General features: G+C 42.1%; 2 protein-coding genes across 3 annotated transcripts in view; one reads left to right on the forward strand and one right to left on the reverse strand.

The window, feature by feature from the left end:
- Positions 1 to 22790: 22790 nt before the first annotated feature.
- CTR9 (CTR9 homolog, Paf1/RNA polymerase II complex component) lies at positions 22791 to 51667 on the forward strand. Its single transcript, XM_010384807.2, has 25 exons — positions 22791 to 23463; positions 24666 to 24764; positions 26967 to 27206; positions 27687 to 27804; positions 28772 to 28861; positions 32171 to 32319; positions 33964 to 34071; positions 35446 to 35553; positions 35658 to 35894; positions 36123 to 36212; positions 36319 to 36447; positions 36559 to 36742; positions 38397 to 38485; positions 39801 to 39986; positions 40069 to 40156; positions 40338 to 40486; positions 42174 to 42290; positions 42450 to 42595; positions 43510 to 43581; positions 44477 to 44612; positions 45078 to 45224; positions 45973 to 46130; positions 47172 to 47268; positions 47480 to 47592; positions 50603 to 51667. Exons 1-25 carry the CDS (start codon positions 23419 to 23421, stop codon positions 51027 to 51029), a joined length of 3522 nt encoding a protein of 1173 aa, XP_010383109.1. The 5' UTR covers positions 22791 to 23418; the 3' UTR covers positions 51030 to 51667.
- A 17657-nt stretch (positions 51668 to 69324) lies between these two features.
- The window catches only part of EIF4G2 (eukaryotic translation initiation factor 4 gamma 2), a 12060-nt gene continuing 9547 nt past the window's right edge, over positions 69325 to 71837 (reverse strand). For both annotated transcript variants that reach the window (XM_030917861.1, XM_030917860.1), the window contains 4 exons: positions 71828 to 71837; positions 71495 to 71706; positions 71280 to 71401; positions 69325 to 70156 (listed from right to left, as the gene is read on the reverse strand). The exon at positions 71828 to 71837 is cut by the window's right edge and continues 195 nt beyond it. In XM_030917861.1, the coding sequence (XP_030773721.1) occupies positions 70091 to 70156; positions 71280 to 71401; positions 71495 to 71706; positions 71828 to 71837 (410 nt within the window). In that variant the 3' untranslated portion in view covers positions 69325 to 70090. The remainder of the gene's footprint in view (positions 70157 to 71279; positions 71402 to 71494; positions 71707 to 71827) is intronic.

Genomic DNA, 71837 nt, shown 5'->3' on the forward strand with positions numbered 1-71837 from the left:
CAAGGTGCTAGAGACATAGAAATGAATCAAAATCCCTGCCCTCAAGAAACTCTCAGCTTAACACAGGAGACTGATATGTTACCTGGATTACAATAAACCAGGGATCACAGGGAGGAAATTTTCTACTGGGATGGGGGCAGGTGACAGTGAGAGAGGAGTCTCAGTGGGGACCTTGACGTGGGCCTTGGAGCATGAGTAGGAGTGTGTTAGCCAAGGTGAACTGATGCTCAGCACCCATGCTGGTGATCACCTCCTCCTGGTGATCCTTTCTGCACTGCAGAGGCTCATGAAAGAAAACTACATCCCCCATTCTCGTTGCAGGCAACCCTTCCAAGAGTATTTAGGTCCTGCCAATAAGATGTGCTAAAGCTTAGCTCCCATGCCTTTTGCTCTTTCTGCTGACAAGCTCTGACATGGAGGTGTGTGCTGTCTTGGCATCATAGGTGGCAGCAACCCCACTGTTCAGATCCTGACTAATGGGTGTCCAGGGAAAGTGTGGGACATCCTTTTGCTATGAGATTGTGGCTAGTATGGCATGGTTGTGGGGTGGCAGTTGTACAGAGTAGTGGGGTGGCTTTCTGAGAGTAGGAAATGCTCAGACCTGGTGGGGTGCAGTCCCAGTGCTTTGGGAGGCTGAGGCAGGTCGATCACTTGAGGTCAGGGGATCGAGACCAGCCTGGCCAACATGGTGAAACCCCGTCTCTAATAAAAATACAAAAATTAGCTGATTGTAGTGGCATGCACCCATAATCTCAGCTACTCAGGAGGCTGAGGCAGGAACCACTTGAACCCAAGAGGTAGAGGTTGCAGTGAGCTGAGATCATGCTACTGCACTCCAGCCTGCGTGACAGAGGAAGACTCTGTCACCTAAAAAAATAAAAAAAATAAAAAAAAATAAAAAAATTCTCAGACCTTCCAGAACCCCTTCTAGAGTTGGAGGGTTGGGGGGGTACTCAAAACACACAGACAGCTTTCATCGAATTCTTCCTCCAATACCTGCTTCTCCTGGCCACCTTCACTTCAACTCTTATATCCTTAAGTGTGTGAGGGGCATAGGTGATCTTAGCTTGTAAAGTGCAGGGATTTTGAAGCCTCAGTTGCAACTGAGAGTTACACAGTTCCATTTTAACAACCAGTTACTTCAAGTTAAAACCCATAAAATGCCAACCAAAAATTAATATGGCCCCCTCCAGTCTTTTATTGTCTCCCTTACTGAACTCATCCACACACCCACACCCCATGCTGTCAGTCAAATAGAAGTGGCACTGGATTAATTTCATAGATAAATATGGGAACTTTGGAAAGTTTACAAACTCAGCAGTTGTCAGGAATCCAGCTTTGCTTTGCTGACATTCGCCCATGGTTTCTGGCCTGAGATGTGCAGGTTAGAACAGAGCTCATCTCCCACCAGCCCTGAGCTGCTGAGATACAGACTCATGATGGGGTTTTCATTATCATTCTTGTCTTAAGGCATCACCATCACATACCAGCTTTCATGGGGCTCTGGCTCTCCAGCACCACCCCCGCACACACCCACACACTGCCCTAGACACTCTTTGGAGCCTGACATCCCCACATTCACTTGATAAATATTTACAGCTGAAGAGACAGCAGGCTGGAAAGCACATGGCAGCCATGGATCCCACCCACAGTGGGACTCACTTGGTGTCGGCTTGGCTTGTAAACCTCTCTGAATGCAGGGCAAGGCGTCCTGGGGAAGAAGCTATAAACAAGCCTTGCTTGGCTGAACCCCTAATTGACAGAATCTTGAAACCAGAGACTGAGTCTAAGTTTCCTGCATAGCCCATGAGCTTTAGATCTCAGTGGGCGCACACCCTCAATGGAAGACAAACTTGAGGATATGATGGATTTGACGTTTGAAAGATGACTCTCCTTTGCATGTAAGTCAAGAAACAATATCCAGACATCCCCCAAAAGACTTCCTCATGCATATTCTCAACATTTTCTAGGTTCTGGACTCATTTGAGAATATGATTAAAGTTGTAGGTACTCTACCCAGAAAAAATACACAAAGGCACATACACACAGCACTTGCATGTAATAACTTTAAAGACTGAAAGATGAATTAGATCCAAGCCTCTATCTTCCAGGAGCTGACAGTCTTGCAGAAAAGGTAAACAACAATAAGCAAAATGCATATCAATATAGATGAGAAAGTGACCCACGTTTTGAAGGGCTGCGGAGCTTATGTATTTTGAGTTCAGGGAGACAGAGATCAGGCTGTGAGGTAAAGAGCCCAGCAGAGGGCAAAGGACTCAGCCCTAATTGCTATTCGTGTGTACCCCAGCTGTCTGCCAAGGGCCTCTGTTCCTCAGCACCTAAGTGAGATGGCCTCAGACTTCTGAATCCCATGGACTGGAGATCCAACACCCTCCCCAGTATTTCTGTTGGTTCCCTGGGAGGACTCGTGGTCTCCCGCTCTTTTTACCTCTCAGAACTCTGGCTTCTTCTCACATCTCTTCTGTCCCCATAGTATGTTCTCCCCAACATAAAATTCAGTCACTTCACTTGTTTCCACAACAAAAAGTTGACCACTGCAAGCATTTACACAGGCTTTGTGGAAAAATGGGGGTGGGGGGGGTTCCTGGAAAAGTGCCATATAATACACGCTTCCGCCATCTGCTGAGTCCTTCTGCCTTCTCTCCATACTTTTATCTCTTTTCCCCTCTTTTTCAGGAGCAACTCAAAAAGTTCCTAAAGCTTTAGTGTGAGAGGACACCGAGGGCTGGGGCCCACCCCAGTGAGGTAGGGGTGTGTGAGTGGGGGGAACTACTCTCCTTGCAAGCCCTTATCAAGGCATCTTTCCAAAACACACACAGAGTGATTGCTCCAAGAGGAATTCGGCAATAAAAATCTCTCCATACCATTTATATTGGTTAGCTGAAGAGACAAAATCCACTCTGGGCAGATTAAGCGAGAGAGGATTTATGACAGGGTATTAAGTGTCTTACAAAACTACTAGGAGGGATTTAGAAGAGACTTTGAGATTTCAGCAAGGCTTGCCCAAATGAAACCTGGGCCCCGTGCCAATAAGGGGGCTGCTGGGTCGCCTCTGACCAGGCCCGGCTCCCAGCAGAACAGATGCCCCTCGCCTCCCAACGTCATGAGGACGGTGACAGGGCCCCAGTGCCAGTCCCCCCACGGCAGTGCCCGCAAAAAACAGCGGGAGCAGCAGGCAAGGGTCTTCCCTGGCTTCCGCCCAGATCTCCCACAGTGCATCTGATTCGCAGAGCCTTAACGCCCTCGGACCCCCTGACCGCATGGGAGTCTGGGAAATGTAGTTTTTAGCTTTCCAGCCTTTGCAATACCAGACAGTTCAGTGGAAGGCAGAGGGGATGAAAGTTGAGTGTCGGCCGGGGCCTGTGTAATCCCAGCACTTTGGGAGGCCGAGACGGGCGGATCACGAGGTCAACAGATCGAGACCATCCTGGCTAACATGGTGAAACCCTGTCTCTACTAAAAAATACAAAAAATAACTAGCTGGGCGAGGTGGCGGGCGCCTGTAGTCCCAGCTACTCGGGAGGCTGAGGCAGGAGAATGGCGTAAACCCGGGAGGCGGAGCTTGCAGTGAGCTGAGCTCCGGCCACTGCACTCCAGCCTGGGCAACAGAGCGAGACTCCGTCTCAAAAAAAAAAAAAAAAAAAGAAAGAAAGTTGAGTGTCAATCTACTGTGTACAGATAAACCACACCATATCATTTCGAATGGGGGGAGAGAGGAAGAAGGTGGAGGGGAGAAGAGAATTTGCTTTTATTAGGCACCTACTGTAAACGAAGTAACTTATATCTCTTAATTCCTATAACACGATGAGTAGGCCTTATCACCATATTAAAACTATGGGAACTAAGGCTTACAGAGAATAAGGTTTTTTTGTGGGTTTTTTTTTTTTTTTTTTTTGAGACAGGCTCTTGCTCTATCACCCAGGTTAAAGTGCAGCAGCATGATCACAGCTCACTGCAGCCTCAATTTCTCAGGCTCAAGCAATCCTGAGTAGCTGGGACCACAGGTGCACACCATCATGCCCAGCTAATTTTTAAATTACTTGTAAAGATAGGGTCTCATTATATTCCTCAGTCTGGCGTGAAATCCCTGGGCTTAAGTGATCCTCCCACCTTGGCCCCCCCAAAGCACTGGGATTACAGACATGAGCCACCGCACCCAGCCCATACAGAGGATGTGACCTTTGCTCCAGTCACATCAACACAGCTGCATCCCAGGACAGTAGGGGAAACTCCAGAAATCATACAAGCTAAGGAAAGGTAGCTTAGCTTATAGGTCCATCTACTAGAAATTCCAAATGTTCTGCATGGTCCCCACTTTGCTGTCCTCTATTCACAAGTTCCTCCTATCCTGACTATCCTGATCATCTCAGGACCCACCTTGTCTTCCAACTTCTGTCTGAGGCAGCCATCGGGGTGACACTCCGCTGGGCTGGCAGGCCCACTGAAGCACAGAGGCAGCTTGTCAGAGGACTTCTTGTAGGAGCTTGTGGCTGTTTCTTCCAACATCATGGACAATTCAGGAACATCTGTATGCAGTGGCTTCATAACTCCAATCCCAACCTCAGCCTCTGGGGAGCTGTCCTGCAGTCTTATTGTTGTCCCCCACACATTTCATCACAAGAGAGGAGTCTCCACCTTCTCCACTCAAGCAGTGGCTTTGGGTTTGAAGTCAGCTTGTCTGTCAGTTGCCAACCATGCTACAAACTTAACTAATCTCTGAACTCCAACCTCAGGGCCCCCACTTGTAGTTTCTCACAGAACTCAGACTTGTCTTCCTCAGATGTATATGGGCCTCCCAAGTGGGCTTCAATTCCTCAGAACCTTCCTCGATGTTCTTTTGTGTAGAGAATAACAGAGGCCGGTCTTCTCACAAGCCTAACATGAGAACCTAATGGGGCCAGGCGCGGTGGCTCACGCCTGTAATCCCAACATGAGCCTTTGGGAGGCCGAGGCGGGCAGATCATTTGAGGTCAGGAGTCCGAGACCAGCCTGGCCAATATGGTGAAACCCCATCTCTACTAAAACTACAAAAATTAGCTGGGTGTGGTGGCAGACACCTGTAATCCCAGCTACTTGAGAGACTGAGGCAGGAGAATTGCTTGAACCCAACCCAGGAGGTGGGGAGGTGGAGGTTGCAGTGAGCTGAGATCTCACCACTACACTCTAGCCTAGGCAACAAGAGTAAAACTCCGCCTCAAAAAAAAAAAAAAAGAACCTAATGGGATAATTATGGGATGCTCTCACACATGTTTAGACCTTAGTAAATCCCAATTGTTTGCCTCTACTCCCTTCCTGTGGTAGGCCACTTCTGAAATGGTCTTGATGATCTGGGTACTCATGAAACCGCCTTTGCAAAAATTTCAACTGAGAAATTTATCAAAGTGAAAGAGATCTAACCTAACTGACTTTCAAGTGAAAGAGATCTAACCTAACTGACTTTCAAGTGAAAGAGATCTAACCTAACTGACTTTCAAGTGAAAGAGATCTAACCTAACTGACTCCATCTTGCTTCTAACCTCCAAGCTGTCCGTGTTCATTCCTGGGCACAGGCTGAACTAACTTTGGGAGGAAGTCAGTTTATAGTTTAACTTTGAAATAAAGATAACAGCCCTTTCCCCAAACAAATCCCCTTCCTGCCTGGGGACTAGACTGCCTTTGCAGGACTAACAAATTCGCCACAAGATTAAAAATTGTGGTTTAGGAGTCATGCAGCTGGAGGCTGTAAGATTCTGAATCTTCCCAAATTGCATCCTGGGGCTAACATCACTACTGTAAAGCCTAAGATCAGTGCTTGGGATATTTTGCAGACCCTGCATTCAGAGGATGAGCTGGTACCACCCAGATTGATAAACTGGCTCATCCAGTCATGTGGTCCCTACCCGGGAACTGACTCGGTGCAAGAGGACAGCTTCCACTCCCTATGATTTCATATCCCACCTGACCAATCGGCCCTCCCCAATTCCCGACCCCCTACTCAGCAACTTATCATTAAAAACCCCAATCCTCTAGTTTTCAGGGAGACTGCTTTGAATAATAATAAAACTCTGGTCTCCCACACAGCTGACTCTGACTCTGTGTGAATTAAACTCTTTCTCTATTGCAATTTCCCTGTCTTGATAAATTGGCTCTGTCTGGGCAGCAGGCAAGGAGAACCCAGTAGGCAGTTACAGTCACATCCTGGTATGTCTCCTCATGTGTGCGTGTGTGTGTGTGCGTGTGTGTACTGTACAGAGTGAGTTGCTTCTAACATAATAAGACTAAAGTGATGGGGTGTCACTTCTGAGATTAGGCTATAAAGGACTATGACTTTCATCTTCCTTGCATTCTCTCTCTCTCTCTCTCTCTTTCTGCCCCCTAGCTAGTGAGGCAAGGGGGGTGCCCAGGGCACAGAATTGAAGAAGACACTCCTTCCCTGGCTCATGCAAGTGCAGGGTCAGCACCTGAGAGCGAGTGTCTCCTCAAATGCTGAGCCCCAAGTGCCTTGCCTGCCTCACCTTCCTTCTAGCCAGCTCCCAGGGCAGACCTAACCCACACTCCTATCCCAGCCTTGACAGTCTCTGAACAGGTCCTGACCAAGCATGGTGATCAGATTTCCTACCACCTCCAGCTTGATTTCTCAGCCAGATATCAGAGGGGGCACCAGGATCTCTGAGAACCAGCTCTTCTGTGCCAGGCTTCCTGGCAAAGAAAAACCAAATATATTTAAATCCCTCTGTCCTCATGTCTCCATGAAGGATACTGGTCTTTTGTATAGTAAGCAGCTCCTTCTTCTTTCATACCAGTAGCCAATGACAGAGGTAGTCCAAACCGAAGGCCACCCCACTTCCCACCAGCTTGGGACAAAAACACAGAAAAGCACTGTGCATGGGCTGCCTTCCCGTGCCCTCTCAGTATGGTGTAGTATATGAGCATGGCAATGTTTATATGAGTGTAGTATATGAGCATGGCAACGTTTACCAGCAAGGGACTTTAGAATGCCTCCGAATCTGCCAAGCACTATGTGTTTTAATGTGTATGATGACAGCTATCATTTGAGGGATGCTAGGCACTATGCTAAGTGCTTTACTTGTGGTTTTTGGTTTGATTTACTCAAAGACCTTAGGAGGTAGGTCTCATTTTTAGGGATGAAACTCAAGTCTCAATAGGTTGACTAACTTGTCTGAGATCACAGTTAATACATCATGGCCCTGGGACTTGAACTCAGTCTAGCTGGGCTCTAAGCCTGTGTGTCCAGCACTATGCCACATTGCCTCCCCAGCAGAGTTTGACTTTCCAAGGTCCACTGGGCTTCTCCTTCTTACCATGATCAGAATCCTGGTGTAAGAGTTTCTCTGCCAGGCGCAGTGGCTCACGCCTGTAAGCCCAGCACTTTGGGAGGCAGAGGTGGGCAGATGACCTGAGCCCAGGAGTTTGAGACCAGCCTGGCCAACATGGCAAAACCCTATCTCTACTAAATACAAAATTAGCTGGGTGGTGGCATGCACCTGTAATCTCAGCTACTTGGGAGGGTGAGGCACAAGAATCACTTGAACCCCAGAGGTGGAGGTTGCTGTGAGCCAAGATCACACCACTGCACTCCAGTCTGGGCAACAGAGTGAGACTCTGTCTCAAAGAAGAGAATAGAAAGTTTCTCTCTTCTCCCCATTCCCCCTCCATCACTCCCATGAAAGTTTAAATAAACATGAAAAGTTAAGTAAACATACAAATAAAACTTGCCTCCTACCTCTTTAACACTTCCCTTCCCAAGAAGCCCACCTAGACCAAATCACATGCAGGAGGCCGCTATGAGGGTGGCAAATGGCATACTGTTCTAGAAGGGCAACCACAAACTTTAGAGCCAAGAAGCCCTGGCTTGGAAGTCCAGTTCTACCCCTTTGTAGCTGAGTGGGTGATTCTGTCTCAGCCTCATTTATAATCTGTAAAATGGGGAAAGTAATGCTCACTTCTTAGGGTGCTTAATTCACTCATTAAATGAATACATTTAAGTATATATAATATATACTGATATAATTGAATATATTACATATATAAATAATAATCCTGTGCCTTGAGTGCCACCATGTCAGCCAATGTTTCCTGCCCTTTGAAATTTCCAAACATTGGCTGGAATCTCATCTTGGCCTCTGCAAGGAACACGATCCATTTAGAGATTTGTTACAGATTTCTGTTGTGTCACTTTCCTTTTAAGGCAAAGTGGCTACAGTGGGCCATGGTTTTAAATACTATTTTCTTCTTCTCTGTTATATGCATAAGGCTCCAAGAACCATGTCAGGTGCATTGTGGTTACTTTGAGGACCAAGGGGACAAAGGAGGGGGAGGAAGGAGAAGTCCTCCTTAAAGAGGAGGCTGGACCCCTCATGGGCTTTCCCGTAAAAAAGTTCTGGGAGCAGTTGTTCCGTTCTGAGGTTTTCAGGTATAAGAAACAGAAAATTGCCAGGTGCAGTGGCACCTGCCTGTAATCCTAGCTATTCAGGAAGCTGAGGTGGGAGGATTGCTTGAGCCCGTGAGTTTGAGCCTATAGGAACCATGATCATAACCACTGCACTCCAGTCTGGGTGACACAGTGAGATGGAAGGGAGGGAGGGAGAGAGGGAGGGAGGGAGGGAAAGAAAACCAAACTTGAAGGCCTTAAACAACCAAAACAATGTATGGGTTCACAAAATCTAAAGTTTAGAGGTAATGTGGGCTTCTGGCACAGGCTGTTGAGAGCTCCCAGCATTTGGGGGGCTGCAACTCTGCTTGTCTGAAAATTTCTCACCTCTGCCTCCCAGTCGGCTTTTTCTAAGCCAGTCTTTCCTTGAGGTAGCACAAGGCAGCTGACAGCGTCCAGGGCTCAGCGCTTCCTCACTCATGTCAGGGGGATCAGTGTGGTTGTATGCCCACCCCTAAAACAATCGCAGTGGCCAAGGGAATGCCAAGGAGGCAGGGATTATGTTGATGGGTTTAGGCCAATTGGAACTGACCCCTGAAACTAAGAGTTGGTTTGATCCTAGACTTAAACCACATTGCTGCTTTGCACAATGGGATGGGGGTGTGGAAGGGAGAGCAACTGCAGGAATGGCAGCTGCAGATCTTCACCCCAAAGACCCTTTTTCAGTGTGGGTGTAGGTGGATCGTGTTGTGTGTGTCAGTGTGAATGTGTGATGCGTCAGTGTGTGAAGTGTGTGCTTGTGGAGATAAGACTGTATTGTGCACATGATGTGACTGTGTAAGCATGTATGTTGTGTGTGATTGTGCATATATGGTAAAGTGTGTGTATGTTTGTATTAACTGAGAAGACCATATGCTGGACTAAGTGTGCCTTCCATTGTTTTTTAAATTTTTATTTTATTTTATTTTTATTTCAATAGGTTTTGAGGTATAGGTGGTTTTGGTTACATGCATAAGTTCATCAGTGGTGATTTCTGACACTGTCACCCCAGCAATGTACCCCCAGCAATGTACACTGTACCCAATGTGTAGTCTTTTATCCCTCACTCCCCTCCCAACTTTCCCCCAACTCCCGCCAGTCCCCAAAGTCCATTATATCATTCTTGTTGGGGCCTTCCATTCTGACTCTGCTGCTGCCACCCTGCTGGCCCCCAAGGGGCTCCCCCATCCCCGCACCCTCACCCCAGTTCATGAGCAAAGTCCCTTTTCCCCTAAGCAGAGATGATAGGGTGGAAATTTTAACAACTTTCCTAACGAAAAAGGAGAAGAGAAAGGAAATCCATTTAGAGAGCATAAGAAACCCAGAAAGTCATTTCTGACAATGTATGTCCCTGAGCCAATTATGACCTCCTACTTCCACCACCCTGCTCCTTGCTGTCTCAGAGCCTTCCCAGCTCCCTCCCTGGCGCTAACTGCTGGACACCACCCTAGGACGTTTGTCCCCTAGCAGCCGAGGCCAAAAATCCCATTTGCACGTTTGTACTCGCCATTCTACCTCAGGGCCCTCCGTCACCCCCACCCCCTCCGACACCTCCCCCCCTCCGTCCTCTCCTCCCGCCTCCTTGGAGAAACTGAGAAACCTTCGAAACAAGGGCCCCACGGTAAGAAAGACGGCTTCCTTATACTCTGTGGCGAGGATCGGCACATGTAAACACAAATAGGAACGTTGCCTCAAGCGCTCCATCAGCGCACTCTAGAGTCCTACAAAGGACTAGACAAAACAAGGTCATCTCCCCAAGGCCCAGCCCAGTGCCTGGCCGCCCACCCTTTCCTCCGCCCAGGGCCTGCTCCTTCCGGCAGGTCCCAGTCCAGTGCAGCCCTCTGCTGCCCTCTGCTGGGCCCTTGCCTACACAGCCCCGGTGCTCACCAGTAACCAAGAACATCGGGGGTTCTTGGCCAACCTTTTCATGTTCCTCTGTGGTCTGGAGGCTGGAACAGGTTCACCAATATTTTCACCCACTCATCACTCCTCAGTGTGCTGGAACCTGTGAACGGTCACCTAGTCGTTCTGAGTCTCATGTCCTCGATTTTTTTTAAAAGCAAAACAGAGGTTATAATCCCTGCCTCACAGGACCAGGGTGAAGATTAAAAGGGTTTATTCATTCATTTATGAGTCATATGTTTACTGCACCTCTACTGTTTGCTAGACACTGGGTTGGTACTAAGGATACAAAAAGAAACTATCCCTGCCCAAATGGCGCTTACTGTTCTGTATACACAAATACAAAGTCGTGAATCATGATAAAGGAACTTAGTAAGATGCTGGGATAGACTAAGACAAGGGGAAGCTTCCGGGAAGATAAGGAGGCAACTTAAGCATGAATACGAGTCACATCCAAGGGATAAGGGGTTTGGGGCGGGTCTTCCAGACAGAGGCGCAAGAAGGCTGTCGTGAAGGCCCCAGAAAAGGTGATAGAGGTGGGGAGTAGCTGTAGCTGGAGGGTAGCCAGAGGGGGCAGGGCCTCGATGAGAATGGAAAGGGGTTTGGACTCTATTCTAAGTGCTGTGGGAGCCATGGAAGGGTTGAGAAGTGGGGTTGTGAGGCAGTGGCTCACACCTGTAATCCCAGCAGCTTGGGAGGCCAAGGTGGGCAGATCACCTGAGGTCAGGAATTTGAGACCAGCCTGACCAATATGGTGAAACCCCATCTCCACCAAAAAAAATAAAAAAATTAGCTGGGCATGGAGGCATGTGCCTGTAGTCCCAGCTACTGAGGAGGCTGAGGCAGGAGAATTGCTTGAACCCAGGATGGGGAGGTTGCAGTAAGCCAAGATCACTTCACATCACTGGGTAACAGAGGGAGACTCCATCACAAAAAAAAAAAAAAAAAAGGGCCAGTGTGGTAGCTCACGCCTGTAATCCCAGCACTTTGGGAGGCCAAGGCGGGCGGATCATGAGGTCAGGAGTTTGAGACCAGCCTGGCCAACATAGTGAAACACCATCTCTACTAAAAATACAAAAAATTAGACAGGTGTGGTGGCACACACCTGTTATCCCAGCTACTCCGGAGGCTGAGGCATGAAAATCTCTTGAACCCAGAAGGTGGAGGTTGCAGTGAACTGAGATTGTGTCACTGCACTCCAGCCTGGATGACAGAGCAAGACTCTGCCCACCTTCCTCTCTGCAAAAAAATTTAGTCAGGTGTCGTAGCACATGCCTGTAGTCCCAGCTGCTTGAGAAACCAAGTCAGGAGGATCACTTGAACCCAGAAGTTCAAGACTGCAGTGAGTTGTGATTGCACCACTGCACTCCAGTCTGGATGACAGAGTAAGACACTGTCAAAAAAAAAAAAAAGCATGGTGTAGAGGACAAATTATCCCCTTTGTATAAATTACAACACTGACTCACGATGTAGGTAGATGCAATTTTTTTTTCTGGAAAGAATCACAGAAAAGTATGCTTTTAGGAAGAGAAAATTGGATGAGAGGAAAGAAAATTGAGTCTCTGTTTTCATTTTGTATCTTTCTAAAGTAAAGTTAAAGGATTTGAAAATTTTTACCTTGGATTTATATTATTTTTTGACTTGAATTTTTTTTTAAAAAACCTGGTGCTCAATTGTTCAGTATCAATTTATTGCCTCTGAGCTCACGGAATGAGCCTTTCAATGTATGCTCTGCACTAAGCAACAGATTTCCTTTAAGTGTCTCTCCCTTAAAGTGGGCATGATGTTAAGCTTTCTCAGTTGGAAGCTGGAGGGACGTCGAAGGAGGAAAAGACCTTCCTGCCATTTTGCCAAGGTTGAGGGTTGGTGGGGTGAGCATGAGGACACATGGTGACTTTGCCCCAGTCAGGTACACAGAGCACTGTGTCTCTGCAACCATGTGGCTCGGCCTAGCTACAACCTTTCCAGAGCCCTCTCGGCAAAAACCAGAGCCCCTGTGCAGCCCCTGTGTGGCTCACATGCTCTGAAGGCCTCCTGCCCAAACCAGTGCCCTGACCACCCAGGCCACCACATGCTGATGGCCTGCATGTCTTCCTGCATTCTAGGGGTGGCCAACTGCTTGTCCAGCAACTCCAGCCAGCTCCAGCCTGTCCTAACCAGACACTGCTCTTGGTGGCTGAACCACACCTTCTTCAGTGAGATCTGAATTACTCCCAAGGTTGGCTTCTTTCGGTGCTCTGCCTCAGCCCTAGGGTACTGAGCAGAGTTTCTTTACATACTATAGTAATCCTTTCAGCAGTTAATAATTCCTTTTATTATCCTCAGCCAACTCACACAGGAATAGAAAAACAAATACCCCATGTTCTCACTTATAAGCAGGAGCTAAATGATGAGAACACATGGACACAAAGAAGGGACCAACACACACTGGTGCCTACTTGAGGGTGGAGGGTGGGAGGAGGGAGAGGAGCAGAAAAGTAATTATTTGGTACTGGGCTTATGGTGATGAAATAAGCTGTACAACAAACTCCTGTAACACAAGTTTACCTCTATGACAAATCTGCACATGTACCCATGAACCTAAAAGTTAAAAAGTTAAAATTGAAAAAACAATACAAAAAAAAAAAAAAACACCTTTGCCTGTTTGACCTAACATGTGCCTCCATTTCTTCATCTGTAAAATGTGGACTATAACAGTACCCATGTCACAGGAATCTTGTGAGGATTAAATTAGTTAAGATATATATACAAAGCATTTAGAAGAGTTCCTGACACATCATAAGTACTGTATAAATGATGTTATGTGAGGAAAGGCTGAGGGGAATAAAAAGTCTAGAGGCTGGGCGCCGTGGCTCATGCCTATAATCCCAGCACTTTGGGAGGCTGAGGCGGGTGGATCACCTGAGGTCAGGAGTTTGAGATCAGCCTGGCCAATATGGTGAAACCCTATCTCTACTAAAAATACAAAAATTAGCCAGACATAGTGGCACACACCTGTAGTCCCAGCTATGTGGTAGGGTGAGGCAAAAGAATCACTTGAACCCAGGAGGCAGAGGTTGCAATAAGGTGAGATTGCACCACTGCACTCCAGCCTGGGTGATGGAGTGAGACTGTCTCAAAAAAAAAGCAGTCTAGAGTCTGGTAGAATGAGTACTGTCTTCAAACATCTGAAGGACTGTCATGTGCAAGACCCTTTTACTGAAAACTGTAACAGAAGTGGAAAACCATGGGAAGAAAGGCTTGGCTCTTTATAAAGAATCGGAAATGGTTTGAGCTGCCCTAGAGTGACCAAACATTCCCAGTTTGCCCAGGACTGTCCTGGTATTAAAATTGAAAGTGCCATCTTGGAGAACTGCTAGGACAGGCAAATGGGGCCAAGAGATGGTTGGTCACTCTAGCTGTCCCCCAGCAAGGCATCCTTCATGAAGCAGAGAGTACCTGTTGCTGATGGATCTGAGCAGAAGCAGAGGAATCCTGGTTCAGGGATGGTAGAGAAGCTTTCCCTGCATGAGGAAGGAACTGGGACTAGATAAACTTTAATCCTGATAAAGCATACTTTTATGGAAACAACTTGGATCTGGAGATAGGAAAAAACCCACTTCAAATTCTGTCTCTGCCACTTCCTAGCTCTGTGATCTTGGATAACTTGATTAATTTTCTGAGCTTCAGTTCCTTGATCCATAAAATAGGAATAGTCATTCCCAACTTGTAAGGCTGTTGCATGGATTAGACATGATGTATGGGGGGAGATTTGCACAGTGCCTGGCACAATGTAAGTATCCAAGAAATTATAACTTCTCCCTCTAAGGTCTCACTCTAGGATTCTCTAATCCCCAGGTTCTCTAAGCTGCGGTTCTCAAACCAGCAGCATTGACAGCACCTTATGAGAAGTGCGAATTATCCACTCTACCCCATACCTACTGAACCAGAAACTGGGAGTGGGGCCCAGAAAGCTGAGTCAACTCTCCAGGTGATGCTTGTTACCTAAAACATTTGAGAAGCACTGCTTGAAGGGACTGTCCTATCGCTGAAAGCAAAAAAGTAGAAAGTCTCTCCAAAACTTGAAAAGTTCTCCCTTTATTCCACTGTAAAATAAAGTTATTTTAAAATGCTGTTAACATTGGAACACAATTTTTTCAAATAAAACAGAAGGAATTAAAAATAGTGCTAATCCCAATGCCTTTTTTTTTAAATTGCCTTTGTAAACAGCCTTCGCGTGCGCCAGCTGTCTGCACTGTGGCGTGGATAAGTCAGTATGACCTGGCTTTGACACATCCTCAGACCAATAGCACTGATGAGTTGACTAAGTTTGGTTACACTGTGTTAGCCACTAATGTGGCCAACCATAAACTACACAGTCAAATTTATTTTCCACATTAACTGAGGAAGCAAGTGTGGGTAGGATAGTTGGGAAAGAATTTTTTTTTTTTTTTTTTTGAGACCGAGTCTTGCTCTGTCGCCCAGGCTGGAGTGCAGTGGCACAATCTCGGCTCACTGCAAGCTCCGCCTCCCAGGTTCACACCATTCTCCTGCCTCAGCCTCCCGAGTAGCTAGGACTACAGGCACACGCCACTATGCCTGGCTAATTTTTTGTATTTTTAGTAGAGACGGGGTTTCACCTTGTTAGCCAGGATGATCTCGATCTCCTGACCTCGTGATCTGCCCGCCTTGGCCTCCCAAAGTGCTGGGATTACAGGCATGAGCCACAGCGCCCAGCCAGGAAAGAATTTCTTAAATGGTTACAGTATACTTCTTTATGCATAAAAGCACCCCAGGGATAAGTAAAAATAATTCTCATTGGAGTGCATGTTAATTTTTTTCTCTGCCCTGACAGTTCCCAGAACACGGTATGTTTATAACATACATAAAGATAGAGAAAGAATCAGGAAAAAAAATATTTTAAAACAGTTCTAAACCCATTTTATAAAGATCTTTTAATATACAAAATCCAAGATCATTCAGTCAAAATGACCCATCTTGTTTTTAATTTGAAATACTTCTTACAACTTTTAGGAATGAATGTGAAGAATAATCTTTTCAAGGTCCTGAAAATATCTTCAAAATATTTACTTAAACATTTAAGCAGAAAGTTTCTTCTACACAAAGTAGAAGAAACATGCAAAGTCCATGTGTACGTTTGTCGGGTAAATGCACCTGTAGCAATAACTTAAGCATACCTTAGAATGACTTTGTATGGTAGATACACCTGAAATGTGTGTGTTTCCGAGCTAGGGAATCCGTGCATGGCCAACCTGGAGATTCTTTCCTTGTCAATGAGGAACATCTGAGCCTGTGGCCCATCCAATGGAACACAGGCTATACAGGAGATTGAGGCCTTGAGTTCTGGGGTAAATGAAGGTTGCCAGGTGGAGGTTGTTAGCAGGAAAGTATTAAGTGAAAATGCTGTATAAACTGCATGCTGTGTGCAAGCAGTATGGTTTTCCTGCCCAGCCCACTGCCTCCACTAGGTCATGTGGTTATGCGGTCCCTCCCGCCGCCACTGGACCAAATGTAGGTAGGTAAGGCAGGTCCCCTGCCCAGTCCACCGCCCACTGGACTCTCTCCTCTGTATGTGAGCCCTAATAAAACCCCATGTCTCCTTTGCTGGCTCTGGGTCTCTTTGACCTTTTGAACCTGGAGCTTTCCCTATTGAGGTTAATAGGGGTTCCACACAACATTTGCTTTTAGAAACAAAGTTCTTTACTATGTTTCCATTTTTTTAATATATATACAAGAAAACTCAAAATTTATGTAATCAGCATTTTCCAGCATTCTTACCCTGGGAGAGGGGGTGTTCGGAAAGTATCTCTTCAAGAAGGACAGAGGCAGAGGGAAGACAAGACCACATACACAACAATGTATTTTAAAGAGAAAAGGGTAAATATACTGTGATATACTGTTCTCCAAAGCTGAATATAGTTCAATGCCAAGCTATCTTTGGAGACGATAAAAATATAAAAGAGAGAGTTCCTTGTAGAAGGATAACAAGGAAGGCTTCCTGGAGGAGATGGAACACACAACAGATGTCAGATAACCAGTAAGTTTTAATGCTATGACGTGTGCTTTTGTTGCTAGCCTTAAAGAGTGTTCTTGTCAAGATTTTGCTCATGATACCCTTTCCGCATAAAACATCCTTCCCACAATTCTGCTTATTTAAATCCTACCCATCTTTCAGGGCCTACCTGAAGTTCTATCTTCTTTCCTTCCTTCCTTCAATAAGGATCAATAATAAAATCCTTCAGGAGGGAGGAGCCGGGTATAATGGCTCACACCTGTAATCCCAGAACTTTGGGAGGCCAAGAGTTTTTCTTGAGACCAGGGGTTTGAGGCTAGCCTGGGCAACATAGCAAGACCCTGTCTCCACCAAAAGAAATAGTAATAATATACACACACACATACATGCAAGAGGGGAGAGATCATGTGCTTCTTGTCACTGGGGACAAGAAAGAGAGGACGAGAAGAGTTGGAGAGTCTGTGTTCCACCTGAAGTGAGAAAACTCCAAGAGATAGAGTAGTAACCACTTCCAAAGCAATGACCGCTGCTAAAGCAATGACACATACGCATTGAACTAACACCTGACACCCCATCTGATTTTCCACACCAATCCTCGGAGACAGATATGACTACCCTAGCCCAACCTCACTCCCACCCTTGTCATCTACAGTGTTGACAGATTACAGTGCCCCTGTTACAGGGTTGTTCTGAGGATTAAATGAGTTTCTGTATGTAAAATTCTGACACAAGTAAATATTCCATACCTGTTAGGTGTTGTTATTTAATTACTACTAGGGGAAGTAAAATTAATGAAAAAAATAACTTGTTCAGACATCCCAAAGGTATCACATACTTAGGGATAATATCCATGCTAATCTCTTGCCTTGGAGATTCCCAGACCAAGCAGACAATGTTAAACACCAAACCCACCTGAGATACAGACCTGTGATTTTAAGTGCTTAGGAGAGACTCTTCCCCCATTGCACCATCTATAACTTTTATACCCCAGAACATCTGTGTTGGTGGGATTTTTTTTTTAGTTCCCCCACTTTTACTTAGGGTGTAATCTTTTAGCGGTTCCAACGTGAGCCCAAAGCCTCTAATTCTGTTTCCGTGTGAACATTAAGACACAATTCACTGGAATATGGAACATTCTGCTGTCAGCCACCACTACCTGGGTAGTCTTAGCATGGGCTTACATGCCTGTTCTTCAGATTATTAGATAGCTCAGCTATTCATTTATGAGGACATTTACTCTGTGTGTGTGTGTGTGTGTGTGTGTGTGTGTGTGTGTGTGTGTGTGTGTTTCAATCTGGCAAATCTAGGTGTTTTTAGCGGGAGGGTTTTCTGGTTATTCAAACCTGCCAGAACTAAGATTTCTATCAGAGTGTTTTACTGACAGTCAAATTAGGTGTGTTGACCTTTATTTCCAGTTCTTACCTAAGGGAGCATTTTATGTAATTTTAAATTCCTGAAAATACAGTGATGTTTTGGAGGTGAATATTTATTGAAACCCCAGAGGAAATTATGACACAGGGTATTCTAAGACAACTGCCCAGGCAACTGTACTGATAACTTATAACCCTAAAACTTTTGCCTAATGATGATTTGTCCTAATACTTCACAAACAAACCTTATTTTAATAATTAGCAGGGAAAAGTATAATTTTTTTGTTTGGTTTTGAGGAGTCTCGCTCTGTCGCCCAGGCTGGAGTGCAGTGGCGTGATCTCGGCTCACTGCAAGCTTCGCCTCCCGGGTTCCCGCCATTCTCCCGCCTCAGCCTCTGAGTAGCTGGGACTACAGGCGCCCGCCACCTCACCCGGCTAGTTTTTTGTATTTTTAGTAGAGACGGGGTTTCACCGTGTTAGCCAGGAGGGTCTCGATCTCCTGACCTCGTGATCCACCCGCCTCGGCCTCCCAAAGTGCTGGGATTACAGGCTTGAGCCACCGCGCCCGGCCGGAAAAGTATAATTTAAAAATTCAGCTGCAACAACATGGGATACTCAGCCGTAAAAAGGAATGAAATAATGGCATTCACGGCAACCTGGGTGGAGTTGGAGACCATTATTCTAAGTGAAGTAACTCAGGAATGGAAAACCAAACGTCTTATGTTCTCACTTATAAGTGGGAGCTAAGCTATGAGGACACAAAGGTAGAAGAATGATGTGATGGGCTTTGGGGACTCGGGGGTGGGAGAAGGGTGGAGGGGTGACGGATAAAAAACTACACATTGGGTACAGTGTACACTGCTCGGGTGACAGTTGCTCCAAAATCTCAGGAATCAACACTAAAAAATTTATCCACATAACAACAAACACCTGTTCCCCCAAAACTATTGAAATTTTTTTAAAAAGGAAAATAATAAAAATAATTCAGCTGCAGAGATGTGTCCTGCTGATAGGCTTCTGTTATGGGCCGTATTGTGTTCACCTCAAAATTCATTTATGGAAGTCCTAACTCCCAGTACCTCAGAATGTGACTATATTTAGAGACAGGATCTTTAGAGAGGTCATAAATTAAAATAAAGTCATTAGGGTGAACCCTAATTCAATGACTGAAGTTTTTATAGGAAGAAGAGATTAGGATTTAAACTCATAGAGAGGGAAGAACATGTGAAGCCACAGAGAGAAGATGGCCATATAAGAGCCAGGGAAAGAAGCCTCAGGAGAAACCAAACCTGCCAATGCCTAGAGCTCTCACTTCCGACCTACAGAATTGTCAGAAAATACATTTCTGTTGTTTAAGTCATCCAGTCTGTGGTACTTTGTTACGGCAGCCCTAGCCCCAGCAAATTAACATAGCTTCGTATTGTTTCTTAATAATTTATACAAACTACTTAAAACACTTTGATTTGTGTCCTGCTATTTAAAAGATATCTAACTTAAGATCTAAAATATTATTTAGGTTGAGCGTGGTGGCTCATGCCTGTAATTCCAGCACTTTGGGAGGCAGAGGCTGGAGAATCACCTGAGCCCAGGGAGGTCAAGGCTGCAATGAGCCATGATCACATCACTGCCCTCCAGGGTGACAGAGTGAGACCCTGTCTAAATATATCTATATCTATATCTACACACACATATAATTATATATAACAAATTATACATATATATCACTTGTTAAGATCAACTTTCTTCACTCCTTTTTAATAATTAGCATATTTAGCCAGATGTGGTGGTGTCCGCCTATAGCCCCAGCTACTTGAGAGGCTGAAGCAGGAGACTGCTTGAGCCCAGGAGTTTGAGGCTGCAGTGAGCTATGATCATGCCACCATACTCCATCCTGAATGACAGAGTGAGACCGTGCCTCAAAAATAATAAATTAATTAAATAATTAGCATATTTTATCAACATATAAAACAACTTACTCTTCAGATTGGCTAAATGTATATATTTACCAACATTACAGCCAACTGCAATATCAACAACATAAAACTAAGAATCTTAGCAATCTATTTCGAACACGTACTCAACAAAACCCACAGTGGCCAAATACACTAATTGCTTTGCCTTGATCTAGTGCACTCAGGCTCAGTATGGAGCATGGCGTTTTGTGAATGGACGTTATGCAATCATGCCAGTTGAAATAAATTATTTGAAATCGCTCCAAAACTGGTTCTACAGCTCTAAAACATCTAATTTCATCAGTGTCTGCTACAGTTAGGGAAAAACAAAAGGTTGCTTGTAGCAACCTGTACCAAGAGTGTAGTTTAAGTCTCAATTGTTGCCAGGCCCCTGGTAGGTGATTCTCTCTTCATTGTCCTCGCTGATTCCTTGCAGGCCACCTTCCTCTTCATGCCCTCTGTGTGCTAGAATTCCTCAGGCTGGGAACTAGGCCCTTCTCTTGTCACTCTCCATTCTCTCTCTAGATTATCTAATCTAATCTAATACAACAGTTTTAAAATTTATTTTTATGCCAATGGCTCTCAGACTTACTTCTCCAGGTTAGAAACTGTCTTCTGAATCACAGATCTGTATATCCAATAACTGACTATCTGAAATCTGCATCTGGCTGTTGCAGAGACAGCACAAACAACACATGTGAAATCGAACTAGTGGTCTACCCTTGCCCAAATGTGCTCCTCCACTAATCTTTCCTATTTTAGGAAATGACACATCATTCACCCAGTTGTTCATGCCAGAAACTGGATGTCCTTCTTGACACTACTTTTTCAGTGACCCTGGCCTATATCCAATACATTGGCAAGTCCTAGTGACTAAGGTATCAACAGATGATTGATAGACAGATAGATGATAATCTTAAATCCATCCACTTCTCTCCACCTCCACTGTCTTAAACCTGTTCCTATTTATCATCTGTGACCTGGACAGCAGTTTCCTAAGTGGTCTGCCCACATCCTCTCAAGACACTTTCCTATCCATCTTCCACAACGTAGCCAGAACAATCTTTTAAAATCAATTCTTTTTTTTTTTTTTTTTTATTTTTAGATAGAGTCTCACTCTGTCGCCCAGGCTGGAGTGCAGTGGTATGATCTTAGCTCACTGCAACCTCTGCCTCCAGGGTTCAAGCGATTCTCGTGCCTCAGCCTCCTGAGTAGCTGGGATTACAGGTGTGCACCACCACACCCAGCTAATTTTTGTATCTTTAGTAGAGACGAAGTTTCACCATGCTGCCCAGACTGGTCTTGAATTCTTAAGCTCATGCAATAGGCCCACCTCGGCCTCCCAAAGTGCTGGAATTACAGGCATGAGCCACCACGCCTGGCCAAAATCAATTCTCTTTTATTCTTTCTCCCTCTCATTGACACATACACATCACTTAAAACCTTTCAATCACTTTGCATGTAAGATAAAACCCCAAATCATTAATATATACTAAGTCAAAAGAAATTCTGAAGGACAAAAGCATTTAGATAAAAAAAGTTTACTTACAAAAACACTTGCAAAAGTATACAAGTGAATTTAGGCTTTAGAAGAACTGATACATCAAATGCACACACACCAAGGTTTACAGTTAGTTGCTTCATGGTAGGAAAACGGCAATTTTCTCATATGACTGCCATATGACCCCAAGCTCCCACATATCTTCAAACTGCAGCATTACAAAAGTCAGCAATTAAATTGTAAAAGAGTCAGTAATATATGGGAAATGCTGAAAGTTTTGTTCACTTTGGAGACTACAGATAGTGTGATACTGTTCTTTCACGGTTTATTTCAGAACACAAAGTATTTTGTTTTTCCTGTGGGATATAATGTGTACACTCACTCATTTTGGACACAGGACAAGATGTCAGTTTTGCTTTATATGAATAAAGCCCAGCATGTCTGGGTACTTCTTATACCAACTTCAACTTATGCCACTCGCCCCCTCATTTTCTACATTCTAGTCACATGACCTTCTTGCAGGTTCTCAAAGCTCTTCCCCAACATGCTGTCCCCTCTGGTACACATTCTCCTACGTACTTTACCTGTCAAACTCATTTTCCCAGATGCAACTTAATGTCACTTCCTCCAAATCCCACTCTAAACTGAGTGCCCCAACTATTCAATCATGGCACTATGCATTATCAGGTATGATGCTTTGGATGCAAATAACTGAAAAACCAAACCTATCAATAGAGTTTTTAATATCAGGGAGGCTTTTGGGCATGGAGAATAACAATCGCCACTATTTGTACTTTTGTTTAATGCTTGCTTTATAAACTTTAAAATGTATTAAACAGTATTTCTGGGAAATTCTGTCTGATGCCATCCAATGCAGTATTCACTAACCACATGTGGCTATGGAACACTTGAAATATGACTAATCTAATTAAGGAATTTAATTTCAAAAAATTTTAATTAATTTAAATTTTGGAAAAACTAAAGTATGCGAACCTATTTTTTCAACTGCAAACTTTATGAAATCTAAACACAGATCCAATATTTCCACTTAAAATCAGGCAACTGAGACAAGTGTATACATGTGAAATACATACCGAATTTTCAAGACTTAGTATTAAAAATGTAAAAATTATCTGAATTTTTATATTGATTACATGTTGAAATGAGATTTTGGATATATCACGTTAAATAAAATATATTACTAAAAATACTTTTTTTTTTTTTTTGAGGTGGAGTCTCGATCCGTCCCCAGTCTGGAGTGCAGTGGGGCGAACCCGGCTCACTGCAACCTCCGCCTCCCGGGTTCAAGCGAGTCTCCTGCCTGAGTCTCCCGGGTAGCTGGGATTACAGGCGCCCACCACCGCGCCGAGCTAATTTTTGTATTTTTAGTAGAGACAGGGTTTCACCATGCTGGTCAGGCTGGTCTCGAACTCCTGACCTCAGATGATCCGCCCGCCTTGGCCTCCCAAAGTGCTGGGATTACAAGCGTAAACCACGGCGCCCGGCCTCTTCTGCAATTTTATTTAAATCACAAATACACTAGATCCTCTTACATGCTTCGAAGAACCAAAAAAAAAAAAAAAAAGACATGAATTATCACAATGATTACCGAATTAATTGTAAATTTTTTATTTAAACTAGTCACAAAGGTATCATAGGTATGACTTACACCCAACGGGGACCAAAAGATGAACTAATGATTGGGTTGCGGAACGAAAGACTGAATTATCCACAACAAGCTTGGGAAGACAACAGGATTGGCCAGGCCCATCCCAAGAGGTCCACGTCAGGCAGAGGCCCCGCCCACCGCGGGACCAAGCGGCTACGCCTTCCAAGCTTTCGTTTGGGGCCGAGCCAGCACTGAGGAGAGTCAAACGCCACATGGTTCCGAAGGTCCTGCAGGCTCTCGGGTCACACCCTACAGCCCTACAGCTGACACGCCAACGAAAGCTTCTGAACTGCCAACACCAAAATGGAAACACCGCAGCCACAGAGTGAGCTCGCGTAGGGCACGCTCCCGCGGGAGTGCTTCCGGGACAGGGGGCGGGGTCGCCGGAAGTGGCCCTCCGCCGTCGGCTGCTCGTTGTTTAAGCGGCTGACGGGAAGGAGAAGCCAGAGCTCTGGCGGCGCCGCGGGGCGGCAGTCAAGACCAGAGCCGGAGCCGTCACTCACCTCTGGACTAGCCTGAAGCGGAGACTACCGGCTGCGAAGCGGCGGGGCGAGACACTTGCTCGCCTTCTGACCTCATCATGTCGCGGGGCTCCATCGAGATTCCCCTCCGGGACACTGACGAGGTAAGTGTCGTGTATGGAGGCGGGTGGGGGCCGTGAACTTGTACGATCGCCCCCACCGACTTCACTCGACTTCGTTTCTGAAGCGAAAGCATCCTCCTTCCCTAAGAGCCCTGATCAAAATCCCTGGCCAAGGTCTGATCATCATCTTCTTCAGCCCCTGTGCCCTCTCGGGCAGGGAGCACCGCGTCTCTGCAGCCTCAGGGCCACTCGGAGAAGGAGTTCTTGAAAGTTCCTCTCCAGCCTATTCGTTTTTGACAGTGCGCTACTCGTTTCCTAACCAACACGCGGGAGCAGAGATGTGAGAGTACCCGATAAACTGTAAAACACCTTGCAGATTACAGAGGTGGGCTCTGATGTTACCGGGGTTTATATGCTGCTCAAGCTGAAGATCTTTCCCTGGGAATATATAGGAGGTCATCTCTTCTCCCTTAGAAACTCGAGTCTGTCATGGTGCACTATGTTCTCTATATCAACTCTCCTTCAGCGAGATAGCCCAAGATTTAGCCGCCCCTGTGTGCTGATAGAATTTAACCTCCTCTGGTTTACCTATGTCTCATTCATGGGTGGCCTGTGGCTTGTCTGAGTAAAGCTCTCAGCTTTGATGTTCAGTCTTCTTGTATATCTTATACTCCTACTTTTATTTTTTTGTTTGAGAGGTAATATTGAGGTATAAAATTCAGTGGTTTTTAGTGTATTCGCAAAGTTGTGTAGTCATTGCCTCTAATTCCAGGACATTTTCCTATTATTATTTTTGTGCTTACAGTCAGGACTGACTGTTACACGCAGGTGCCACCTCCATGATTAATGTGTGCAGTGGCATTCAACTTTGCATGGCCTGTAGGGTCATGCATCTCAAGGAGTCAGACCTATGGCATGAGAGTCTCTAGGGTGCTTATCTGCACTTTACTTGGATTCTATGTTAAGTAGGATTTTGTTTTGTTATTTTTGAGTAAGCAGACCATTTCTAGCATTTTATAGTTCCAGTGATTTGGGGACAAGTAGCAGGTCTGTGCTCTTACTTTATTATAGTATTACCTAATTGTCATGTATTCCTTAAACATTAACATGTATTAGCTCAACCGTATTGAAAGTGAACACGTACTCTATGTATATGCATGTTGATTATATTCAAGAAAAGCAGCACAGATGAAATTTGAATTTTAAAGCGGAATAAGAGTTAAGACCTACATTTTGTATTTTAGGTCATTGAACTTGACTTCGATCAGTTACCGGAGGGAGATGAAGTTATCAGTATTCTGAAACAGGAACACACACAACTGCACATATGGATTGCTTTGGCGGTCAGTATTCATGTAGCAAATATTTTTTATTTGTTGACTAGGAAAATATGTAGTTTCTGTTTTCAGATATAGTAATAGCCAGCTTGGCTGCATGATAGATTAATTATACCATGTGTATGGAAATTAATTGTGTTAATAATTTATGAAACAATAAGGCCATTTTACTAAGTGATATGCTACTCTACTGGTGAATTAGTCTATGTTGGTAAAGGCAAAATTCATTTAAGTACTACTCTATATTGAATATGTGATTATTTAGTGCTTGTTCAGTGAAGGCTGGCTTATGGTTTATAGACAAGCTGAAAAAAAGGAAAGTGCTTCTGTGTGAACATTGCTGCTTAACATTGTTTCCTATAACAATAAAACATTTCCCTTAAAATATTCTAGAAAGTGATTAGGCTCCAGGAAAACCCCACGGAAGTTCTTTTGGGTGAAGTTTATCTCAGGCTTACGTTTTTTGTCCTATTTAGTCTCCTTCAATGTGAATCTTACTAGAGATTCTCAAGAAAATCCAGTCAGAAAGCCTAAAATTCTATATCCTCTACTCGCCAGCATCAGCTGCATAATGATGTTTCCTTTTTATAGGAATAGGAAATATAAATGTTACAGTCATTATTCCTAAGGAGATGTGCCACATTGCTTTCATACAAACATGCAGAAGAGTCTCCTAATATTGTCTTGAAGAATCAGAGAAATAGGTCTGGAATTGGGCTTATATCCCATGCTCAAGACTGCTCTAAGAGTTTCTTCCTTTTGGATGTGGATTTACAGAGAAGTATTTTCAGTGACAAGCAGTGCCTTCTTGACTTGAAGTGCCAAGTTTGCTTATTCCATGGAGACCAAGCCTCCTTGTCACACACATTTTTTAAAACCATACGGTAATTTAGGGGTGTGTGTGTGTGTGTGTGTGTGTGTGTGTGTGTGTATATATATATATATATTTTTTTTTTAAGTACATATGCCTTCCTTAACAGCACTTAAACAAAAATTAGAATATTGGAGGATTAGCGTGGCACCTGTAGTAGAATAGTTTAATGAAACATTGTGGGATATAGATTTTTATAGGGAAAAGAATGTAGGCTTTGGGGTTAGATAAGTCTCGGCATGGCTGCTAACTAGCTATGTGACCTTAAACAAGTGATCTAACTTCTGAGCATATGTCTGCATTTAAAATATAGAGATGTTAGCATCTACCTCATAGAGTGGTTGTACAGATTAGAGAATATGTATATGAAATTCCTTTCATGGTATGTGACCAATGGTCAGTGGTTAGTAAATGGTGGATATTCCACATAGAGACAGAGTCTCTCTGTTTTGTCCAGGCTAGACTCAAACTCCTGGGCTCAAGCCATCCTGCCACTGCAGCATCCCAAGTAGTAGATTACAGGTGCATACCACCACACCTAGTGGATATTTCTTTTATTATTTATAAGTCAAACAGATGCCTAGAGAATGTATTAAACAGGCCCAAATCACAGATAATTTTTGGTAGATCTAGAACCAGAACCCAAGTTTTCTATTTAGAATTCTTCATATCTTTTACTATTGTTTTCTCTCTTAGGCTCCACTTGTCTGAAAATTTTAGTTAGAAATCAACTATTGCTAGATAAGTAGCAGATTGGGAACATTTTGAGTCATTCCAGTTTTTTAAACAGCTTTATTGAAGTCTAATGGATTTATAATAAATTGCACATATTTGACATTTACCATTTGATAAGTTTTATCATCTGTATATACCTGTGAAGCCATTACCACAATCAAGGTTAATGAATACATCCATCACCTTCCAAAACTGTCCTCTGTACCACTCCCCACAAGCCCCCCACCCCACCCCTAATCCCTGTGCCAGATAATGACTGATCTGCTTTCTGACACTAGAGATTGTTTTATGTTTTCTAGAGTTTTATATAAATAGGATCACACAATATGTACTCTTTTTTTTGGTCTGATTACTTTCGTTCAGCATAATTACTTTGAGATTTATCCATGTTGTAGCATGTATTAATAGTTCATTCCTTTTCATTGTAGGATAGTATCCTTTTTATGGATACACCACAGCTTGTTTATCCATTCACCTGTTAATCAACATTTTGATTGTTTCCAGTTTTTTGTTATTACAAAAAAAGCTGCTATAAACATTTATGTACAACTTTTTATATGGACATGTGCTTTAGTGATTCTAATTTGTTTCATTACCTATAGCTGGAATACTACAAGCAAGGAAAAACAGAAGAGTTTGTAAAATTGTTGGAAGCAGCACGTATAGATGGCAATTTGGACTATAGAGACCATGAAAAAGACCAGATGACTTGCTTGGATACATTGGCAGCGTATTATGTACAACAGGCTCGGAAAGAAAAGAATAAGGACAATAAAAAGGATCTTATTACACAGGCCACCTTATTGTATACAATGGCCGATAAAATTATTATGTATGATCAGGTAAAAATAAAGTCAAATTTCTTTCCATTTATGAAGGGGGGAAAGCACATGAAAGCAAAATGTGTGTGAGAGCAGATTTTTTGAAAGAGTTTTTCTTCAAATAACATGGTTGATAGAGTCAAAAAGAAGAAAGGTTCCTCATTAAAATTGGAATGCTTTGGTTTTTGTACTGTTTAAGTAATATGGGCGAATTTAGTACATAAAACTTGCTCCAGTAATTTTATTATCTCCAGGTGAATTTCAAGGATATTTTAAGGAATTAAAATTTTTCTTTTGGTCATTGTTACTGGCGCAGAAGACTTACATTTAAGGATAATTTCTCATTTTGTAATTAAGAATTGCTTGTTAGTAGCTTAAGCACATTACATTTGATAGGGGAATTTGCATTGTGCTCCACCTCCTTGCTATTTGGTTTTCACTTTAGTGTTACACGTTAATGGTATATGGGGGTAAAGTCTAAGATAATATATTACTTTATAGAACCATTTATTGGGAAGAGCCTGCTTTTGCCTCCTTGAGGGTGACAAAATGGATCAAGCTGATGCACAGTTTCATTTTGTACTCAATCAGTCTCCAAATAATATTCCAGCCCTTCTTGGTAAGTGATCTTTGGCAACATACTAGGAAACAATTGTTTTCAGCATATGCCTACAATAGATTTCTTTGTAATAGCTTCTTAATAACTCAGCTAGACAGCACAGTAGAAGAGCTTTATGTTGTTACAAATGAAATTACCTACAACAAATATTGTTGAAATTGTAGAAATAAAATATATACCAGTTAAGAGTAATTATTATTTAGGCCAGGCACAGTGTGATTTCAGCGCTTTGAGACCCTGTCTCGTTATACCTGTAATCCCAGCCCTTTGAGAGACTGAGGCAGGAGGATCACTTGAGACCAGGAGTTCGAGACCAGGATTTCAAGACCAGCTGGGGCAACATAGCAAGACCCTATCTCTACAAAAAATAATTTTTTCAAAAAAGAGTAATTGGTTATTCACTTCTGAAGAGCCAATAAGCAATCTCTACTTAGACAACTTGAAGCTATTTCAATTACTATTTTGTAACATTTTTAAAACTTTTTTTAAGTTCAGGGGTACAAGTACAGGTTTGTTACATAGATAGACTTGTGTCATGGGGGTTTGTTGTGCAGGTTATTTCATCACTTAGGTATTGAGCCTAGTACCTATTAGTTATTTTTCCTGATCCTCTTCCTCCTCCCACCCTCCACCCTCCAAAAGGCCCCAGTATGTGTTGTTCACCACTGTGTGTCCATGTGTTCTCATCATTTAGCTCCCACTTATAAGTGAAAACAGGCGGTATTCAGTTGTCTGTTCCTATTGTTAGTTTGCTAACTTCATAACATTTCACATAAAAACAGGAAGTTTTATTTTTAGACAAATTAATATACTTTTATGAAAAACAAATTTTTAATATGAAATTTTGTTCACTATTTTCAAGTATTTCTTACTGAGCGATGTATTTAACTTAGGTAAGTTAGTGTAAAGCATAATAGACTTGTGGCCTTTAATCAGACACTATGTTTATTTTTAAAAATCTTTACAGGTAAAGCTTGCATTTCCTTCAACAAGAAGGATTACAGAGGAGCTCTTGCTTACTATAAGAAAGCATTGCGTACTAACCCAGGATGTCCAGGTAAGAGAAAAATTTATGTCTAAACTGTGTATGACCCAGCTTAAAACATTGAGGATTTGTCAGTTGCTTATGACGTTAGTTATGAAAAGATATTGTTAGATTATTGAAGTATCAGAATCATGATTTTTTTTTTTTTTAGTGCTACGTTTGAGTCAAAAACTGGATGGTAAGGCTAGGTGCAGTGGCTCATGCCAATAATCCCAGCACTTTGGTAGGCTGAGGCAGGAGGACCACTTGAGCCCAGGAGTTTGAGACCAGCCTGGGCAACGTAGTGAGACCCTGTCTCTACAAAAAATGAAAAAGTTACATCAGCATGGTGGCACACACTTGTGGTCCCAGCTCCTTAGGAGGCTGAGGCTGGAGGATCACTTGAGTCTGGGAAGTTGAGGCTGCTGTGAGCCATGATTGTGCCATTGCATTCCAGCCTGGGCAACAGAACGAGACCCTGTCTCAATGGGAAAAAAATAGATAGGGTCTGGGTGCACTGGTTCACACCTGTAATCTCAGCACTTTGGGAGGTTGAGGTAGAAGGATTGCATGTTGGGCCCAGGAATTTGAGAGCAGCTTCCACAACAAAGTGAGACCCCCGTCTCTATAGAAAATCAGCTGCACATGATAGTGCTTGTGGTCACAGCTACACAAGAGGCTAAGGCTGAAGGATTGCCTGAGCCTAGGCATTTGAGGCTGCAGTGAGCCATGTTCATGCCATGGCACTCCAGCCTGGGCAACAGAGCAAGACCCTGTCTCAAGAAAAAAAAAAGTCTGGATAGTAGATTATAATATAATCTTTTCGCCCTATATTATTTTTCTTTCCAAAATGTCATTCATGTAGCAAATTTTTATTGAGTATGTGACAGGCACTGTTCTAAACCCTGAGAATGTAGCAATTAACCAAAGAAACAAAAGTTCCTACCCTCATGGAATTCAGTTTTCAGTGGGCAAGATAAATAGTAAAATATGTATGATGTGTAAGCTACCAGTAAGAGCTAAGGAGAAGAATAAAGCAGAAAAAGGGTATGAGAAGCATCAGGAGTTGCTTAGAAAGGATGACCAAGGAAACTCATCAGAGATAGTAACATTTGTGTGAAGACCTAAAAAACAACTAGAAGCCAGGCAGATATATAGGAGAAGACCGCTCCTAGAGAGAGAGCATAGAAGGTACAAAGGTCCAGAGGAAAGAGGAAAGTTTAAGGAAGAGTAAGGAGGCCATTATTTCTGGAATGGAGAAAGAGTGGGGGTGAGAAGTAGTAAGAAACGGGGTCAAAACTATAACCAGGAACTGACTAATCACATAGGGCATCACAGATTATTGTAAGGACTTTAACTTTTACACCGACAGAGACAGGAAGCCATTGGAGGGTGTTGGGCAGAGGAGTGACATGATCTGACCTATATTTAAAAGGATTGTTAGAGCTTTGGGGTTGAGATTAGAGTGGGGCTCAAGGGGAGGGGGGTCAAGGACAGAAGTAGGGAGAGCAGGAAGAAGGCATCTGCAGGCAGGCAGGTCAGAGGTGATTGTGGCTCACACTAGGGAGGTAATAGTGGAGTTGGTACAAGTGGTCAGATTCTACATGTATTTTGAAAGGAGAGCTGATGGAGTAGATATGATGTATGAGACAGAGAGAAAGAGTCAAAGATAACTCCCTTGCACAAGCAATTGGAAAAGTAGTGTTATATTTTATTACATTTGGGAAATAGTTTAAGTGGAACTAGTTTTAGACATGAAAAGTTTGAAATACCTTTTAGACATATAAGTTGTGAAATTAAACAGTTCAAACTTAAAGCTTTTAGAGCTTTATCCTGAGCCTTGAGAAGAATGTGGCTATACAATCTGAGTCACGTAGCATGCAGTTGCAATTTCTGCCTTTTTTTTTGCTGTAAATAATTAAGATCAAATGGTGCCACAAATAAGACCCCCCTCACATGGAGCAATAAAATAATCTTTTTAGAATATAGCAATTTGTAACCAATCAAATTGCTGTAATATATGCACCTGGTGTTATATTTAAAAATGTTATAATCCTGCTAGAACTTCTCTGTTTCCCCCAAATAATTAAAACCTTAACTTTTTCACTTTGGAAAACGCTGATATCACTTATTTGGAGTCAGTACTTTTCCAGTGGCCGTTCTCACACCTTGCACCCCAGTAAACTCTATACTTAATCATATTTTCCAAATCCCGTTATTTAAAATTGATGAAGAGATCAGAAAGGCTGGAATTCAGGAAAGAGGTCTGGGCTGAAATCATGAACATACAGTGTATAAAGCTGTGAATGAGTGCAAATAGAAAAGAGGTCTGAAGGTGGAGCCCTAGAGCACTCTGACATTAAGAGATAAGGAAAATAAGGAAGAATCTGCAAAGGAGACTGAGAAGATAATAGCCAGAGGTATAGGAGGAAAATAGGGTAAGTGCATTGTCCTTAAAGGCAAATGTAAAATGTTTCCAGAAGATGATGACCAACAGTGTCAAATTCTGTTGTTAGGCCAAGTAAAATAAGGACAGAATTGATCATTGGATTTAGCAGCATACAAATCCATAGTGACCTTGATAAAAGCAGTTTTACTGGAATAGTGGGGTGAGAGCTTCACTGGAGTGTATTCAAGAGAAAATGGAGGGAAAGGAATTAGACATAGCAAGCGTAGCTAGATCTTTCTGGGAGTTTTGCTGTCAAAGGAAGAACAGACATGATTGACAACTGGAAAGAGATATTCAAGAGAGGATTTTTATAAGATGGGAGAATGTTTATGTATAGATGAGAATGAATGATCCAGTAGAGAGAAAAAATAGGGGAGGGTTGCTGGAGCAGTATCCTTGAATAGATAAGAGGGCATCTAGTGACCAGTATGGCGATTGGCTTTAGATGGGAACTTGTTTGTGTTTTGGCATGGTCTTGAAATGAGGTAGCACATGTGAGCATAGCTCTGAAGGGAACAATGGTATGTGCACATAATCAGTCACATTTAAGGTCTTAGTGGAACTTTTGTTCTCTGTTTAAAAATCATTCTTCAGTAATGAGAAATTGAAGATATGGTTAGCAGCGTTGTTAGAAGACAAGAAAAATACCAGTATTATAGTATTCTGTTCTGTGGTGAGAAATGTGTCGGTGATAGGGGAGAGGGTTGGAACGTGGTATGATGTAGCCTCCAAGGAAACCAAGTTTGTGATAGATCAAAAGATTTTATAGTGTAGTTATACTGAGGTTAATTTTGGGGATTTTGCAACTCACGAATAGAGAATGTTTAAGCATTTTTGTAATTGAACCCTAAAAAATGCCCTAGTTTAACGGATTGAATGACTTCATTTTATAGCGGAAGTTCGTTTAGGAATGGGTCATTGCTTTGTGAAACTTAACAAACTGGAAAAAGCTCGTCTGGCATTCAGCAGAGCCCTAGAACTCAATTCCAAATGCGTGGGAGCATTAGTTGGACTGGCTGTTCTAGAACTCAACAATAAAGAGGTATGTAAGTGAAAAAAGTATCTAGCTTCTAACTGCTTTGTCAAGCCCACAGCCTCTTACCTAAAACTCTTGGAGCCAGATGTGTCTTAGAAATTAAGACTACAGATTACAGAAAGGTACCTGTACTTTGTAATGTATAATACCCAGTTATTGGGGCACTACCCCAAAAGCAAACTTTTATTTGTGTGGCAAAATGATAGACTGTTCACACTAGTAGGATAGTGTTATAATTCAGGTAGTATTGCCACCAAATGAGTTTGCTCCAAGATTACCAAAAAAAAAAAAAAAAAAAAAAAAAAAAAAAAAAAAAAAAAAAAAAGCTTGTTTTTTAGAGCATTTAGATTTCAGAATCTCAGATAAGGGGTTGTAGACTTGTATGTCAGTTTGGAATGCTTCCACTGCAAGTAACAAAAAACACATCTCAGTGCCTTAAACATAAGGGCTTTTACTGTTTACTAAACCAGTTGTCAAAGGTCTCAAATTTGATAGCTCCTTGTCATCAAACCTATGATTTTATATAATTCTGTCCTCCCTTCCTTAATGTGCAGCCTTTCTTCATCATGTCTGTCACCTCATAGTCACAAGATGGCTGCAGCATCTCCAGCTTCTCATTATTACATTGATCTTATAAAGAGGGAGGAAAGGGAAAGGATAAAAAGGCTTTCTCTTAGAGAAGCCCTGTCTTGTATTGAGACGGAAGCTCTCCATCATGCTTCCCTTTATGTATAATTGTCCAAAACAGGGATGCCCAGGTTTCTCAGCCTCAGTACTATTGACATTTTGGGCTGGATAATTCTTTGTTGTAGGGAACTGTCCCTTCCATTGTAGGATGTTTATTTTAACAGCATCCCTGGCCTCTACCCACTAAATGCCGGTAGCATTCCTCCAGTTGTGATAACCAAACATGACTTCATCCTCAGTTGAGAACCACTACCTTAGGCCAGAGGAATAGATTATCTGGACTGGTATAGGTCAGTCATGAGTCATCTCCCAGGCCTGGGGAAGAAGGGAAGGGAACTTTCCTTCCTAAACTCAAAAGATTTTCACAGGCTACAAAATCTGGATTCTGTTAGGATAAGTGATAAAATGGCTGTTGGGTAATCCACCAGTATCAGTCATATGAAGAAAACAACTCGGATCAATAAAACCAAAGGTGGTAAAGGCCAGACATGGTGGCTATCACCTATAATCCCAACACTTTGGGAGATCAAAGCGGGAGGGTTGTTTGAGCCCAGGAGGTCAAGGCTGCGGTGAGCTGTGTTCGTGCCAATGCACTCCATCCTGGGCAACACATGAGATCCTGTCTGAAAAAAAATAAAAATGAATATAAATAAATAAAAACAAAGGTGGCTTTTTTGTGGGAGAAGTAGGGGCAGGGACTAATAAAGTAGGTAAGTCTCAAGCAAGAACTGAACAAGAAAATAAAAAGAGGGAAAAAAAAGTGACACACAAAAAAATTAAGGATTAAAAGGGAGATTTAATTACAAATGCAATACAGATATTTAAAAATCATAAGAGGCTTCTAATCCATTTTAGTGTCTGATCTTAGGGTTTATAACCTTATTTCTTGTGACTGAAGAAAACTTTGAAAAGTGCTAATTTAGTATTGTTTTCACTCCACCTTGTTGCAATGTTTTCTTTTAGGCTGATTCCATTAAAAATGGCGTCCAGCTTCTTTCCAGAGCCTATACTATTGATCCTAGCAACCCTATGGTATTAAACCACTTGGCAAATCACTTTTTCTTCAAAAAGGTAGAAATCATTTATTTTTAAATTCTAATTTTGTTTTTCTATACTGCAATCGATATTTTATTTCTTTTTTAAACTTGGAAAGAAATTTGAAAATGTCAGATTTTCCCCCCCCTCCAAATTATAGAGTTTGTTGTATTAGTTACGTGGGGGTACATACGTTTGTTTATTCATTTATTTGCTTAATATTTATTGACCCCTATATACTGTACCCAACACTGTGGTGGTGATGCGGAGATGAGTAAAACATGGTTTCTGTACTCAAGGAGTTTAGTTTCATAGAAAAAGCAGCCATGTAAACAAATGTAAGTGTAAAAATAAAGGTATCTACTCATTTATGGTAGAGAAATGAGGAAGTGGTCAGGTGGCTAAGGTGAATTTTCACCAAGGCCGCAGAGCTTTTGAACTAGGTTTTTAGGAAGAGGTCACTAGAGAGTTGAAAAAGGAAAGACACACAAATATATGAAATAGTATATAATATTTTTATGGTAGGCAGTGCTTTGGATTCAGATAGTGGAGCATTTGTGTAATATCAGAGTTTGGACATACTATGTAGGGAACAAGGAGTCACTGACGTTTTTGTTTATTTTGCATGTTGATCATGTTGTATTTTTTAAGTTGCCACTAATTCTGTAGAAGCAGTGGTATTTTAGGTTTCTTAAAATACTAAATCTACTGAGATTAGTGGCTCACGCCTGTAATCCCAGCACTTTGAGAGGCTGAAGTGGGAGGATTGCTTGAGCCCAGGATTTCAAGACCAGCACTGGCAACGTAGTGAGACCTCATCTCCACAAAAAATTTTAAAAATTAGCTGGACATGGTGGCACATACCTGTAGTCTCAGTTACTCAGAAGGCTGAGGTGGGAGGATCACTTGAGCCTGGGAGGTCGTGGCTGCAGTGAGCCATGGTGGCACCATTGCACTACAGCCTATGCGACAGAGTAAGACCCTGTCTCAAAAAAAAAAAAAAGTGCATTTTATGAATTTACTTATGTAATCTTCCCAGTAATTCTATGATGTAGGTAATCTTATTCCCATTTTGTGGATGGGTAAATTGAGGAAGAGTTAATAGTCTAAAGTCAATAATTCACTATGAAAGGAGCGTATGTTTCTACGGCCAGAGAGAGTAAAGCACTGTGGTGAATAGCTATGTGACCTTAGACTAACCACAGTGCTTTACTCTCTGGCTGTAGAAACATACTAACCTTTCATAGTGAATTATTGATTAGGCTATTACTGTTATAGCACTGAAAGGCAATTATTTATGGAGAAGATGGAAATGTATCTTACAGGTAAATGAAATGTTAGTCTAAGATAAAACAGCTATGCAAGCTAGTCTTATGAGTTCACTCAGTTGACTTTCTGATCTTCGTTCAGGATTATAGTAAAGTCCAGCATCTGGCCCTCCATGCATTCCATAATACAGAAGTGGAAGCTATGCAAGCAGAGAGCTGCTATCAGCTAGCTAGATCATTCCATGTTCAGGTAATTTTTTAACTTCTCTAAATGTCTAATCTTTTTACTTATGGTGTTTTAAGTCTTTCCAATACTTTTGTTCATATTGGTCTTATTTTATTTTCAATCTTTAGGAAGATTATGACCAAGCTTTTCAGTACTATTATCAAGCCACACAGTTTGCCTCTTCCTCTTTTGTGCTCCCGTTTTTTGGTTTGGGACAAATGTATATTTATCGAGGTGACAAAGAAAATGCATCTCAATGCTTTGAGAAGGTTTTGAAAGCTTATCCTAATAATTATGAAACTATGAAAATTCTTGGCTCTCTGTATGCTGCCTCAGAAGATCAAGAAAAACGAGATATTGCCAAGGTACGTCTTTTTTTTAAAGTCTTAGCTGTTTACTGTTATCCCAAAACTTCCATTTCTCATTTCCTATTATTGCTAGTAGAAATATGATATAAACAGTTTTGTTAGCTGAGCTTGTTCCAGTTTAGATAACAAACAATGGACTTATTAAACAAACTTAAATAGCCCCCACTTTTAATTTTGACAACCTATTCATGGAATACTTCAGCTTAACAATCTCTTTTATCCCAGGGCCATTTGAAGAAGGTCACGGAACAGTATCCCGATGATGTTGAAGCCTGGATTGAATTGGCACAAATCTTGGAACAGACTGATATACAGGTGTTTGAGTAATGCTTTTTAATCTCCCATATGATGTGTTTTTTGTAAGCCTGGTGTAGTGTTTCTTTTCCACTTATACCTTTTTCTGTCAATCATGAAAATACAGGGTGCCCTTTCAGCCTATGGAACAGCAACACGAATCCTGCAGGAGAAAGTGCAGGCCGATGTCCCCCCAGAGATTCTCAATAATGTGGGTGCCCTCCATTTTAGACTTGGAAACCTAGGGGAGGCTAAGGTAGGAAAATAGAAATATTTCCTTCTTTTATACTGAATCAAGTTGAATGCACGGCTTTTTAAAAAGTGTATAAACTAAGTCTTTTAACAGTGTGATTTTTCTTTCTCATAGAAATATTTTTTGGCATCATTGGACCGTGCAAAAGCAGAAGCGGAACATGATGAGCATTACTATAACGCCATTTCCGTGACCACATCATACAACCTTGCCAGGCTATATGAGGCAATGTGTGAATTCCATGAAGCAGAAAAACTGTATAAAAACATCTTACGTGAACATCCTAATTATGTTGACTGTAAGGATTTTAAACTTCTTTATGTAATGAAATCCCTTCATTCCCACAAAAGCAGCAAAAATTTAGCCTGAAAAAAAATTTAGATTTGATAGTCAGAAATTTTTAAGGTTCTTATGTCCCCATTTCTCCAGGGCAGATTTGTGGCCTTAAAACAAAGGTGCAGCTTTACTTACATTTGTGCTATAAATAAGCAACTAAAACCAACTGGACCATATTTCAATGACTACACTATCTTCAGTGGGTCAACTACCTTTGTTAGGCTTTTAACAACTCCTTGGCATATTTGATAATGCATTTACCTTTGAAACATCCTGTTTTGATTTCATATGAACATTTTTGCAATGTTTATAGAGAAAGAGAAGTGCTTTTCCTTGAAATAATTATTACTAAAATGTCCTAATTTGAGTTTTGCAACCTATACATTGTAAAATATGGAAAGCTTTTAATTAAAAAATAATTTAGGCCTGGCATAGTGGCTCATGCCTGGAATCCCAGCACTTTGGGAGGCCAAGGCAGGGGGATCGCTTGAGTCCAGGAGTTCGAGACCACCCTAAGCAACCCCAATAGCGAGATCCTATCTTTATATTTTAAATAATAATAATTTACATAGGGTACTTAATTTTATTTGTGTGTATGAGGGTTTTGTTTTTGTTTTTGTACTTTCTTTAAAAAGAACCTAAAGCATGATGTTTTGACTCTAGTAAATCAGGAGCTTTGTGTGTGTGTGTGTGTGTGTGAGATGGAGTCTTGCTCTGTCACCCAGGCTGGAGTGCAATGTCACAGTCTAGGCTTACTGCAATCTCTGCGTCCCGGGTTGGTGCGATTCTCCTGCCTCAGCCTCCCGAGTAATTGGGATTACAGGGGCCCACCACCATGCCCGACTAATTTTTGTATTTTTAGTAGAGATGGGGTTTTGCCACATTGGTCAGGGTGGTCTCGAACTCCTGACCTCAGGTGATCTGCCCACCAAGGCCTCCCAAAGTGCTGGGATTACAGGCGTGAGCCACCGTGCCCGGCATATCAGGAGCTATTAACTTAGTGCCTGTCATGCTGTTATGGATGCAAAAGTGATTTAAAATAAGCAAGATTTCAGTTGAATGCCAGACTGAATATGAATTGATTTGATAGGCAGTAGTGAACCATTATTGGTATCTTGAGAGAAGTGACATTTCCTAGAGAAAACAACAACTTAAATTTGTGTAGCACTTCACTGTTATTTAATGGAAGAACCCCAGTTAGAGCTCAGGTCTTCTAAGTAGTAATACCTATTCATCAGACTTTCACTATTTTGCCATATTACAAGCACCTTTTTTAAAAAAAGGTAACTGACAATGGTGAGCATTGGAGAGAAATTAGAAATGGGCCAGTTCCAAGCTTTTTAAATAACTTAGCTTGAGATAAGGACTTAGACCAGGGAACTAGAATTGGGAGTGGAGTGGCAGAGGTGAGTCTTAGATTTCAGACAGTAAGTCTGGTTCGTGACAAAATTATTCTTTAACTTGTTGGATTGATGATTGATTATTGACTTTTGGGACTTTTATGTTTCTTGTATGGCTGTATTAATGAAAAAAATTTGTTTCAAAAGTACAACTTTAAAATTATGATACTTTATAGCTAATATTTGGGATATAAAAACTTTTAAATATGTTTTCAGGCTATTTGCGCCTAGGAGCCATGGCTAGAGACAAAGGAAACTTTTATGAGGCTTCAGATTGGTTTAAGGAAGCTCTTCAGATTAATCAGGTTGGTAATATTAACTCTTAGGTTTGAGAAATAATTATTTTCACTTTTCCTTCCCCATAAATCAGTTTTTCCTTTTAATCTTCCTGGTTTTGTCATCTTTTTGTTTTGTTTTGTTTTGTTTTGTTTTCATTCACTCATTAGATACTGAAGAATGTATTAGGTTGCATTATTAATCATGTTATAAATAGGGACCATGTTTTTTGTATAAATCTTTCCTATTGTCTTCCTTGTTCCTTCTTCCCTTCCCCCATCCTGTCCCTTCACTCCACTTCAACAAATGTGACCTGGCTCCTGTGTTTACTCTAGTTTACTTCACTTTCAGTTTAGTTAGTACCATATGAGAGAACTTCATAGAATCATAGTATCTTAGGATTTTGGATGGAACTATAGAGGTCATCTAAACGTTTTGAGGGCCCACAAAAAGAAATAGATTTCACATCATAGCCTAGTACACACAAATGTATATGTAGACAAACAACTGAAATGAAAGTTTCACAAATCATTATTTGCTTTTGCCAATGGACGACACACTGATATTTTTACTTTATTCCGTTCTGTTGCATTTACTATGTAGATAACTAAATACTAACTAAATTGATTTTACAACTCACTAATGGGTATCAACTCTCAGTTTGAAAACCACTGTTATGTGGGGGTCTACAACAAGAAGTGTGTATTTTCAAACAATTTTTTAATGATTTAACAATTTTTGTAAATCATTTTCAGGCTTCTGCAGCTGTAGATTCTCATTGTGAATCCCTTGCTTGCTCATGCATAAGTGTATTTGCAATACCAAATATACAGGTTTAGTATTTTTGACTGTTAGTGATGGTTTCACATGTGTAATGTTTTGGTTGAGATTTTAAATGGTGGACGAGTACTATGGATGTGAATGTGGGGAAGTAATTTTAATATTATGTAATTGGTCACAAGGCCTAATTTGCAGTAAGTATTGCTGTTTTATTTAACAATGTCTTGTTGCTTTGTATGCATTAATGTTTGGATGTAAAGATTGTGTGTCTATCCAACAGGGAGCCACAGTATTTAAATTGACCAACCTAAAGTTACAACTACTTTGAGGTGGCCAAATGTAAACTGAAAGCCTTAATTAAAGTGGTGTAATTTTGTATAACTTAGCATCAGTAGTTCAATAAATTTGGATTGCCATGCAAAAAAAAAAAAAGAAAGAAAAGAAAGAAAACCACTGTCATAATATAGCTTGTAAACCTCTTCAGTAATCAGCTGTTGTGGGAAGATGATTGATCTCTCTCAAACTAAACTGCAGATTTTCCTTCTTCATATATGTATGTTTCAGGATCATCCAGATGCTTGGTCTTTGATTGGCAATCTTCATTTGGCAAAACAAGAATGGGGTCCTGGACAGAAGAAGTTTGAGAGGATATTAAAACAGCCATCCACACAGAGTGACACCTATTCTATGCTAGCCCTTGGCAACGTGTGGCTCCAAACTTTACATCAGCCCACCCGAGATCGAGAAAAGGTAATCTCTTTTTGTCCTGTTAAACAAAACTGATACTCTACTTTCTTGTTTGAATCTTTTTTAAGAGTGCTTGTTTCTATAGGAAAAGCGTCATCAAGATCGTGCTCTGGCCATCTACAAACAAGTACTCAGAAATGATGCAAAGAATCTGTATGCTGCCAATGGCATAGGTAATTATAAAACTTGAGTACCTATAACAATTTGTTTTAAATGAATACTTTCAGAGGAATGTTTGTAAATCAGAATTTTTCTTAAAATATGATCAATGTAGTTGTTTTAAAATATAATTTTTAGTTGTTTTTCTGGCTCCAATTAGAAAATTCTTAAGCGTGAACCTTTTTATATCTTTAGGAGCTGTTTTGGCCCACAAAGGATATTTTCGTGAAGCTCGTGATGTATTTGCCCAAGTAAGAGAGGCAACAGCAGATATTAGTGATGTGTGGTTGAACTTAGCACACATCTATGTGGAGCAAAAGCAGTACATCAGCGCCGTTCAGATGGTAATAGCTTCTCTTTCAAGATATTTTTATATCTTGTTCATTGTTGAGCAGATCTTTTCTTAGCCATTCTGGCCCTGTCATGGAACTGCATGCTATCTCTTGTGATATTGTGTCTATTTAGAGATTTATAATTATATAATGCTAAGGCCAGGCTTTGGTATCCAGATAGAGATGGGAGTCCTGGTTCCACCATTAATTACATGCCTCAGGCAAGGGACATCCCTTGTGAGCCAGTTTTCCTATCTATAAAATGGAGATAATTGTACCCTAACTTCATAGAATTGTATGAGGATCCAGTATGAAAACTACTTGGCACTAGCATGCCTAGCATATTAGTAATACCCAGTAAGTAGTAGGATTTAATATTCATTTGTATATTCAGTTTCTGAAACTGAACTGTGAGTTTCAGAAAGGTTAAATGACTTATTTAAAAGAAAACGGGCCAGGCATGGTGGCTTACACCTGTAATCCCAGCACTTTGGGAGGTCGAGGTGGTCGAGGCGGATGGATGATGAGGTCAGGAGTTCAAGACCAGCCTGGCCAACTTGGTGAAACCCTGTCTACTAAAAATACAAAAATTAGCTGGGCATGGTAGCACGTGCCTGTAATCCCAGCTACTGGGGAGAGACTGAAGCAGGAGAATTGCTTGAATCCGGGAGGCGGAGGTTGCAGTAAGCTGAGATCGTACCACTGCACTCCAGCCTGGGTGACAAAGCAAGACTCTGTCTTGGGGAAAAAAAAGAAAAAAGAAAACAGGGATAAGATTTAATGACTGTAGGATTTTTTTTAATGCTTACATTTGTTGAGTGCTTGAGTTTGAAATAAAAGTCATACTCAGCATCCATAACATTGAAAAGTAAAAAGGATCTTCGGCTCTCTGGGATATATTATGGTCAGAAAGGAAAAGCTTACAAAAAGTAGAAGAAAAGAGCAATCCAGGCTCTGAGAAGTGGTTTACCTTTTTCTAAAATGGGTGGGTTATTATCAGTATTCACAGTATTGGAACCCAGATTGTATATGGTAGCTTCAGAGGCTGTGTTTTGTGAGGTTGGCCTTCCTGATCTCCTGAATAATAATGTTGCCTTTTATAAATGCAAATTACTAGGGATATTCAGGAAAAACCTGTCTTAATCATTTTTCATGAAAAAGGTCTTACTTATGACAAGAGGTATTCCGTGGTCAAAAAGTGCTATGTTCATGTCACAGTTAACACTAGTATTGTATTGGTTTTACCAAGAAGTTAACAATCAGAACTGTAAGACTCCTTGTGCTCATTGCCAGTAGGTGTGTTCTGCCAATTGTTAAGAAAGGTATAGACAGTAAAACCCAAAGGACACGGGTATATGACTTCTAATCAGTGGTCAATAAGCTGATTCTAGATAGTATTGCTAAAAATATGAAAAAGGCTTTACAATCTGTTTACCCCTTCTTTCAGTGTTGGTCCACATTTCAAATGGAAAGAAATCATTTCAAGCATCTAGTTTTTCTAATGGTCAGATTTTTATGTTATCAAAATGTATCCTGATGAATGTCAAAAATCATTCCCCAAATTATTCTTTGAAATTAACCATTCAAAGGGTAAAATACCTTTTTACAGAGCTTTAAAATTGCAGTGCCATTTTGCTACAAAATCAAAATGTCATGTATTCTTTGTTGTGTTTTAATTAACTTTTTTCTTTTTTTGTAGTATGAAAACTGCCTCAGAAAGTTCTATAAGCACCAAAACACTGAAGTTGTGCTCTATTTGGCACGGGCCCTCTTCAAGTGTGGCAAGTTACAGGAATGCAAACAGACTTTGCTAAAGGTAAAAAGGAGACTATTATTCCCATCCATTTCTGTGCTACATTGTATTTTTTAATTCTTTGTTATGCATGTTCACATACCTACTACTTAATAATACTCTGCTGTCTAAAATCCTTTTCATGTCACTTGACCATATGAAATATTTATTTTTTATTCACAGGCTAGACATGTGGCACCCAGTGATACAGTTCTTATGTTTAATGTGGCCTTGGTCCTACAAAGATTAGCTACCTCTGTCCTGAAAGATGAAAAAAGTAATCTGAAGGAAGTACTTAATGCTGTGAAAGAACTGGAGCTTGCACATAGGTAAAGATTTTGTAGAAACAGCCTATTAAATGCTTTGTTTGGTCTATGACCATACCATCTTGAACGCTCCCGATTTTGTCTGAAATGCTTTATTTGTTTAAAGCCATTTGTCTCAAGCTGCTGAAAATCACTTACTTCTAAAGGTGGTCTATTGGAATCATTCCAGCAATAGTTAAGCCAATGCAGACAGCTGCTGCCACCAGGTGGTGCCAAACTATAGTCAGGATCCTGCCAGATTTGGATCTTGTAGCTCAACCTGTAGGACTGGCTGGCTAGCTTTGCAAACTTGCCATAGATTTTTCATTAATCTGACAGTAATGTGACCCAGCATTTTACACATGTGAAATTTTTTAGACACTTAACGTTGGTTTTCTATTTTACACCAATGTGTCTTTTAATGGGATGTTGATTTTCATTGAACTAGGATTCAGGTTTTACCTCTTAAATAATGCTTACTAGTTTTATTCAGTTCAGCTCAAAATTTATTTAACCATATAGTATTTATATGGTGATTCAGTGTGTGGTGAAATTAAAACCTGTTATCTCTTCAGGTTTTGTCCAACTTTATTTGTATTCTTATTTAACAATTCTTGCCTTGCCTGGTAAATTATAAGTGCTTTCATGGCCTGAGCCCCCTAACCTCCATCCTGACATATTCAGTAAATTTCATGTTTAGTAAATAGTCGTTGCTTGAATTGATTTGTGGTTATTTGTGAATTTACTGATAATATTAAATATAACTTAGACCATCTTGAGGAACGTGTCTATTAAATGTAATGAGTGGCATAAATTTGTGTAAATCAGTTAATATGCAAACCTATTCTCAGATTTTGTAGAACAGATTAATTTTTTAAGGGCTTTATTTCATTACAATCTCTTTTTTTTAAAGTAAAGTATTTTTTCATTTCATTTAGATACTTCAGTTATTTGAGTAAAGTGGGAGATAAAATGAGATTTGATTTGGCCCTTGCTGCTACAGAAGCCAGGTAATGTTACTATTTATGGAAGGTGACTTTGGGTGAGGCAGTGATATTTGCATGGGCTGGTAAAGTGACACAGTAGGGAACAGAGGTTCCTGACCTTCCACAGGTCAGTCTTTCACACTTCTCTTGGGGACTTTCTAATCTTTACCAGGATTTTTTCCTTTCAGGGAACTGGGCAAATTGCCTTAGAACAAGTACTTAAGTTGTGGGGGAAATACTTTTCTATTTTACTTATGTCAACTGTGTCAGCCTAGTCAAGATAAAATTCACGACTCTGAGTTATATGGAAAGATAATGTTGGAAATCTTTTTAGCTGTGCTTTCAGAGGACATTTATAGTTTGGAAACTTAACGTAGTTGGCAGTATTGGCTTATAATAAACTAAGTTAATTTTGCTAATTAAGACTTCATACTTTGGTATAGTGTGGGATGTGTAATGCAAAAAATAAATTATTTTTTTTGACTGGGTGCAGTGGCTCACGCCTGTAATCCCAGCACTTTGGGAGGCCGAGGTGGGCAGATCACCCGAGGTCAGGAGTTCGAGGGCAGCGTGACCAACATGGAGAAACCCCGTCTCTACTAAAAATACAAAATTAGCCAGGCGTGGTGGTGTACACCTGTAATCCCAGCTACTCAGGAGGCTGAGGTAGGAGAACCGCTTGAACCCAGGAGGCAGAGGTTGCGGTGAGCCAAGATGGCACCATTGCACTCTAGCCTGGGCAACAAGAGCAAAACTCCGTCTCAAAAAAAAAAAGAAACATTTTTTTAAAAAAAAGACTTCACATAGATCAACTAATGGTCCTGCTTCAGATTTTTTAATTTGTGTAAGGAAAATAGATGTGCTGAGTTTTTCAATATAGTAGTTGCATTCATGTTTCTCTAAACCTGGAATGTTCTAGGCAGTGTTCTGACTTACTGAGCCAGGCCCAGTACCATGTGGCCCGGGCACGCAAACAAGATGAAGAAGAGCGGGAGTTGCGGGCTAAGCAAGAGCAAGAAAAGGAACTGTTAAGGCAGAAACTTCTTAAAGAACAGGTATCTTGTATTTTCCAGTTATACTGGAATTAATTGTGTGCATGCATACACTTTGTATGTTTAAAAAAAAAAGTCCTCTGCCAGATGTGGTGGCTGATGCCTCTAATCACAACACTTTGGGAGGCTGAGGTGGGTGGAGGGCAGCTCACTTGAGGTCAGGAGTTCAACACTAGCCTGGCCAACATAGTGAAACCCTGTCTCTACTAAAAATACAAAAATTAGCCAGGAGTGGTGGCACACACCTGTAATCCCAGCTACTTGGGAAACTGAGGCAGAAGAATCATTTGAACCTAGGAGGCCAAGGTTGCTGTGAGCCAAATTGCACCACTGTACTCCAGTCCAGGCAACAGAGTGAGACTCCGTCTCAAAAAAAAAAAGAAGTCCTCTACTTAGGATGGTAGCCATTAATTTTTCATCATAAGAAAATTTTCAGTGGTGCTTCTTTTCCACCATTTTTCCTCATAGGAAGAGAAACGTCTCAGAGAAAAGGAAGAGCAAAAGAAACTTTTGGAACAGCGGGCCCAGTATGTGGAGAAGACCAAAAATATTCTTATATTTACTGGTGAGACTGAAGCAACAAAAGAGAAGAAAAGAGGTGGTGGTGGTGGACGGGTAAGATATAATTCCTGCTAGCACGAGTGACCTCAGTCTCTGTCTTTTGACTTTGAGAAATGAGGATAATTGGTTAAATTCCTTCTGTACTTACTAGTTTTGACTTCCTCTTTTGTTAAGAGACAGTCTTCCAACACAGAGAATGATTTCAATGGTATCCAGTATTTAGCAATGCATTCCAAGGTTAGCTAAGTATATTTTACCTTGTAGTTGTCTTTTAAATAGTTGATTTTTGCAGTTTTAACTGGTTGAGACTTTCATCTCAATTAGAAGTCTTTAAAATATGGGCCTAGCCAAGAACCTTTTCCACGTGACTTAGTAAAAGATCCTTCATTCGGGCCAGACACGGTGACTCATTCCTGTAATCCTAGCACTTTGGGAGGCCGAGGTGGGCAGATCACTTGAGGTTAGGAGTTTGAGACCAGCTTGACCAACATGGTCCATATCTCTACTAAAAAGTACAGAAATTAGCCAGGTATAGTGATGCATGCCTGTAATCCCAGCTACTTGGGAGGCTGAGGCACAAGAATCACTTGAACCTAAGAGGCAGAGGTTGCAGTGAGCCGAGATTGCCCCACTGCACTCCTACCTGGGCAAAAGAGTGAGACTTCATCTCAAAAAAAAAAAAAAAAAAAAAATCCTTCATTGTCAAATGACTGATAGGATATGGCCCCTTTCTGTACCTTAGCATTCTAACCACATTCCACCAACCAGGAAATAACTGACTGTAGGCTTGTTTGGATTTTAGCGTTCTAAAAAGGGAGGAGAGTTTGATGAATTTGTCAATGATGACACTGATGATGACCTACCTATATCCAAAAAGAAGAAGAGAAGAAAGGGTAGTGGCAGTGAACAAGAAGGTGAAGATGAGGAGGGTGGTGAGAGAAAGAAGAAAAAGAGGAGAAGGTAATGTCATCATTAATGTGTTTTAAGTAACCTCGTAAAAGTGGTGAAAGACCTTTTACCTTCTGAATCTTTTGATGTTTAGAATTTATGAACACTTGATCCAAACAGTGAAGCTTTTTGTGCCCCCACTTCCTACTTTAATTCTAAGATAGACCCCAGTACAAAATCCACTGAGTACCTGGGATTTCCATACATCTCCACAGCTTTCCTTCTAAGAGCTACAAGTTAGTCATAATTGCCTTTCTTGTGTCTCTAAATATTTATTGGAAAACATGTGATTTAGAATAAGACCTGGATTGTGTCCACACTAACTGTGCATGTGCAATCTTGGAGAAATCACTAAGCTTCAGTTTCCTCTCTGTCATTGGTAACAGCAATGCCTACCTCATGGTTTTTGCTCAATGCATAAGATGTGAATGTGTGTGAAAGCACCTGTAAAACCACTCAGTGTTCTCTGCTGTTAAGATCAAGGATGCCCTACCCATTTCTTATGTGGAGGTGCCTCCTAAGCTACTTTGTCCCTCTCTTATTGTGCTATCCTGTCCAGGAACCTCCATTCAGCTATCTTATCTAGACTGCCCTTCCCAACCCTTGGCCGACTGTATTTGGGAAAGAACCTGATAATTCATTAAGACACAGACTTGTGAAATTGAAGCTGTGGTGAGGATATTAGTAGCAGGCCTGGAATCAGTAGTTGGGAAAGAAGGAAGAGGAGGGGAAAGATGTTGAAGTCAGGAGCCTGTGTCTTTTCTCATGTTCTCTATCACTCCACCAAGTGCAAGATTCAAATGCAAATTAATGAGACCTCAGCAGTGACTAAATTAATCAGCAGACATTGCATAAATACATCGTTTTACAGATTTCTGAGCCACGTGCAGCAAGAGTAAGTTATATCTTCTGCCCTTGAGGAGTGAACAGTATGATTGAGGACAGCACCCATATAGAAGAGGATTCAGAATGAATAATAATTTAATGGCAAAGTAGTCTGCAACTTTATAGGTAGGCTCTTGACAAACTCTCTCTTGGTGTTCACTATTTAAGACTTCCGAAGGGAGAAGAAGGATCTGATGATGATGAAACAGAAAATGGACCCAAACAGAAAAAACGACGTCCACCAAGAGCAGATAAGAAAAAGGCTGTAAGTTTATAGTACTGTGTTTTTCTGTCCCCTGGTAGACATGAAAGATTGCACTAGAATACATTCTTTCCTTGCAGCTTTCTCAAGCACGAATGCTGTTTTCAAAGTTCATCAGTGGTTGTTTGATTGTATCATTGTAATGCAAACCCAATTTAACAAGATGGCCTAATGTAAGCGTCTTGACAAATCTATTATGTTTGACATTCTTTAGCCCAAGCCAGAACGTCTGCCTCCATCAATGAAGGGAAAAATAAAATCCAAAGCCATAATTTCATCAAGTGATGACTCTTCGGATGAGGATAAACTTAAAATTGCTGATGAAGGGTAGGATATTTTCTCTTTGTAAATTCTTCTCATGATGTAGATAAATCAAAAGTGATTACTAATCTACCTGTCTATACTAGAAAAATATACTTTTCTTTATTTTTATTTACAAATAATAAGAGGGGTGGGGACAGACTTGAAAACTGGAGGAAATAGATAACTGGGAGTGTTGCTGTGCCGAAATGTCTTCTCCCCAGCTTCTTAGAATCTGAGAGCTGGAAGAAAGTTTAACTTGTCATTTTGTCCTACTACATCTTTTCTCTCAAAGAAGAAAACCTTTTTTGAAATCTCATTTCTTCATGGATGTTAGCTGAAATTTCCTAGATGACATCCTTCTAAATAAAATGTATCATTTTGCTGCCCTACTGTTGACACACTAAAAGTGTTACAGGTAGCCAAGTCCTGGTCATATGGAGATAGGCTATTTCTTTTTATTTATTTGTTTATTTATTTATTTATTTTTGAGATGGAATTTTGCTCTCATTGCCCAGGCTGGAGTGCAATGGCACGATCTTGGCTCACCACAACCTCCACCTCCTGGGTCCAAGTGATTCTCCTGCCTCAGCCTCCCGAGTAGCTGGGTTTACAGGCATGCGCCACCACACCTGGCTAATTTTGTATTTTTAGTAGAGACAGGGTTTCTCCATGTTGAGAGATAGCCTATTTCTTGACTGTTTCCTCCCCTGTTGTGCAGTGGTAAGTCAACAGTACCTGCTCCGTGGAGGACTTATCCTAGACTCCTTCCGCAAGACTCTTCTTTAGTTCATGGCCCACCCAGTGAAGCATAAAATCATTTGTCCTAAACTTGCCCCTCAAGCTCAAGTTGTCCCCCATTTGGATTTCTCAACCAGGTCTCTTAATACTGTACTACACTGTGTTCTTCTGTAGCCATCGTTTTCATTTATTCATTCAACAGACATTTGAACATCCAGTGTGTGATAGTCTAAGTGCTGGTAAGACAGAGAGAAAAGATAGGCCCATAAATTCTCCAAGGAATTTCTGCTTCAGGCAGTGGCGAAGAACAGATAAACCAAAACCATGTTGTAGACTGGGTGCAGTGGCTCACACCTGTAATCCCAGCACTTTGAGAGGCCAGGGTGGGTGGATCACCTGAGGCCAGGAGTTTGAGACCAGCCTGGCTAACATGGCGAAACCCCATCCCTACTAAAAGTACAAAAGTTAACCAGGCATGGTGGTGTGTGCCTGTAATCCCAGCTACTAGGGAGGTTGAGGGACAAGAATCGCTTGAAACCAGGAGGCAGAGGTTGAAGTAAGCCGTGATGGCACCACTGCACTCCAGTCTGGGCGACAGAGTGAGACTCTTGTGAAAAACAACAACAACAACAAAACCCCACATTATAGTTGGATTAATGTTATCATGTGAATTTGCATTATTGCTCTCCAGGAACCATACCTAGTCTTGAGTTTGGGTGGTGGTAGGAGTTGTAAGAGATGTTTTTTTCTAAAAGAAAGGGTGTTTGAGTTGAGTCTTAGAAGAATTGGGATTCCTGAGGCAGAGGTTAGCATGTTGAGGAGGCTAAGGCTTCTGGTGGGGATTGGACTCATAGGGTGGTAATCTATAAAGAACCAAATTTGCAGTTCTGGCCAGGTGAGGTGGCTCACGCCTATAATCCCAGCACTTTGGGAGACTGAGGCAGGAAGATCACTTGAGGCCAGAAGTTTGAGACTAGCCTGGGCAACACAGTGAGACTCCATCACTACAGAAATTTTATAAAAACAAAATAAACAAAAAAGATTTGCAGTTCCCTTTTTCTCTGAAGGCACCGGCTGACACATCTGGATTGTTTTTCTGTAAAGCACTGTTTAGCCCTTGTCCCCATGGTGTTATCCAGGTCTGTTTAGAGATGTGCATGATCAGTGTAATGAAATACATGGTTTTCAAAGACTGAGCACTGTTAAATGTGTCGGCAGAAAGGTCCATTGTGAGATGCTGAGCTGCTTCCAAATCTGTACCTGAAGTCAAGGCCAAGTTTGTTTGAGCCACTTGCATCAATTAAGCTTTGTCCTGACCATCATAAAGTGTGTTTGCTTATTTGGCGAGATGGAATGGAGTGAATTGGATCCCAGGGAAGACCCACAGGTCTTTAATATGTATATAGAAAGAGAGTAATATATTTCACCTCCCTCACCGTTCCTAGACCGAACTCTGGGATTCAGTATTCCTTTACTGGAATATCTGTCATGAAAACCAGAACTAAGGAAGGTGCCAGAGAAGTGTGTCTGCTCCAAAGGAGTGGTCACAGTGGTTAAGGGAATGTTCTTTCCTCAGAGCCTCCAGGAGACCAAGACTCTGAGGGTGCTGCCACCATTCTAAGCATAAGCGTGACTTCCCCTTTCCTTTCACATATCAACTGAGAAGTAGAGGGGAGAGCTTGGGAGCAAAGGCAAATAAACCAAAGGGCCCCTTTAGCCCCAGTTCCCTATCTTGAGCAAGTCTGGTCATGGTGGAGGAGACCTAGTGCAGTAGCAAATCTTAGGACAGGAATAATGACCTCACTCTTCAGGTACCTATTAGCACCGATGGCAATAGGACAGGGAAATATCCTTTGAAACCCTTTTCTGCCTTTGGAAAAGGGTTAATTCTTCAAAGTCTTCAAACCAGTTGAGATCCTGGATTTCATCTTTGTTTCTGTTAATTTGCTTACAAAGATAAACAAATGTATCCCTTTTCATAATTTTATATATGAAATTGGGAAGTGCTTCATTCTGATTAAAAGTGCCCAGTGAATCACCATCCCGGTTTATATTTTGACTTATAGCTAAAGTGCCTTATCTTTTTTTACTTTTTAAACCTTTTTGAATTGTGAAATATATTACATTTACAGAATAGTACACAAAACAAGTATCACAAAATGATACCTGTGTAACCACTACTTAGGTCAAGAAATAGAATATTAAATGCCCTTATGTTTTAAAAGTACATTCTCTGCTTATCAAGGCCCCAGTTAGCCAGAATCCTCAGCTTCTAACCAATGATCATCTTTGCCAGACATCCCAGGAACAGCAACAGCAACAGTGACTCAGACGAGGACGAACAGCGAAAGAAACATGCCTCATCAGAGAGTGATTCTGATGAGAACCAGAACAAGTCTGGCAGCGAGGCCGGCAGTCCCCGGAGGCCACGAAGACAGCGGTCAGATCAGGACTCAGACAGTGACCAGCCATCCAGAAAGAGAAGGCCCTCTGGTTCTGAGCAGTCTGACAATGAATCTGTGCAGTCAGGGAGAAGCCACTCAGGAGTTTCTGAGAACGACTCTTGCCCAGCTTCTCCAAGTGCCGAATCAGACCACGAATCAGAGAGAGGATCTGATAATGAGGGTTCTGGCCAAGGCTCTGGAAATGAATCGGAACCAGAGGGATCCAACAATGAGGCCTCAGATAGAGGCTCAGAACATGGGTCAGATGATAGTGACTAGGTTTCATTTCATCAATAAGCTTCATCTCTGGAGGAAACTTTTTTAATATATGAAAGCTGTGATAAAAATGTTTCAGATGTTTAGTCAATTGTGAAATTTTTCTTAAGGCAATTTTCTTTTCTATCAGTTTGTATATTACTAAGCCCCAAGAGACATTTCCTGTGCTAGAGTCCAATATTTGAGTCTCTTGTACAAATGAGACTATTCTTTGTGGTACAATTCCACCTATCATATGTGAAAACTGCAGTAAAAATAAACCCAGATGCTAAATCATTCCTACAAAGGTTTGACTGAAACTGTGGCAGATGGCTCATCTTCTTTATATGTTAAGCAGCATACTCTTTTGATTTTTATTGCAATCTTTTACCAAGTGGTGCACAAACTTGGTATTGATGTCTTTATTCCGTTTTGAGTGTAGACTGAGAATGTTTTATTTTCTGAAGGCAGAGATATCTACTGTATAATTGCACCAAAGTACATTTGAAAGGAAGGTTTTCAATAGTATAATACTGCAGCGATGTAGATAAAATCACAAATATATAATTTGTTAGGTTGAATAAGGTGTGGAAAATGCTTTTCTGTTAGTAGAATGCAAAAACCTACCTAAGCCACGTAATAAATTCTTTTACCAACTTTTATGGGTAATTTTGTGTCTTTTTTGTTTTGATATATTTGTGCATGGCAGTTTAGCAGAAATTATGCAAATATTTGAAAAATCCTACATTAAGCCTCAAGACTTTTATAATTCTTACAGATTTGTGGAGTGTTTATTTTAAAGGTGCAAGAAAACAAAGGTACCAGCATGTATTTTTGTTTTCAGTAATTCAGTAATTAACAAGAGTAACATTTTTATGTAGCAGTTTGTAAGAGCTTTAATTATTGTAGTCAACAAGTATTATTAAATGTGCTATATTAGCCATTGAGGTGAGAATGCAGAGATAAAGTTCCCTTCTTGTCTTTAGAAATTGAATAAAGATAAATTTATTGCCCGTGTGACGTGAGAAATAGGGTAATGATGTTTGCACAGGTTGTGGGAGCAAAAAGGAGGTTGGAGGAAGCAGTGAAGACAAGGTTTCTTGAAGGACAGGAGTCCTGAGATGACTCAGCCTGAGCCAGGGCTCCTGCCTGTACCTCAGGATCAGTCTCCCATTTCTTAGTGGAGTTGGTGTCAGTAGGAGCAGGCAGCATAGATAATGGGCCTAGTGCAGTGGCTTGTGCCTGTAATCCCACCATTTTGGGAGGCTGAGGCAGGAAGATTGCTTGAGGCCAGGAGTTTGAGACCCTCCCTGAGCAACCTAGCAAGGCCCAATCTCTACAGAAAAATTTAAAAATTAGCCAGGCGCTGTGGTATGCACCTATAGTCCCAGCTACTTGGGAGGCTGAGGCAAGAGGACTGCTTGAGCCCAGGAGTTCTAGGTTACAGTGAACCATGATTGTACCATTGCACTCAGCCTGAGTAACAGAGCTGAGAGCAGAGATACTGGAACCCAGGAGTCCAGGACTGGAATCTCACTTCATGACACTAACTAGCCATGTGACTTTGGGCAAGTTACTTTCCCTAGATAGGCCACATGCCTCATCTAAATCAAACCATTTCTCCACTGTTAATCTTGAAAGCCTCAGTTCAGTGTCACAATTAGAGAATAAGACTTGTATTGTCTTTGATGTTCATTTGGAACTAGACCAAGCACCACAATTAGAGCTATTTAATTAAACAATAAATTTTGTTGAAATTTACACAAGAAAAAACATTATTCTGAATCCGAAGCTTTAAACTCCTTCCCCACTGAAATTACTTAACAGTCTTTTTAAGCAGACTATCCCATTATAGCAAAAGACTATATACCCAACTCAGGAATGTTGTGAGGATGATGAGTTAAGGTAGGTTAAATGATGAATGCACTGTAAATTCCCAATAAAATTATGCATGTGATTGAATTGGCTCTGAATATTTGGCACTGTTCATCAAGCTTGGCTCGTTTAGCCTAAGTGGGGACTAGGTCAGTTACTCTTTCACAGGTCATCCTTTAAAAAATTCTTCCTAGTTCCCTTTGAGAAAAATATTTTGAATCTCCAGGAAATGTGATTTTCCTGGAGCTTTTAAAGTATCCCTTGTTTTGGTTCCACTAATGAACAATTTCCATCCCTGGGAGTGTAATTAGCCAAAACAGGCAAGAAAGACCTTTTAAGGGATAATAATATCATCTCCTCAAACTGGAATTTGGAGCCTATGATCAGTGCAGCTTTTGTCACAGGGGTAGTTTCTGATGCTCTGGTCTTTTGGGTGTGTTAGGAAGTATGGGTTGGTGGCAGCGCTTCCTGTAATGGCATTATGGGCCCAGGAAAGGGTATGTGCTACAGGCAAATCAAATACGTCTAGACTGCAGTGCATCCTCCGATTTGGGCCCGAGCAAATCAGACTGCAGCTAGAGGCAGAGATTCTCACTTTGGATCAGCCCCTATGATAGGAAGGCTGCCCTGGCTCCTAGTTTGACTTTGACACTCACTTGATGTGACAAAATGCTTCACTTTTCAGCCTCAGTATCCCTATCTATAAAATAGGTTGTTTATGATCCTTTTAACATTCTGGGGGCTTTCTCAATTATTTTATTCATTTATTTATTTATTTATTTTTGAGACAGAGTCTTGCTCTGATGCCAGGCTGGAGTGCAGTGGTATGAGCTTGGCTCCCTGCAACCTCCACCTAACTGGGTTCAAGCGATTCTCCTGCCTTAGCCTCCCAAGTAGCTGGGATTACAGGCGCTGGTCACCATGCCTAGCTAATTTCTGTATTTTTAATAGAGACAGGGTTTCGCCATGCAGGCCAGGCTGGTTTTGAACTCCTGACCTCAGGCGATCCGCCCAGCTCAGCCTCCCAAAGTGCCGGGGTTACAGATGTGAGCCACCGCGCCCAGCCCAAATAATTTTAAATACAGTGTCTCTACCTCAACTGCATTATTCACTTGAGGTGTTTCTAGTAATTGAAAATCTTTTCTGCTATTTTAAGCCTAATTTCTTATAGACACCAGGCTGGTCTCAAACTCCCAACCCCAAGTGATCCGCCCACCTCGGCCTCCCAAAGTGCTGAGATTATAGGCATGAGCCACCGCACCCAGCAAAAACAATTAAAAATATATATATATATAAAGAAGTATATTTATTTGGCTCTTGTCTTTTGCTGTTTTTTTGTTTTGTCTTTGTTTTTGTTTTTGTTTTTTTGAGACAGAGTCTCACTCTGTCGCCCAGGCTGGAGTGCAGTGGCACAATCTTGGCTCACCAACCTCCACTCCCAGGTTAAAGCGATTCTCCTGCCTCAGCCTTCTGAGTAGCTGGGACTACAGGCATATGCCACCATGCCCAGCTAATTTGTGTATTTTTAGTAGAGACGGGGTTTCGCCATGTTGGCCAGGCTGGCCTTGAACTCCTGACCTCATGTGATCCACCTGCCTCGGCTTCCCAAAGTACTGGGATGACAGGCGTGAGCCACTGTTACTGTCCCCTTTTGCTGTTATTTATTCTGCTTTACAGTAGAAGTATTTTGATAACATTTTTTTTCATTTTAAAAACAGTGAGTTCTGGAAAATATCTCAATTTTTGTGCATATGCCTTGATATAGCTGATCAATTCTGGGTTGCCACTACTCTAATACTCTGGAGGGCAAGTATATTTGTTCACGAAGTCCACAGCTAAATAGTGAAGAGAACACTTATTAGCAAGGCATGTGGGGCTGGCTTCTCAGGTGTCTTCTGCAAAAGTCACTCAAGTTGTGAATTTACCTTCTTTTTAATTCTGTTTCCTAAACAGACCTCAATCCCGTGGGTTCGTTCCCCAGAGTGTTTTCCAGGACATGCTAGTTCCAAAAGATACTCCTTAAAAAAGAGTTCTATAGTCAAGTTAGTTATGAAAATGCTATAACAATTAGGAAGTTTTGATGACAATTCACAGAAAACGCTGTTTCAAACTGATTTAGCAAGAAGGAAAGGCCAGACACGGTGGTTCACGCCTGTAATCCCAGCACTTTGAGAGGCTGAGGTGGGTGGATCACCTGAGCTCAGGAGTTCGAGACCAGCCTGGCCAACATAGTGAAACCCCATCTCTACTAAAAATACAAAAATTAGCAGAGTGTGGTGGTGCACACCTGTAATCCCAGGTACTCAGGAGGCTGAGGCATGAGAATCACTTGAACCCAGGAGACAGAGGTTGCAATGAGCTGAGATCTTGCCACTGCTGTCTACCCTAGGCAGCAGAGCGAGATTCTGTCTCCAAAAAAAAAAAAAAAAAAAAAAGGAAAGATAATTGTATCCTATAACTGGACATCTGGACATCTGGGGGGATTGCTGAAAGGAAGCTACAGTTCAACCAGAAGGTTCAGTATTATGAAAGACTCAGTTTTATTCATGCTTTTTATCATGCGTATAGAAGAGTATATGATGTAATAAATATAAATTAATACCTCTATGTCCCTACCAGAGGCTTCCTGGGTGCCCTTTCCCAGTTGTACCCCTCTCCTTTCCCATATATGCTATGTTTGAGCAAAGTGTTTAAACCTATCTGGAGGTTTAGCCCTCTTCTGACGATGTAGGTCATAATTTGAACATTGGTATCATTGTGTGTTACCGTAGAAAGTGAGGTGTGAGGCTCCTTGCCTCTGCCCTGCGTGACCCCTTAGTGTTGGTTGAAATGATCTATTTATTCCCACCACACCATGAGCTTGAGGACAGAGCTTATAGTGTTTCCATCTATTTTCCAGGGGCCAATCATAAAGTTTGGCAAGAAGTGGATGCTAATTTATATTTTGAATATAAATTTAAAACTGAATTAACATGGAGGCTGTGGAAAGGATTGGACTGTCTGCTCTGAGGCCTCTGGCAGCTCCATCCTGCTCTTCTAGCATGTGTTTTAACAAATTCATTTTGTGGAACTCAGGTTTCCACTTGCACTCAGTGGTAGCATGTGGCATGGGTCCAGGTCCCCTTCACAGACGCGGCCACAGCAGATGCACTGCCAGACTCTCCACGTGGCTGGAAATGGTCAGTCTGCTGTTTCTTACAAATCGTCCTCATGCCCACCAGGTTTTGTTCTCATTTTGACAATTGTGAAGGCATTGAATGTCCGTCTGACTACTCAAAGATCACTACTCTTGAGCATAATCTCAATAAACGAACGTGTAGGTTTGTCTTGAGTCCCAGACAGGGTGGAATGTATGTGATATTATCTTCTCCAGAGGGAGATCAATGCCAAAACCTTTGTTCTCTTCTGAACTGCTTTGAAACAATACTGTTCTTTGAAACAATACTGTTTTGATCTCCCATGGGAGCTGCTGCTCCGATTTCCTTAACTGAAAAGAAGTGGCGACTTCATTTCCTGCCTTAGCCCACTACAGATTGTCCTGGCCTGCATGTGTGTGCCTGTGCCTAGGTGCAGACACGCTCCTTAATTATCTCACCTCCTGCTGCTTCCAGCTTGGAGTGGAAGCTAAAGCTATCAGGCCAAGGAGGTGGGAGAAGGGAGCACCACCATATTCCTTGGCCGGAAGCAACTGTGAGGGACAAATGCTGGGGCTAATTTAATGGATTTAAAACCTTGTTTCCACAGCCTGCAACCTTCTTGTTGGTTCTAGCTGAACTCTGGCATGGGAACTATGCACTATATGCACTATGCACTATAATTTCTGAAATTATAGAAATTTCAGAACTTGGGTTCCCACCCTTTTGATCCTCCAGGAAGACTTGGGACCCTCCCTTCTGGAATCTCATATTGCAAACAGCTGATCTTGTTCAAAACTCCCATTCAAGGCAGCTCAGAAGTTCCCAGTAGTCACATGAGCTGACAGTGTGCTCCCCATGTCAGCTGTGGTGTGGCTGGTAGGCCCTTGTTCCTGTGGCAGGGATGACAAATGCCTTACAGTTATTTGGCTCTAGACAATGGGGTTGGAGCATGAGGAAAGGGTTGGCCTTTGCAAAGAGCTGAGTCCCTTCATCCACACAAAAGGAAATCATGGGTCAGTGCAATTACTGGCAAGTCAGTAGCTTAGATGGTAGGAAGATATAGGGGATGGAGTTGCTTCTCAATGAAGTGGAAGCTGAGGCCCAGGGTCACCGTGGCTGGGAAGGCAGTACAGTCCTTGGTGGTCAGCAATGGGGCCTGGGCAGATTAGGTTGGATATCAGGGCTCGTCAGATTTTAATGGGCTAATTACCTACAGTTTCTGATTCAGTGAGTCAGGAGTGAGACCAGACATTCTGCATTTCTAACCGGCTTTCAGGTGAAACGAATCCAAAGACTACACTTTGAGCTGGGAGGTTGTATAGCATTACAAATGTGCCCTTTCTGGGAGAACACCCTCAATTTTTCTTTCACTGAGGCTTAAAAGCCTGACAAAGCAATTTCATCAGCTAGGGGTGGGGTGTGGAGAAGCAGATGTTACCAGGGGAAGGAGGAATGAGTGAGAGGAGGCTTAGGGAGGAGACGATGTGAAACGGCTGTTGTGGAAAGTGGGAAGGTGAGCATACCGAGGAGGTGGTGAAGTCCAACGGCACAATTTTTTTTTTTTTTTTTTGGTTATACTTTAAGTTCTAGGGTACATGTGCACAACATGCAGGTTTGTTACATATGTATACATGTGCCATGTTGGTGTGCTGCACCCATTAACTCGTCATTTGCATTAGGTATATCTCCTAGTGCTATCCCTCCTCCCTGCCCCCTCCCCACAACAGGACCTGGTGTGTGATGTTCCCCTTCCTGTGTCCAAGTGATCTCATTGTTCAATTCCCACCTATGAATGAGAGCATGTGGTATTTGGTTTTCTGTTCTTGCGATAGTTTGCTGAGAATGATGGTTTCCAGCTGCATCCATGTCCCTATAAAGGACACGAGCTCATCCTTTTTTATGGCTGCATAGTATTCCATGGTGTATATGTGCCACATTTTCTTAATCCAGTCTGTCACTGATGGACATTTGGGTTGATTCCAAGTCTTTGCTATTGTGAATAGTGCTGCAATAAACATATGTGTGCATGTGTCTATAGCAGCATGATTTATAATCCTTTGGGTATATATCCAGTAATGGGATGACTGGGTCAAATGGTATTTCTAGTTCTAGATCCTTGAGGAATTGCCACACTATTTTCCACAATGGTTGAACTAGTTTACAGTCCCACCAACAGTGTAAAAGTGTTCCTATTTCTCCACATCCTCTCCAGCACCTGTTGTTTCCTGATTTTTTAATGATTGCCATTCTAACTGGTGTGAGATGTTATCTCATTGTGGTTTAGATTTGCATTTCTCTGATGGCAAGTGATGATGAGCAATTTTTCATGTGTCTGTTGGGTGTATGAATGTCTTCTTTTGAGAAGTGTCTGTTCATATCCTTTGACACTTTTTGATGGGGTTGTTTGTTTTTTTCTTGTAAATTTGTTTGAGTTCTTTGTAGGTTCTGGATATTAGCCCTTTGTCAGATGAGTAGATTGCAAAAATCTTCTCCCATTGTGTAGGTTGCCTGTTCACTCTGATGGTAGTTTCTTTTTCTGTGCAGAAGCTCTTTAGTTTAATTAGATCCCATTTGTCAATGTTGGCTTTTGTTGAACGGCACAAATTTTAAAGGACCTGGGCCTTCAGAAGAAAGGAGAGGTGGCCAGAAAGCAGAGTAGAAACTGGCCATGCCAAGGCCATTGGGCATGAGACGAAAGGCAGCAGGGGAAGTGATGATGTCACAGGACAGCCAGGTTTCCTTTAGAGCAAGAGGATGACAGCACTGTCCAGAGAAGAGACTGAGGATGTGGGAAATTTCCTGCTGATAGACTGTGAGGCCCAGAGGGTATGCAGGAAGGGTTGGGGAGGGGTGAGGGAGGGAGAATTGGGAGACATTAGCAGGTGTATGGAGAAGTTCAGCATGAGGTCCAGGTCCATACTGGGGCCCTTGGACTTCCTGTGGGCTGAGGCAGGGCTGAAGCAGCCTGGGAAGACAAGTAACCAGTTCCGACGGCACAGAGTAGGGCCACTGGGGATGCTCTTCCCTGCATTCGGGTGATGCACTGATCCTTTTCTGGAGGCACGAGGGAGGGGCAGTAAAACTTCAGGAGAGGCGTCACTCCTGGGACAGGAAGCCGGGGTGCCCCTTTCCAGGGCCCAGGTGTCTCAGCCATGGAGTGGAAGCCCCATGCACACGGCCTTGTCTCTCCAGGGCATGTTGTTATGGATGCTGCCTTTTTAGAGCAATGTGGTCAGACAATGCTGTCCCTACGCACTGGTGACTTGGTGGTCACAGCTCAGCATTTCCCAAGATAAAGCAATAGTTGTGGGGTTTTCTGTTTGTTTGTTTTTTGAGACAGAGTCTTGCTCTGTTGCCCAGGCTGGAGTGCAATGGCACGCTCTAGGCTCACTCAACCTCTGCCTCCTGGGTTCAAGCGATTCTCTTGCCTCAGCCTCCTGAGTAGCTGGGAGCACGATGCCCAGTTAATTTTTTGTATTTTTAGTAGAAATGAGATTTCGCCATGTTGGCCAGTCTGGTCGCAGACTCCTGACCTCAGGTGATCCACCCCCCTCGGCCTCCCAAAGTGCTGGGATTACAGGTGTGAGCCACCGCACCCGGCCAATAGCTGTGTCTTGAGCTTCAAATATCATAGATGCCTAAGTATAAGGTGTCCTGAATATAACGTGACCCCATGCCCACTGTAAAGGTTCTCTCTCTCCATCCAAAAGATTTTTCACTAACTTTAACTTATAAACTTTGGGGATGTAGATGAAATAGTTCAGTGTCTACTAATAATACTTATTAAATTTAAAATGTGTGTAAAATCACACGTTCATAAAATGTTGAGAACAAGTGCTTTCCTCCATTCATATTCCATAAAATAATTTCACTCAAATTTATCACAGAATCTTTGTCCATTGTTGTACTTGAGCCATTTTCGGAATCATCTAACAGTTTTTAGGAGAATGTTGCCTTCCCACCCATCATGTTGTTTGAGGTCCAGGACTTGAGAGTCCGTGGCTCTGTGGCTGATTGTGTTGTCCTGAGCTGCCAGCACTCATCTGCATCGCATTAGGACAACTGGCCTTCCCATCTGTCCCATAAGTGGGCTTTTCCCATCTTCATTTAATGTACGGCTCTTTCTTTTTTGTGTGAGAGAAGTTCTCGCTCTGTCAGCCAGGCTGGGGTAGCAGTAGTGAGATTATTGCTCACTGCAGCTTCGACTTCCTGGGCTCAAGCGATCCTCCTGCCTCCCCTCCCTACCAGCTAGGACCATAGGAACACAGCATTGTGCCTGTCTAACTTTTAAAATTTTGGGGAGACAGGGTCTCACCATGTTGCCCAGGCTGCTCTCAAACCCCTGACTTCAAGTGATTCTCCTGCCTCAGCCTCCCAAAGCAGTGGGATTTCAGGCATAAGCCACTGTGCCCAGGCTAATGTACTGCTTTTTAAAACAAGCTTTAAAATGCTTGTTTATAACTTTTGCAAACTCTTGAGATTTTACAACCATGTCCCCAGGAATAACAACTAAATCTGTATTCAATTTCTTTCACACCAAGCCTCTCAAAGGCCTCTATAAACATCAAAAACTAGCTATTGATTGGGATCACTTCAGGTTAATGTGTCATCCCCAAACTGTACATTGTTGTCCAAGCAAATGTAATTGACAGGGCCTCATGTAATTGGAAATTGTCAGGCAATTATCGTGTGTCAATTAAAACTAATAAAAGTAAAAAACATAAATAAAACAAACAACACATGTATAAGATATGTATTCTAAAAATTACACAATGATGAAAAAAAATCAAAGAAGACGCAGGCTTGGCACAGTGGCTCACACGTGTAATCCCAACACTTTGGGAGGTCAAGGTGGGAGGATCGCTTGAGCTCAGGAGTTCAAGACCAGCCTGGGCAACATGGCAAAATCCCATCTCTACAAAGAATACAAAAAATTAGCCAGATGTGGTGGCGTGTGCCTGTAGTCCCAGCTACTTGGGGGCTGAGGCAGGAGGATCACTTGAGCCTGGGAAGCAGAGGTTGTGGTGAGCTGAGATGGCACCACTGCACTACAGCCTGGGTGACAAAGTCAGACCCTGTCTCAAAAAAAAAAAAAAAAAGTCTTAAATAAAGAGATTTATCATGTTCATGGATTGGAAGACTCAACATAGTAAAGATGTTTCTCTACCAAAAAAAAAAAAAAAAAAGAAAAGAAAACTGTTATAGCTAAAATGTCAGGCTTCTTTTCAAGGGGATAAAAACTGCAGGTATTGGCCAGGCACAGAGAAACACGCCTGTAATCCCAGCACTTTGGGAGTCTGAGGGGGGTGGATCACTTGAACCCAGGAGTTCCAGACCACCCTGGGCAAAATGGAAGACCCCGTCTCTACAAAAAATGAGCCGGGCATGGTGGCCCACCTATAGTCCCAGCTACTTAAGAGGCTGAGGTGGGAGAATCATTTGACCCCAAGAGGTTGAGGCTTCAGTAAGCTGAGATTGTGCCACTGCTCTCCAGCCTGAGCAACAGAATGAGACCCTGTCTCCAAACAAAATAAAAGCAAAACAAAACAAAACCTGCAGGTATTTATAGGTTGCCACATTTTGTTTTATTTCCCCCATCTTTGGAAATCAGCTCCAATTTTGACTGCTGTAATAGAAAAAATGCAGGCTTTAGAGTTATTCGAACTCTAAATCCTAGCTCTTCCTCTGACAAATGATGTGACTTTGAACAATGGCTCCATCCCCCTCAGCTTCAATTTCCTACTGTTTAAATCGGGATAACAATGTCTACATCCCAAGACTGTTCTGAGAATAATATAGTCAGAGTTCAAAAAGGTTAGTCTTTTTTTCCCACTGATTTTTTTAAAGAGCTTTTTGTGGTTAACCCTTTATTGTGCACATGGCAAATATTTTAATTTATCCTTTATAACATTTTGGGACAAACAGATTAATAGGCAAATCTGTCAACATTTCCCTTCATGGTTTCTGGATAAGTATATTTTTTTCACAAAGAAATAGATGTTCCATGAAGTTAAAGCTTAGGCATCAGGGTCCCTCACTTGCCTGGGCCTCTTCCAAGGCTGCACCTAATTTTTCATTTGTGATTTTGTTTCCTTTTTCCTAAAGAGACCCCCGCCCCACCCCCACCCCCACGCCCCACCTGGCAAATATAAACTTCAGGCCCCACAGAATCTGGAACTTCCCCAAGTAACATGCTTAGAAAAGTCACCTCACCCTAGTCCGGGCACGGTGACTCACGCCTGTAATCCCAGCACTTTGGGAGGCTGAGGCGGGCAGATCACCTGAGGTTAGGAGTTCAAGACCAACCTGACCAACATGGCAAAACCCCGTCTCTACTAAAAAATACAAAAATTAGCTGGACATTGTGATGGGTGCCTGTAATCCCAGCTACTCGGGAGGCTAAGGCAGGGAGAATTGCTTGAACCTAGGAGGTGGAGGTTTCAGTCAGCCGAGGTCAGGCCATTATACTCCAGCCTAGAAGAAAGAGGGAGACTCTGTCTCAAAAAAAAAAAAAAAAAAAAAAAAGGAAAAGAAAAGAAAAGAAAAAGAAAAGTCACCTCACCCCAAATTATGAAAAATTTTAATATGCTTAGCTTTATATCTTTTCTTTTGGCTTATTTTCTAATTTTTTAGTACTAAAGTTGATTACTAATTTTCTTCAAAGCATTTTTCTCAGCACAAAATAGAGCTCCACTGCTCATTCATTTACTCATCTTATTTACTAGCTCGTCCAAGCCCTCCCCTCACCTTTCTGCACCCAGCTGAGTTGTGAAGCAGCTGGTGGTTTCTGGAGAGGAGAGAGGAAGGGACAGAGCTGGAGGGCACGGTGGCCCTGGGTGGAAGTGATGGTGCTGGGGTTGGGGGCAATGTATTAGTTTCCTAGGACTACCGTAATGAAGTAGCACAAACGAGGTGGCTTGAACCACAAAAACGTATTCTCTCATTGTTCTGGAGACTAGAAGTCCAAAATCAAGGTGTCAGCAGAGCATCAGAAGGCTTTAGAGAGGATCTGTCCACTTCTGTCTCCTAGCTGCTAGCATTGCTGGCAAACTTTGGCAGTCCTGAGCTTGTAGAGGCATCACTCCAATCTCTGCCCCTGTCATCATGTGGCGTTCACCCTGCATGTCTGTGTGCCACTTCTCTTATTATAAGGACACCATTATATCAGATTAGGGCCTCCTCTAAGGACTTGATTACATCTGCAAAGACCTTATTTCCAAATAGGAAGGTCACATTCACTGGTACCTGGAGTTAGGACATCAGCATATATCTCTGGGGGCTGGGGACATAATTCAACCCATGACAGAAGGATTAGGGGCTGATTCTTCCTCACCTCAGGTCCTACGCCCCAACCCTCAGAAGTGCCTGTCTCTCACTGCGCTCATTCCACCTTGGTTACACTTCCAAGCATGAGGGGCTCATTGCCTCTGCAATGGGCCCTTTACTTTCTCTCTTCAGTTTCTGTCCCCCACCCCAACATGCATTTTGGTGTATCTGGTATAAACACTGGCTCCTGAGTTACAGTGTAGGGTTTGAATCACCACCCCATGACTTAATAGATATGTGGCCCAGTACTTAAAAAGAGCATGCATGATATGGTGTGGCTCTGCGTCCTCACCCAAATCTCATTTCATCTCAAATTGTAATCCCCATAATCCCCACGTGTCGAGGGAGGGACCTGGTGGGAGGTGATTCAATCTTGGGGGCGGTTTCCCTCATGCTGTTCTCATGATAGGGAGTTCTCACAAGGAGATCTGATGGTTTTATAAGTGTTTGACAGTTCCTCCTTCACACTCTTTCTCTCGTTGCCTTGTGAGGAAGGTGCCTGCTTCCCCTTCACTTTCTCCTGTGATTGCAAGTTTCCTGAAGCCTCCCCAAACATGGTGGAACTGTAAGTCAATTAAATCTCTTTTTTAAAGAAAGAAATTACCAAGTCTCAGGTATTTCTTTATAGCAGTGTGAAAACAGCCTAATACAATGCAGAAAAGGCGTTCATAACTACTTGCCAAATACATGAAAGATCTTGGGCAGGTGCTTTGCTTCTCTGAGCCTCAGTTTGGGGCTCAGATATGGGGATAGTGAAGGGGGATAGTGAAGCACCTGCCTCAAGGATGTTGGGATGATTACAAGGGATGACTACCCTGATACACTTGGTGCATCCTGACATATGCCAACTCCTCATAACATTAGTCACAGTAATCATAATATGTCCTAGCAGAGCTCAGGATGCAGTGCAGGCACTGGCTGGTCTTAATGAAGATTGATACTAACAAATGATAAAAAGCAATCCTCCAAAGACGGCCCATCTCACTCAGCATAAAAGCCAAAGTCCTTACTGGGTCTGACTAGTTCTCTGCATTGACCGGCGCCCTTCTCCCCAGCCTCAAACCCCCTTGCCCTCTGCTTGGCCAGATTGTTCCTCAGACAGGCCAGGGGCGTTCCCAATCTCAGGGCCTCCAGCTTGGCATCCCCTCTGCCAGGAATGCTCTTCCTCCAGATGGCTGTGGAGTTCATTCCCTGGCATCTCTTAGATCTTTGCTCAAAGGCCACCTCCTCCTGAGGCCATCCCAGAACCCCCTCTTTCAAGCAGCACTCACTCTACTCCCTAGCCCTTATTCTGCATCTCTACATACAGCACTTTTTACTGCCTGGCACTGTACGTGTGTTGATTTACTGTCTCTCTGCTATCACCCAGAAAGTTTGTTCCAAAAGAAGACTGTCTCATTACTGTTACATCTCTGGCCCTGGAGTAGCCGCATGGACTTGTAGAACAGTTCCACAGCTGTCCATCACTGCTGTTCCATACCTAGCGATGCGGCCCTTCGAAACGCACCGGAGAGCTAGGCAGACCAAGGATAATTTCACAGGTAAGTCAAATAGAGCCTGGGAAGGTGCAGCGATTGGCCTAGACTCCCAGAACTGATGACCCCGGAAGCTGGGGCCTGCGCTCTGCTCTGTTCTGCGTGCTGCGCAGCTGACCAGAGCACCTCTAGAGGAGCCACTGCTCATTTACCAGTCACATCGTCATGTCATGCAACGCTGACAGGAGACCAAACCCAGGGCAACATTCTCATTCCCCCTCTCCATGAGCGTGACCGGTGGGTCTCGGTCTTGCCTCCGCGTGGGCTGTACAGGACAACGGCCAGAGCCTTGCAACCCCACCACCCTGCCAGGGGTGGTCTCCCGGCAGCCCGGCAGAGGGCGCTGTGGGACAGCGTTGCTGATCGGTTGGGGACCTGGGTCCAGCTCAGCGCCCTGCGCTCCTGCTGGGTCAGGACGGGCGAGGGCAGGGCTGCGGGGCGGGGCAGCCTGTGGGACTTCAATGTCCTGTGTCCGCTACTCTCTGCCCTGTGCTCAGGTGTCTCCTCGTCCAGGGCTCTTGCATATTCTTGGAGAGCTTTGCTTGGAAAATTGTCTCTTAAGCTAGTGAGAAAGTGACTCGTTTTTGGTTTGCATGAGGCTATGGTTCCAGAGTTAGAAAGGGAGGGAGTGTTGGTTTGCAGGAAAGAGTTTAGGGATGAATATTGAGTTTGAAGTGCTTGTGGCACATTCAGAAAAATTGTCCAGGGGCTGGTTGGATGTGCGAGTTTGACATTCTGGAAAGGGGTTTGGACTCAAGATACAGATGTCATCAGCGGTTAGCTGGTAATCGGATCCTCAGAAGTGAATGACCGTGTTGAAGAAGGGAGGCAGAACAGCAACATTCAGGGACCAGGTGACAAAAGAGGGCTTTTAAAGGAGACTGAGAAGCTGGGAGAAAAACAAAGTAGGGAAGAGGAAAGTCAACTGGTGAATGCTTTTGATTGATCAAATAAGACTGAGCTATACCCTTCAATTAGATCTAGCCAGTGATCTTGTTAGTTCAGAAGATGGAAGCAGTTCTCCTGGGGAGGAATCTTAGAAAGGCTACTGAGAGGGTGACATTCATATCTATTGGGCTGCTATATGGGATGCTCTCCCTATTGACTTTCACATGTTAACTTGTCTAGCTCTAATGACAATCCTTAAGTATTAACCCTGTACAGTTTTTTTTGTTTTGTTTTTGTTTTTCAAATTTTTGAGACAGGGTCTTGCTCTGTCTCCCAGGCTGGAGTGCAGTGACACCATCATAGTTCACTGCAGCCACAAACTCTTGGGCTCAAGCAGTCCTCCCACCTCAGCCTTCAGAGTAGCTGGAACTACAGCTGCATGTTAGCCACATTTTCATTCATTCATTCGAGACAGGGTCTCCCTTTGTTGCCCAGGCTGGAGTGTAGTGATGCGATCATGGCTCACTGCAGCCTCGACCTCCTGGCCTCATGTGATCCTCCCACCTCAGCCTCCTGAGTAGCTGGGACTGCAGGTGTATGCCACCACACCCAGCAAAGTTTTCTTTTCTTTCTTTCTTTCTTTTTTTTTTTTTGTAGACATGGAGTTTCCCCACGTTGCCCAAGCTAAATTTTCTAAAATAATTTCTAAAATAAGACTCAGATAAAAAAAATCTTACCTAAGATCACCCTGCTTCTAAGTGGTAGAGATTAACCCTAGATCGATCTACAACTTGAGTCTGAGGTCTTTCCACTACTTCTTTCCTCTATGTCCACATCCTGCCATGTAGGGTAATTTTATTAATTCATGATTTGGTTGAACAAATATTTGAGTGTTTACCGGGCACTGTTCTGGATACTGGGAATGCAGCAGTGAAAAAAACTGGCAAATACTTCATGCTGTTCACATTCTAGCAGGAATCAGATATAAACATGCAGTGCATCATGTAATGAGACATGGAGATACAAAAAGAGGGATGAGGATGTGCTTAGAGTTTTTAAAATATATGTGCTTTCCTGCCCCTTATGATCTGCAAGAGGTTATCAGAATTGACAATGAGGACTTTACTAATAAAAGTGACGTTTGAGCCAAGACCTGAGGAAGGGGAGAAAGTCAGTCATCCAGTTATCCAGAAGAAAGGAGGAACATAAAACTTCCAAGGTAAGAAGATGCTTGGCATGTCCTAGGAGCAGCAAGGCCAGTGTGGTGGGAGCAGAAGGATTAAGTGCCAGCAGTAGGAAATTAGATCAGAGAAACAGGTCGTGGGGCAACGATAGGGAGAGGGGTAAGGAAATCAGATGCAGGGCGATGTAGACCAAATTAAGTATTTTGACATAAAAATCCCACTAGGTGGGAAGCCATTTGGTGGGTTTAGAGCCAAGTGGTGCTGTGTTGAGAAGACAAAATGGAGGCGAGAGCTAAGCAGGAAGGCCAGTTAAGGCTACTGTGGTACCTAGGTGAGAAATGAGGGTGGTGGTTGAAGAAGCAAGTTGTTCAATTTCTAAAATGTTTGGAATGCAATCAACATGAATTGATGCTAGACTGGATGCAGAGTATGACAGCAACTGAGAAAGTATTGAGATCAGGCATCTCCCATTGGAAACTGAAAAGCAAGAAAAAGGAGGTGCCCTGGGAACAAGTTAACACTTTCAAGGAATGAGTCCAACTTGTCAAATGCTGCCTACAGGAGGATCAAAACCTACTAGATATATGGAATTACTGGTGACCCTGGGAAAATTTTGGTGTGGGGAACCTGGGGAATGAAGCCCTATTGAGGCTTGAAAATGGGGAAAATTGGACAACTTTCAATTTTGCAGTATATAAAGGAAACAAATTGGGGGCAGTAAAGATGTGCAATCTTATTTTGAAGTCACCATGAAGTGAATGAAAATTAGTCACTACATGCTGATACTAAAGACCTTGGCCATTGTGCAAGGTACATCCCAATTGGTCCAAATACAGCCGTTTCACAGTATGGTAGGTTATAAAGTGCACTGTTAGGTGTCTTTAGAACAAGGTAGAAGCAGTATTATACATTCTCTACAGGTTATTTTGAGTAGCTCTTGACACATGTGGGGTGGAAAGATTAAAGCATGATTCTGTAAGCAATAACAAACCACTACACACTGGGTTTAGTTCTTTTTCTATTGAGACGGAGTTTCGCTCTTGTTGCTTAGCTGGAGTGCAATGGTGCCATCTTGACTCACCGCAACCTCTACCTCCCAGGTTCAAGTGATTCTCCTGCCTCAGCCTCCCGAGTCACTGGGATTGCAGGCATGCACCACCACGCCCGGCTAATTTTGTATTTTTCTGGAAGAGTACAGGGTTTCTCCATGTTGGCCAGCCTGGTCTCGAACTCCAACCTCAGGTCATCCACCCACCTTGGCCTCCTAAAGTGATAGGATTACAGGCGCAAGCCACCGCACCCGGCCCAAGTTTAGTTCTAACACTTCCTTTAGTCTGATACCCTGGCTGAATTGGGGAAATTCCAGCAATACAAGGAATTGAATAGCTGATCCACCTAACCACTTGCTCCTTTTGCTAGGTTAAAAATTAGTTTCCTCCCCTTGGTGGGGAAAGTTGGACAGAGAAACAACTTACAGCTCTTTCAAAATCTCAAGTAGGTTCATACAAATCTCTGCTTAGCCTTAATTTTGCTGTACTCAAAGTACTCACCAAAAGCTTGACTTGTTAAATACTTCAGGGAAGATGAGTGCCATAACGCAAGGTTTAGCTTCCCTGGCCCAAGTAAGACACAAACACATTGATTGGCTCTGCCCACCACCCGTAGGAGCATGTGCAGGCAGCCTCTTCTGACTTCAAGGTTCTGATGGGTTCAGCAGTGTGACAGTCTGCCTTGAGGGTCTCCCCCATCACCAACAGGTTGTTCTTCGGTGTTGACATCAACCAGAACTCCAGTAGCACACTTCAAGAGCCCCCATCCATGCCAATGTTAGAAGTAACCCTAGGATTGTCAGAATGTTCCAGGGCTGGAGGGAAATCCTTTATATGTGCTTTTGGAAAACATGCAGAGGTTTAAGTTGAATCAAAAGTCAATTTTATTGGGACGATGGAATTTTTCCAGAGGAAGCAGGGATCTTCCTGGACATTCAGGGGCAGCTACTTGAGATGATGCTTGCAGGATAGCTAAGCTTATCCAGACATCATCGTGTATTTCCGTCTGACAAAAGATAAATGTCACCAAATTGTAGTTGCTATGTGTAGCCATGTTCCTCCACATTCATGAGACTTGTAACCTTTGATTATAAAAATCATTTATATTGGTTAGTTTTAGTAACTCAAAGGAAAAATAACCACCTTAATTAAATCTTGGATCTCATCATGAAGAGTCTAAAAATTCCTTCTGGAACTCAGGCTTGTACAGCAGAAAAACAAACATTTGAAAGTCCTTAAGTCAAACTAAGGTGGGTCTCCTATACCTCAACAACAAAGCTGACTATTCTCCCAGACTGTCGATGCCATTTACAGCCACACATCACTACATCAAGTATCACAATGTTTATTGATAGATACAAGTATATAAAATCAGGGCATGAACATGACTTGATAAATTAAGTAGACTTAATTTCAATACTATAATAGGAGGGACCAATTCAAATTCTCACCATTTGTTTCACACCCACAAAAACCACTTCAAGGGCATTAACGATCTCTCAAAACTGATCAGTTTTGTGCAAGTAAACCATGTTTCTTTTAAAAAGACTTGTGCACTTGCCCAGGCTCAAGGATATTAAAATCTAGCACATAAAGCCCATTACTAGAGGTAGAAATACAGGCAATATACTATTACGGCAACAACCATCAATTACAGTTAAGAATTTTTCTGTAACAACCAAATGGATAATCAAATATTGCAACAACTCAAGTATTACTGAGCAAAGTGCATTTCTACAGTATTCAGTGTTGCTATTCAGTTTTCTAACTTAAAACAGCCTATGATAACTGGCAGCAAAGAAGGTCCTTGCAATAGACTGCCTCTGCTTGAGAACTTATGATGTAATTATTGCATGCTGCTAATATACTATCTAAACATTAAAGATACTCCTAAAATATTTGATGGTAGACTATGATTAAGACATTACACTACAAAAAAACCTTATGCAGAAGAAAATCCTAACTGACGTGCTTCTGCTTTAAATATTGTGAAAACATTACAGCGGAATGAATTTTCGCAGTGGTTAGGTCAAATGCAGTTACATCATAGCAACAGTATGTTTTGCACAATTTAAGGCTTTGGCTGGTTCTTTAGTCAGCTTCTTCCTCTGATTCTTCTTCTTCAGCAGTTTCTAGCCAGGTTAGCCACTGATTCACCTATAAATTAAGATTTGTAACTTAAAATAGTTCACAATATAAATGGAAATCCATCCAAAAAGTTTTAGGTGGTACTACAGTTTTAGAATATGAAACAAGGACATCCTTACAACAATTTGTGTATTAAGTTATACAAACAGTGGTTTATTATCCAGATCTGGGACAACAGAGCTAGATATAATCCTGCAAGGATGAGCCTCATGAATCTAGTTTATAATCAGTAGTAAAAAGGTAGTAAGATGCGCTGTAGGACCTATGTTTCTCAAAGCCTGGGCCCCCTGGAAAACTAGTAGCATGAACATCACCTGGATTTTGTACACAGACCTACTAAACCAGAATCTCTGGGATTAGGCCTGGAACCTACTTTTAAACTGCTCTTCAGGTGATTAATGCATTCACTGTGATTTGAGAATGTCCTGATGTTCCTCCCCTAGGTCTACAACTTCATTCAATAAGACACAATTAAATTGTGAGAAATCAAAAGCATCTTTTCTTTTTTAAAAAGTAAATATATATTTAAACTGTTTTCTTTTTTTGAGACACAGTCTTACTCTGTTGCCCAGGCCAGAGTGCAGTGTTGTAATCTCAGCTCACTGCAACCTCTGCCTCCTGGGCTCAAGACATTCTCCCGAGTAGCTGGGACCAGGACCACAGGAACATGTCACCATGTCTGGCTAATTTCTTGTATTTTTTAAAGACAGGGTTTCACTCTGCTGCCCAGGCTGGTCTTGAACTCCTGAGTTCAAGTGATCCTCCCACCTCAGCCTCTTAGAAGTGCCAGGATTACAGGCATGAGCCACGTGCCCAGCTACAATTTCCTCTTTGCTGACGTGTTTTAAAAAGCTTAAATCGAAACTTGTACAGTCACTCCCATCTATATAAGTAGCTATACTCCTTGAAAAATTTGTTAGCTACCTCTAACATCTTATACACCACTAGAACTGATTCATTGTGTAGCTTTACTTAATCACAGCTTTAAACAGTGCAGAATGAAATGTATGGGTGAAGACAAACTACTAACTAGGACTATCTTGCCTGTATTTCAGTTGAAAAAGGCTCTAAACTTGAAGTTAATACCAAGCAAAATGAAATAAGCAGACCAAATTTTTAACAAAAGACTTACCTGGAACAAAGCCTTGCCTTTTCCCGGAAACTCTTGGGTTATATCTTCTTTCCAAGCCAAGAAAGCTTCTTCTTCAATAATTTCCATATCATAGAAGTGCACAAAAAAGCGAAGTAACATGCCTTTAAAAAAAAAATTAAAAAGTAGTAAGCCCATTATTTAGTGTGCTGTTTAAGACTTGCCCCACACCATTCCTCCGATACAAGTCCCCTCACCTTTTGGGAAATTGCTGTTATAGCAGTGCACCTGAAGAGCATACAGGGCGCTGACTTGTAGATCAACGTGATCATGAAGAAATTTCTGCATTACTGGCTTGAAAGAAAGAAGTAGTTGTTTTTCCTGCTCTAACTGTTCTTTGGAAGGAGCAGAGGATGAATCTGTTTCATCGCTGGGGGGGTTTACTTCACTAGAAATGTACTGTAAGAAGCTGGACAGAAAGAGGTCTTGTTAGAACCCAACAGTGAGTTTTCTTGCTTAGTCTCCTGCCTTGTAGACATTCTTTTCTAGTACATGAAACATTACTACATGTAGAAAACCATTCGTCTTACCTAGTCATTA

The sequence above is a fragment of the Rhinopithecus roxellana genome, chromosome 15 (genome assembly GCF_007565055.1).
Source record: "Rhinopithecus roxellana isolate Shanxi Qingling chromosome 15, ASM756505v1, whole genome shotgun sequence".
NCBI lineage: Eukaryota > Metazoa > Chordata > Mammalia > Primates > Cercopithecidae > Rhinopithecus > Rhinopithecus roxellana.

Bases quoted from the DNA above. Each gene is read 5' to 3' on its own strand.
- CTR9 (XM_010384807.2), top strand. From the start codon at position 23,419: ATGTCGCGGGGCTCCATCGAGATTCCCCTCCGGGACACTGACGAG. The intron at 35,554-35,657 runs GTAATTTTTTAA...TTCAATCTTTAG, and splicing joins CTAGATCATTCCATGTTCAG to GAAGATTATGACCAAGCTTT. The intron at 46,131-47,171 runs GTAATGTCATCA...TCACTATTTAAG, and splicing joins AAGAAGAAAAAGAGGAGAAG to ACTTCCGAAGGGAGAAGAAG.